General features: G+C 32.4%; 4 protein-coding genes across 9 annotated transcripts; 1 reads left to right on the forward strand and 3 right to left on the reverse strand.

Annotated features, from left to right (window-relative positions):
• Nucleotides 1–17,385: 17,385 nt before the first annotated feature.
• Nucleotides 17,386–20,851, reverse strand: LOC112707306 (uncharacterized). Of its 6 annotated transcripts, none has more exons than XR_011865022.1 (6): nt 20,296–20,851; nt 20,086–20,182; nt 19,748–19,870; nt 19,397–19,493; nt 19,182–19,319; nt 17,386–17,683 (listed from the first exon to the last, which is right to left on the reverse strand). XR_011865022.1 is itself a non-coding variant. In XM_072201707.1 (6 exons), exons 1-3 carry the CDS (start codon nt 20,510–20,512, stop codon nt 19,817–19,819), a joined length of 363 nt encoding a protein of 120 aa, XP_072057808.1. In that variant the 5' UTR covers nt 20,513–20,829; the 3' UTR covers nt 17,386–17,683; nt 19,182–19,319; nt 19,397–19,493; nt 19,748–19,816. The 6 variants fall into 6 exon arrangements, 2 of the variants coding, with proteins under 2 accessions (XP_072057808.1, XP_072057809.1); XR_003156032.3 differs by having other exon boundaries at nt 19,133–19,319; XR_003156031.3 differs by having other exon boundaries at nt 19,133–19,319; nt 20,275–20,830.
• A 25,774-nt stretch (nt 20,852–46,625) lies between these two features.
• Nucleotides 46,626–50,538, reverse strand: LOC112707294 (G-type lectin S-receptor-like serine/threonine-protein kinase At4g27290). Its single transcript, XM_025758971.3, has 7 exons — nt 48,811–50,538; nt 48,452–48,562; nt 48,189–48,352; nt 47,895–48,105; nt 47,550–47,787; nt 47,309–47,459; nt 46,626–47,213 (listed from the first exon to the last, which is right to left on the reverse strand). Exons 1-7 carry the CDS (start codon nt 50,126–50,128, stop codon nt 46,911–46,913), a joined length of 2,496 nt encoding a protein of 831 aa, XP_025614756.1. The 5' UTR covers nt 50,129–50,538; the 3' UTR covers nt 46,626–46,910.
• A 3,092-nt stretch (nt 50,539–53,630) lies between these two features.
• LOC112707307 (calcium-binding protein PBP1) lies at nt 53,631–53,990 on the reverse strand. The gene has a single exon (XM_025758987.3). It carries the CDS (start codon nt 53,988–53,990, stop codon nt 53,631–53,633), a length of 360 nt encoding a protein of 119 aa, XP_025614772.1.
• A 5,117-nt stretch (nt 53,991–59,107) lies between these two features.
• On the forward strand, nt 59,108–64,197 carry LOC112707308 (G-type lectin S-receptor-like serine/threonine-protein kinase At4g27290). The gene is made up of 7 exons (XM_025758988.3): nt 59,108–60,794; nt 61,030–61,149; nt 62,498–62,631; nt 62,726–62,942; nt 63,097–63,337; nt 63,417–63,567; nt 63,661–64,197. Exons 1-7 carry the CDS (start codon nt 59,459–59,461, stop codon nt 63,964–63,966), a joined length of 2,505 nt encoding a protein of 834 aa, XP_025614773.1. The 5' UTR covers nt 59,108–59,458; the 3' UTR covers nt 63,967–64,197.
• The last annotated feature ends 737 nt before the right edge of the window (nt 64,198–64,934 follow it).

Below are 64,934 nucleotides of genomic sequence, written 5' to 3' on the forward strand. Positions count from 1 at the left end.
GGAGGAGGTAGGTTGTAGAAATCTGTGGAGAGTTGTTACTTGATCCCTAAGCTTCTTGAAGTTGCCTTGCTACATGCTGTTGCGATGCATTGTTAGTACTTCTGCAATTTGTAACTGCAAAGATGTACTTTGACTTACCAAAATTACTGAGATATGTAGCATTACTAAAATCACAGACTAGCCTACTATTTTCAGTATCACTTTTTCAATTACATCATTTGGATGAGTCAAGATTTTTGAATAAATATCTTCACGTGCTTGATCTTGAAACAAAAGCTCTTATATTTTTTCTACAAACAAATAGACATCGCATAGGACTAGTGTATTAATATAATTAATTCATTAAAAAATATACAACTGGATAAAAAAATTTTAGACATTTACAGCTAATCATTGTTCTGCTCTGCTTATATAACTCCTATCTTTCTTTAACAAAGTTGATACAATAACCTAGGTATAAGGAATTTGTACGGCTGCCTCAAAGGAAGAAGAATAATTTTTTTGGTACTTTGGAGCGAAAGACCAAAGAAAGAAGAACACAATACAAGGGACAGAAAAAAGACATCCCACAAGCATCAGCATACAAACTCAAGGAGATCTCTTTTGGGGGTAGATGGAAGAACGTGCTCTCTAAATTTGAATCAAAGATCAGGTTTGCTAATCCATCAGCAACTTGATCAGCTTCTCTAAGAGTGTGCTTCATCTCCACATTCCAATCACGATTCAGGCTTCTTACAATCCTCTTCACAGTTCGAGTGAGGGATGGATGACTCTCGGGGTTTTCTAATCAGGTCTAAGGCCCCTTTGGAGTCGGACTCAATAATCAAATTCCTAACTCTTTTACTCCACGCCAACTCCAGACCCTGGTGAATCGCCTCTATCTCAGCCTCAATGGCCTTGGCTGAGTCAAGTTTCTTCGCAAAACCCCAATTCCACATGCCCATACTGTTCCTCATCACTCCTGCACTAATGGCAGGCCCCGGATTTCCCGGGATGCAACGTCAGTGTTTAACTTCATCCAGTTTTTCGGAGGGAGTTTCCAATTGACAAGGGTCTGAGTAAACTCTCATGTACTGAATTCTCTGGAAAAGTGAGTTCTGCATTCTTCAACACAATTTTTTATCCTCATAACCTTGATTCCAACATGTGGGTTCGTGTTCTTGTGCACATACTCATTTCTAAATCTCCAAATCATCCAAGAAGTAGTCCGTCCAAGCCTCAATCCCTTCCTTTCCCAGCTCCTTCGAGAAGTTCAGGTGAATCCAGTCTTTCAAATTCAACAAGAAGATCTGGTTGATTTGTTGGGGTTGAATCAGGTTCATCCACACTATTGAGGCTTTAGGGCAATCTCTAATAGCATGCATAATCGTTTCCTCCTCGCTGTTGCAACATATACATAAAGGGCTACTCCCCTGCGTCCATCTTGCAGTCCAGGCCAAAGTTGGGAGGCTGTTATGGGCCATTTGCCAGACGAACATGTTTACTCTCTGCATCCGCTTCCACTTCCAAATGTTTTTCCACACCAAGTCCTCATTAATAGGAATCATAAATTTAATTGAACGACAATCGGTTGCTCTTAGTCCACAATCTCTGTAGTTAATAGAATTATCTGCTTTGTCTCGAAGGTGCCCTTCCAAACGGCTCTGCCAACTTCCCCAAGCTTATCCCGGTAATGCGTCAATATCTCACCGAGAACTGGTACTTCATACATATTTAGATATAAATACATAATAAGTTAAGAGAAAGTCCAAGAAACCATTAGTTTTATTAAAATTTGGCTAGCATTTAACTAGTCAAAGAAAAATAAGTAATTATATACCATTAGATATAATCTCATACCATTAAAAATACTAATGATAGTTAATTGATAGTTACAAATCACAAAATTTGTTGGCCTCCTGACACTCCTCAAAAGTTAATAATTCAGATATCTACTAGAGAGATAATGAGAAATCTTAACAATGTGTACAATGGAGTAATTTATTAGCTAACGGTGGATCAAAAAAAGAAACACCCGTAAACCCTAGTAACAAAAAACTTTTACCCCCAATTTCAAATTTAAACAATCTCCTACCTACTACCAAATTCTAGCAGCACCTGACCCCTCAATAGCCCCAACAGCACTGTGATCACCCCTCAAGCAACTCGAGCAGCGCCATCACCTATCCCCAGCAATCCCAACAGCGCCGAGACTCCCCCAATTAAAATAACCATCACTACAAGAAAACAGCTCTATTGCCACGCTTTTAAAGGGTGGCGAAAAGCTTAAAAAAGCGTGGCGATAGCTTTTCGCCACGCTTTTTGAGATACCACCACGCTTTTGAAAGGGTGGCCTCTTTAAGGGTGGCGGTTGCTCTATCGCCACGCTTTATTTTTTGCCACGCTTTTGTGGATTGCCACACTTAAAAAACGTGGCCATATGTGTGAGATACGGCCACGCTTTTAAAACATGGCAATAGCAAAATACGGCCACGCTTTAAAAGCGTGACCATAGCTAGAGATACTGCCACGCTTTAAAAGTGTAGCCATAGCTAAAGATACTGCCATGCTTTAAAAGCGTGGTCATAACTAGAGTTACGGCCACACTTTAAAAGTGTGGCAATAATCTTATCAAATTTAAAAAAAAAATCTTTTTTTTTTCTAATTTTTCCTTTATCACTGCACAATATAAATTTTTAGTCCCTTTTTATTACCAAAACCTATAAATATAATGTAATTTTTATTACAAAACAAATCAAATAGTAATTAGGGACATATAATTTATACTATAATTATTTTATACATTAATACTCGTACATAATATAAAACTAATCATCTGAAAAAACCTCTAAAAATGTTAAGTCTGTATGTTTAAACCAAATTCAATAAACTAAACATCCAAATGCTCATTAAAACAACCATTCGCATATCTACTCCATTGAACATTCGGAATATTTTAATTATACTTACGTAAATAACCATCTACATTAGACATAAAAATAACCATCCGTCGACCTAGCGTAATGAACATCTGCATAAAAAAAGAGAGACTAAAGAGTAGGATAGTCAAGCACAGGATAAGAGAGAGAAGAGCGCAGAGGCCTGCAACTGCATAGGAGAGGACAACGGCGAGACCAGCGTAGAGGTGAGCGGCACGTCCGATAGTGACGAAGATGCTGGCACCAACCATGCTGCCGACACCGAGGGCGACGAGGTCATACCAGCGGAGAGTGCGGCGCATATGGGAGCTGGATCGGGCGTAGAGACAAGTAGCTAGTCATCTCGTCGTAGGAGGTGGAGACTGCGACGGCACAGGTTGCAAGGCGAGAAGGAGTGTGAAGCTATGGCGATGGTGGTTTGGAGAAAGGAGAGAGTGCTTTGCAGTGGCTGCGCGTTGGTGAAGCAGGGGTTGGCACGAAGACTCCTATGCTCGACGGAGTTCCTGGGCTCGGCGAGAAACAGGGAAAGGGCTCGGACGCGGGAAGGTGGCGCAAAGAAGAGATGAAGAAAGGGGTGGTTCACCAGTGGCTGTGGGGCTTGGAAGCGCAGAAGGCGCTGATGGCGGGGTGCTGGGAGAGATGATTGAGGTTTGGTGTCTATGGCGGCGTGGCACCGGTGAGAGAGGAAGAGAGTGGGCGAGAAGGGCAAAAGGCAATCACATCAAATGAGGGAGAGAAAGGTTGTTTTTGGGGTTTACGTAACTGTTGTGAATCCTTATTTATTTTAAATTTTAAATTGATAATTATTAAAAATTAATTATTTATTTATTATTTAATATTAATTTTAATTTTATCCTTATTGTACACATTATACACTACATTCATTAACTTTTCATACTTTCTCAATAATTAATAGTGACTGATTTTTATATATGGACATAATATTTTGTTATTTCTAATTTTTTGACAATACTTAAAAGGTAATTTCAATGATATCTAAAAAATAATGTTTAACTTAAAAAAATTAAAAATTAATATTTAATTTAAAAATATAAAAATAAATAATTTTTAAATATTTAAAATTTGCTATAAAATATAAATTAAATAAAAAGTTAAACACTATAAAATTGACATACTTAAAAAATATACTAAAAATTAAGGTTATATTATTTATTATTTAAAAATAATTTTTAATTTAGTCATATATTTTTTTATTATTCTAAGTTAAAAAATTGATAAATAACGAAAAAATATGATAAAATAGGCAATTATTATTAGAAATGTTAAAAGGTTATTAGAATTTATTATTTTTTATTATTAATTAATTATCAATATTTAAAAGTATAAGATAAAGTATGTTATTAGATTATTAAACTAAAAAAATTAGACTAAAAAAGGTTGAATTAATGTTTAAGTGCCAAAAATAATAAATTACGATGCTCCTAGCATTTTTCAATTCAGAAGCGTTACGTATACAAGTCATTTTAGTTTACAAGTCATACAAGTTGGGCCAAACCCAATAAAAAGGACGCTCACTCATACGAACGTGTTAACACGCGCACTACTCAACGGTTTCCATAGCGCACTTCGCGTTCTTCCTCCTCCTCCTTCTCTTCCTTCTTTTTCTCGTTCTTTTTTGCGTTTCTCCTCCTTTTTCTTTGCGTGTTTCATCTTCATCGTCATTTTTTATTACTATTGTTGTTGCTGCTTTTTTCCCTCCTTCTCTTTCTATTGATTTTGCAACATTATATATTTTTTCTTCTTTGTTTGATTTTTTCCTCCTAAGAAGAATTATGAAAATATGAAATAAGAAGATGAAGAAGAAGAAGAAGTAGCAGAAGATGAGGAGGAGGAAGAGGAACAGTTTTGAATTACGCAAAACTTATCAGCACACATACACAAAAAATTCTTAAACAATACAACAAAATTTCTTCATGTTACACCAAAATATCTTCGTATTACAGCCAAATTTGCTGCAAATACAAAAAAGTGTTTCCTCTCATGCTCCAATTTTTCTTCTTTTTTTCTTATTTCTTTCTTTCTTTTTGTTGAATGAATATAAGTTTATCCTCTTCTAAGTAATTTTGTACCATTATGTGTTTCTTCTTCTTCTTTGTTTGATTTTTTTATTTTTGTTCTTGTTAAAAGAGTACAACAAGAAGAAATTTGAGAAGATAAAATAAGAAAAAAAAGGATGATGATGATGATGATGATGAAAAAGAAGAAGAAGAAGCAGCAGAAAATGAGGAGGAGGAAAAAGAAGAGTTTTGAATTATGCAGAACTTATTAGCACACATACATAAAAAATTCTTAAAGAATATACCCAAATATCTTCGTATTACATCCAAATATAGAAAAATATTTTCTTTAATGCAGAAATTTTACATTACATTCAATTTAAACCATCAATGATGAACAATAATTTTCATAAAAAAAATATTATTCACTTACAGAATCATAAACTACTAACGAAAACATTAACTAGAATCGAACCACAACTCGGCCGCTTAATTGGATTCAAAATAATCAATTTCGTTCTGGTTCAATTGACAATCTAAACTTGAATTATTCATTATCTTCAACAACGAGATAACTGATGATGGAGGAGAATGGGAAAAAAGGAGGAGAAAAAATTTCAATAAAAAAAAGAAGGAGGAAGAAGAGGAGGAGATGGTGTTGGTGAGAGAGTAAAACAAGAAGAATCTTGATAAGGTAAAACAAAAATGAAAAGATGAATAAGAAAAAAAAGAAGAATATAGTGATGATGATGAAAAAAAAAAAGAAGCAGCAGTAGAAGATAAGGAGGAGGAAGAGAAAAAATTTTGAATTATACAGAACTTATCAGCACACATACACCGAAAATTCTTAAACAATACACCCAAATATCTTCGTGTTACAACAAATATCTTCATGTTACACACACATTTACTGCAAATATAGAAAATTGTTTTCTCTAATGTTGTATTTTTTTTCTTTTTTTTTCTTATTTCTTTCTTTCTTTTAATTGAATGAATGTAAATTCATTCTCTTCCAAGTAATTTTGTACCATTGTGTGTTTTTCTTCTCCTTTATTTGATTTTTTGTTTTTATTCTTGTTAAAAGAATAAAACAAGAAGAAATTTGAGAAGATAAAATGAGAAAAAAAAGATAAATAAGAAAAAAAAGATGATAATGATGATGAAAAAGAAGAAGAAAAAGCAGTAGAAGATGAGGAGGAGGGAGAAGAAGAATTTTGAATTATACAGAATTTATCAGTACATATACACCAAAATTCTTAAAGAATACACCCAAATTTGCTGCAAATACAGAAAAATATTTTTTTAATATAGAACTTTTACATTACATTCAATTCAAACCATAAACGATAAAATATTATTCACCTACAAAAACATAAACTACTAATGAAAAAATTAATTAGAATCGAACCACACCTCAGCTACTTGATTGGATTCAAAACAATAATCAATTTTGTTTTGGTTTAATTGATAATATGAACTTGAATTATTCATAATCTTCAACAATGAAATAAGGAGGAGAGGGAGGAAAAGGAAGGAGGAGAAAAAATTCTAATAAAAAAATAAGGAGAAAGAAGAAGAGGAGGAGATGTTGGTGATGACGTTAACAAAAGAATAACGTGCAGTAATGGCATGAAAAAAAAATGTTCGTGCGTTGATTGAAATCTTCTGTTAAACTAAGAGATACGTGAAATGTGCGTACATAAAACTACGCATAAGAGTAATGATTTAAGAAAAAATGATTTGTATGAACTTGTACGGTAAAATAGATTGTATATAAAGAATAATCATTCTCAATTATTATTTAAAAATTACAGAATTACTGGCGACTCACTGCACCAAATAATTATTGATTATAAGAAATTTGTACAAGTATCAGAAGAGGAATCATAAATTTAAGAATTAAATTTTACACGGTCCTGACAATTTCATAAAACTTCTTTTTGTTTCTCAAAAAAAAATATAATATTATTTGCGACCCCCTAACGATGATCTCATAGAGTTAATAATTAAGGATCGCGATGATATTATACTTTTCTCAAGAAACAGAAAGAAGTTTTGTAAAATTGCTAGAAGTCCGATGAGGTGTCACTCTAAATTTAACTGAATGACAATGGGTTGCTCTTAGTCCACAGTCTCTATAGTTAATAAAATTATCTGCTTTGTCTCAAAGGTGCTCTTCCAAACGGCGCTGCCAACTTCCCCGAGCCTATCCCGGTACTGCAGCAATATCTCACCGAGAATCGGAGTTTCAATGTCTTCAGTCACCCGTCCGTACTGGACAATGATCTTGTTTCCTGTCGCCTGTGAATACCGAATGCGTCCGACCGGAGCATCACATTGACGCTCCTTCACATGCACGGGTGCAGTGCTAACCACAGGCGCCCATGCATACATGGATTCACCGCTCACCACCGCGTGATCTTGAATAATACTAAAAGGCAGCTCCCTCAACACATCCTCGCACAGCTCTGGATTTTCCTTTGTTGCCAACGTGGCAACCACACAGATGCCCAATGGCTGCCACGTCAGACGAACCTTTCTTCCGTCGGCCACGTGGACTCGACGAGAAAGATCCGGATCCGCGGGTGTGGGGATCGAGGCGGTGGTGTAACTGTAAGTCAGATGCTTTCCAATGTTCCAAGGGAAGTAATGAAACAACCACGCTGCGAGACGGTTAAGGTAGGCCAAGAACGTACGGACGGCTTTCACTGCCTCTTCGCGGGTTTTGGCAGTGGGGAGATGCTTGGTCAATGCAGCGGCCAGCACCGCCATCTCTTGGAAGCCGCTGTAGCGAAGAAAGTTGGAGAAGGTGTAGTCGAAGCGGTGGACGAGGGCGCAGCACTGGTCCAAAGAGAAACGCTCGTCTTCAAAGGTGTTCAAGAGAGAGTACCAGGTGCAGGTGGAATGGTCGCGGATCATGCCGTTGACGAAATCCCAGGTGGTGAAGTACTGGTTGTTTGTACCGACGGGAAGGCCGCCGGTGCGGATGCGTTTGACCTCTTTGGGTTCGGTGGTGAGAATTGCATCGGTGGCGGCCTTAACGGCGGTTACGAGCTCAGACAAGTTGGAGAAGGAGGTGGACATTGTTGACTTCTTGTACTAGTAGATGGTTTAGGGAGTGAAAGCTTGACGATGCAATTCGGGGATGAAGCTAAGGGATTTATAGATAGGTGCTCTCAAACGGGGTGTTTAGGTTCCGTAACGTAAATACATTATTAGTGAAAGTCATGGAGGAACTACTGTACGTAGTTTGGTCATAGTCTTTAAGTCTTAACTCTGAATTATCAAATAGAGAAAGTCTAAAATAATTTTATTAAAATTTGGCTAATTTTTAATAAAAAAAATACTTTTATATTATTAAATGTAATTTTACATTATTAAAAATATTAATAACAAATAATTACAAATTATAAAATTTGTTATTTTTTAATAATCTTATTAAATTAAATATAATTTTATATTATTAAAAATATTAATAATAAATAATTACTAATTACAAAATTTACTATTCTTAATACTCCTCTTACTAAATATTAAATGATTTCTTGTGACGGAGTAGTTTTTTGTTTGTACGCCACTTCCATTGTCAATTCTCAATTAAAGAATATAAATCATATTTGCATATCTAAAATGCTTCATTCACTCAATTATTTGTTGTCCTCAATTCACTTATAAATAAAATAGGCATCAACTTATTAAATGTATAATAAACTATTAGAGGATTATACTTATTGTAATACATTTAGAAAAGTGTCTCATTTTTATACATTGAATACATCATGAATATATTAATTTAGAATCTAATTATTAAGAACAAACTATTTATCTGCCAATATTTTTTTTTTAATTTTACCTTTAACTGAGATTGACATTCAAATAAACATGTGAAATTACATAAAAAAAACCTCAAAATTTTATTAGAATGAATATCTAAAATAAAGTAGACCATTCAAAGTTAGTCCTAGTTTATTAGAAGCCATGCTGAATGATGTGTTTGAAATTGAAGTGATATCTTAATAAGTGTATGTGGACGAAGACAAGTACGAAGAGAAAAATATTGGTATTTTAGGAAGAAAAAAAGTTAGTTGAAGATGACTATAGAAAAATTGGTTTCTTATAATTTTTCAAAAATTTAACACCAATTTAATTATTATGCAACTATCATTATGTTACATACTCTCTATATATATTATATTATTTGTTAAATTATACTAGGATTTTTAGTTAGAAATTAGAACCCTATTATTTATGTAATTGTTTAATTTAGTGATTGAATGTTGTTATCGTCCAATTTTCAGGCTCGCTTAAGCTATAATTGGCCCAAAAATTCCATTTTTCGAAGTATGTCTGTTCTTAAAAAATATAATCTGATTTATATTCGTGTAGGATTATGTGAATATCTCGTAAGATTTATTTAGACCCTCTTTAAATTTATCTATCCAAACATTATAGATAGAGAATTTAACACACTCAAAATATGACATCTAACTCTAATCGCTATACCTCTTGAATTTAGATTAATTTGAGCGATTGAATTCCTTACAGCTACCAGTACTACCAACCAGTTTGCAGCGTTCAAAGGAATTTTCCATCTCCCTAGTAAAGAGTTCGACTAGTTAACCCCTCACAGAACAGAAGATGTAGGAATGAAAGCTGAGATACGAACACACATAGAGGAGGCTGGAGGCACATGCTCGATCTTCTCACTAAATTTTGTAATTTCATAATACATGCCCTCATTAATTATTTTTATTATATGACCTATTGTTAAAATATTTTAAATTTACTTTTATGTTAAATCTTAAAATGTAATTGTGTAGATATGTTTAAGTGGTTTATTTTTGCCTTTAACTATTTATTTTTAGCAAAAATTAGAATTATCTTAATATTATTTACTTGTTTGTCTAAAAAAATTAAAAATTTTAATTAAAATGAGTAAAAAAAATAAAGATCAAAGTTGAATACACTATATTTTTTTTAACCAAAGATAGAAAGACTTAAATCTGTGATCTCTTAAATGAGTATGGAAGAGACTATGCCATTTGAATTATAACTCATTGGCTATTATCTTCAAACTCAAATAGTCGAATAAGATATAAGATATTTAATCACTTACAAAATTTATTTTTAATATTATACTAAAGAAAGTGAATGCAATATATCATTGTTAAATACTATTTTTTTGTTATATTTTTTAATTAATTCGTTAAATTGATGATTAATTTATTATATATTGATATTTTATTTATTAAAAATTTATTGTTAGTTAATAGATTGATGTATAATAAGATTAAATTTAAATTTTTAATATTTATTTAAGCAAATAAATAAAATGATTATTTAATTAATTTAAATTAATTAAGTTAAATATTAATTATTTTTAATATTTTTAATTATAAAATATTTATAATAATAATTATATATATTGTTTAATTTTTTAATAAAAATTTTATATAATTTTATGTATTATTACGTAGAGAACGGAACATACGTTAATTTTAAAGAAAAGTATAAGTGAACAATAACATTAAAACAATGTAAACAATAGGGTTAAAAAAGTAAATTAATCCTAAATGTAATTAATAGTTTGATTAATTAAATTCTAATAATAATCATATTTCAAATTAAAAAAAATTAGGTTTTCACATTGGTGAATTGAAACTATGCAACTAGCCTCTCATCTTATCTTCCTCTCGCTTGACCCTTTTCTCTTCTGCACTCTCAACCCAGCCCCAACCCTCCGTCCGACACCACCGCTATCACCATTGGCGACCACCGTCGCCTACGCTCTCTCTCTTCCCTCTCTTCTCTTTTTCTTCCCTCTTTTTCCATTTCTCCTCAATCCTCTGTACGCTACCCCTGTTCTCTGTGCAAAGCCCAACTCTCGGAAGAAACCCCAGCGCAACCCAGCAACGGTTGAGCTCTGTACCGCTGCAACATCGCGTCTGCTACCCCTCTCTTTCCATTCTTTCCCTTTCACCAATGCAGGTTCTATGCTTCCTCTTGCCCGTGTTCTTTCGTTTATTTATTTTAACTAATTTTTAATTCTGTTTTTAGTGTTTACATTAGGCCTAAATTAATGGATTGATACTTTTTGGATTTTAAAATGTTTGATGGTTAATTTTTATGGATTGATTGGTGCTTAAATTGAGTTTAAAATCCCTGTTTACATATTGTGCACATCATATGCTCGATGAAATGTCTGAGTGAAACTTTTTGTTTAATTATTATATTTGGCCAGTATTTGTCTTAAGTTTTGTTATCTTTAGGCATTATAATTCAAAATTGTGTAATGTTATGCTATTTTTAATGATGTGTAGATTGAGTTTTGACAAGGCACTTGATTATTAGTTTTGTTTAAACACCAAATTGGTTTAAAATTTTAAATTTGGTCATTTGATTAGTGTAATTTAAGAAGTGCATATCATGTTTAGTTAAGTGAATTGAATGAAACTACCTATTCATGTATGTTTTAAACATTCCACGTGGTTGCCATTAGAGTATTTTAATTAAATTCCCATCCTTATGCTTCCATGCCATGCATGTACAAACAAATTTGGTCACAACTCACTTCATAGATGGAAATATATGCTCTAAGTGGAGATGCTGTTCATTTTGGATGCTCACTAAATGTGTTTTTTGCTTTTGCATTCTTTTTTATTTTTCTACGTTATATAATATTGCTAGAAAATATATGTACAGTTGTGCATAACATACAATATAGTACTCAAAGGTCCCAAAATTTCAATTAGCAAGTTTACAATATATACAACACTGATTACTACTATAAAAAAATAAATTAATTAATAAACAAATAAGAAGAAGAAGAAATAAGAGAGGATTGGCAAGGAAGGAATTGAAGAAACAAAAATGGAGAATGGGAGTGTATCATTCACAACCACGAAGAAATAATGAGCTTTTTGACTTTTCAAAGCATAAAAATTGACTTGGTTTTAGGTTGTGTAGGTGCGATTCAATTGTGGCAGATTCATGCATGCTATATAAATACTTAATATAAACCTAACTAATTAGGTGAGATTTTTTATGAGTACACTTTTCATTGTTATTATTTCTTGTAAGTTATGTATAGTAATAAATTTTTAATGATATTTTTGGAAAAAGTATTAATAAAATCTTTTTAGTTGAGACTTGTTTAATAGTACGGTATCTAATTAGTTTGTTTGTTTGTGTATGTTTGATTATAGGTAATAGAATGTATGCACATTACTGGAAGTGATGACACAGATCTTGTTGATGAGGTTTGTTCTCTAGTATATTGTTGTTTTTTTGTGAACCGCATATTTGAATCGACCATTAATTCTCATATTCATCGAATGATGTCCGTTTGATTCGTAGTTACATGATCATAGTTGCCTTACCGAAGACGAAATACCAAAAGTTGGGATGCGGTTTGAGCATTTGAAGCTGGCTTAGGATGTTTATGCAACATATGCAAAGAAAGTCGGTTTCGATTCAATAGCGTAGCGGATAGTTATTTCTATTGGTACCCAAATGGTTATTTTGTAATGGCCTTGGTACGGTGTGTATAATTAGTTACAATTATATTAAACTGGATATTCGATTTAATAGGATAGCGGATATTTATTTCCATTGTTACCCAAATGGTTATTTTGAATAGTTTGGGTGTAGTGTGTGTGATTCGTTAAAAGTATTATAAACTGGATGTTTGATTTAATAGGAAAGCGAATGGTTATTTCTTTTGTTACCCAGATGGTTATTTCGAATAATCTGGGTGCAGTGTGTATGATTCGTTGAAAGTAATTTAAATTGGATGTTCGATTCAATAGGATAACGGATGGTTATTTCTAATGGTGACCAGATGGTTATTTTGAATAGTCATAGTGTATTGTATGTGATCAGTTACAAGTATTTTAATTTGGATGTTCGATTCAATAGACTAGTGAATGTTTATTTCTATTGGTACCCAGATGGTTATTCAGAATAGTATGGCCGTATGGATGTAGTGTGTGTGATCAGTTGCAAGTATTTTAATATAGATGTTCGATTCAATAGGATAGCAAATGGTTATTTTTAGTCGTACCCAGATGGTTATTCTTAACTAATAACTTTTACGCTTCACTAATATCTTGAAACAGAATCAAAGTAGTTAGAGAACTAAAAATATTATTCACCATGAAAATTTATCCTTTCTATTGTAACAAAACTCCACCACGAGTAAACAATGTGAAAAATTTATTTGTGATCTTAAAGACTAAGGTCCAATTTGGGTTAACAACTTAAATAAGTTCTTTTGGAAAAAGAGTTTAAAGTAGAAGGACTTTTATTAATAGTAACTTATAAATAAGTTATTTTGTGTTGATTTTTAGTTATAAAAGTACTTATTTTAAAATTGTAGTGTTGGGATAAATAACTCAAAAAATATAATTTTTTACACAAGAGAATGGATATTAAAATTTTAATTCACAATAATCTTGATGGCAATGCAAAAGAAATTATTGTGTAGTTAGTATTTGTTGTTTTATTGTGCATAATATGGTAGGTGAAAATAAAAAATAAATATGAAATGTGTGTCAATGTATATTTTGTTGCTGTTTTCTAGTTTTTTTATTGTGACTTTTCATAATTTAAAAGTAAAAAAAAAAAGTAGCTTCTGATACTTTTTAAACAAGCTCTAGGTACATCTATTGCTTTCTCTGATTCCGGTTCTTCCTTACAAGTTCATCAATGTCTTAGTGCTTAGTGTTGTGAAAGGTGATTTAACCTCCTTTTTCTTGTTTTTTGGAGGGTTGTGGCATACACGTTTTTCATTTTAGTCCAACAAAATTCGCACATGTTCAATTGATCCATTGTGTGCTCCCATGATAATATCCTCCGTAATCTCCATTCTCATTGCCCGAAGCATTTCTGTATGGTATTTTCATTGTGATGGTGATGAAAAAACACAAATGAATAAGACAAACTGAATTTCAGAATCATATACACAAAATTTTTTTGCCATTATAATTAGTCTTCCATAAAATTCAGAACCGAAGTAATACGTCATGAGTTACTTCAACACAAAAGTCCGTCTCAGAATTTCATCAAAGTGTCTTACAAAACCAAACAACCCTAACAAATATCATTTCAAATTAACTCAAATGAAATACAAATACATAAAAATTAAGACTGTTGAAATATTGTTAATCAACTCAAACCGATTTCATACCTAAAATAAAATTAAAAATGGCCCTTTCTCATTTTCTTGAAATATATTCCAAACATAAGAAATTAAATAACTAACATTTACCTTATCATGGATTAATGTTAATTAATTTTGTATTCAGAATGATCATCTGATCTTAATATATTTTATTCAAAATAAAACATCCATGGTCAACCAAGTAACAAAATAAGATAGTAATCATGGGTAAAAAATGTATATTACACTATTAACTATTATTAAAAAGGTATCAAATAAGTCCAAACTAGTTTTTAAGGTATCAAATAAGCCCAAACCAGTTCAAAAACTTTATATACAGGCAGGTTTTGTAACGTTAGAAGAACACAAGCAAATAATTGCCTATCGAATTCTAGAACCATAGACCCAAAATTTTTTCCTCCATCATAACTTGTCTTCCATAGTTACTTCAACACAAATCCAAACATCCGTAACAGATATCATTTCAAATGAACTCAAATGAAATACAAATACATAAAATTAGGACTGGCGAAATATTAATAATCAACTCAAACCGATTTCATAACTAAAATAAAATTAAAAAAATTCCATTTGACATTTTATTGAAATCTATTTTGAACTCGAAAAATTAAACAATTAATATTTATTTTATCATGGATTAATATTAATTAATTCGGTATTCAGAATGATCATCTCATCGGGCAACTCTTTCTTTTTTTTTTAAATTCTTTTGAAAGGTTTCAAATAATGCTTCTCGAATCCAATTGAATACACGAACAATTGATTTACGGTATAAAAGAAATATATGTATATGTGATACTAGATATTGAATGTTAATGAATTATCTAGAAACCAACTATAAATATAGTTATCCAAATTTATCCTGCTCTTATTCAAAATTGACCATCCATGGTCAACCAAGTACCAAAATAAGATAGTAATCATGTGTAGAAAATATTTATTACACTATTAACTGTGATTAAAAATGTATCAAATAGCCCCAAAAACTTTAATACACGAAGGTTTTGTAACTTTAGAATTCGACTTGCAAATTATTCTGAAAGTAAAACATATCAAATAACTTAAACAATATTTATAAAAAATCAAACATACTCTACAGTAAAACTGAATGAGTTTTCACATGTTACCCAAAAATTTGATTACATAACAGAAGCCAGATATTAGGTCCTAGGTCTCAAACAAATTTCACATTCTTCGTAAAAATTTCTACCATCTATTTACATAGTGAAGTAACCATCCCTTTTAAATTGCATAAACAAATCATACTTTAAGTAAAAATAATATGAACATCTAATCCGTCAAGGAAGAGCTATAGTCGTGGAGTTACCTTCAATGTGGGCGAACATGCAGACATAACGGTTGCCCTGGTTTGTCGTCGGAAGACCACAGGCGCCACGAACAGGCCGGGACTTCTAGCTCGGGAGCTGGCCGTTAGAAGACGACGCGGGTTGCGGCCGGGCGAGGTCCACGCGACAGGGACGGGGGGCTACCACGGCCGTTGCTCGTTTACACAATGGAGTCGCTCCGGAGCGGCGAACGTCAGGCTGGACAACCGCAACCAGGACAGGCGGACCGCCGGTTGTGAGGGGTCTTCTTTTTGAACGCCGTTTTAATTGGGAGTAGGAAAAAGGTTTTTACTGCTAGGTCAAAAAAGAGGGGAGTGAGTGAGATGATTATGATGTTAGTAATTAGGATGATTAAAATTAGGATTTGGGTGAAGGGAAGGGGGAGTAAACTGAGTTATTAGTGTAATTGGACTCATTTTTTAAACCTATTATTCATATTATTTAAGATAGTCATTGTCTATCTAACACTCATCTAATTTTAATTAAGATTCGGTATGCTCAGATTATTAGTAAGTGCGCCATCATATGTATCGCACGTCGGTTTAGGTATAAACTAAGGTTCCAATAAAGGAAATATATATAATTGATGGTTCGGTGAACAACTCCAAATAAAGAATCATAAGGGAGATTATGAAGATATTAAGAATAAATCTATGCTATTCCCTTACTAATATTTTGGGCTGTGCTCTCCCAAAAAATATCCAAATAAATAAATAAGGGTGAGCTACAAAAGAGTTTTTTTAAGACGATTTTTTTAAAATATAAAAAAATAAAAATAATTTAATATTTAGATATTTTATATAAAAATATTTTATTTATTTATTAATTATATTTTAATACATTATAAAAATACTTTTTAATTTATTTATTATATTAAAACATCTTTTTTAACTAAAAAATATTTGAAAAAGATGAGATTTTATTTTTTTTAAAAAATTATTCTTTTAGTATTTTTATTTTTATTTAAAAAAATGCTAAATGTAATAAAATTAAAAAGATTTTTTTTACTTACGACTAAATGAGATTCAAACATAGAGTCTTTGTTTGTTTTAAAAAAGCTTCTGCGAATAGTTGGTCTTGTATAAATAATAGTATTAAAATGATTATTTAATACTCTAATAATGTAAAAAGCGGAAAAAATAATTATAAATAAAATTTTTAATCATATTGTATTATTTACTATTTTTATATATCAAATTAATTATTTGAGATTTACTTAACATATATATATATATATATTGTCCCTACTACAGACTAAAATTTTTGAAGACGGAAGATCTCATGCGCCAAAAAAGTTAAGCTATTGCCACGCTTTTAAAAAGGTCACAACTGTTAGCGTGGCGGTTGCTCTATCGCCACGTTTTTGGTGACCTATCGTCACCCTTTTTTTTGCCACGCTGTTTACATATTGCCACGCTTAAAAACGTGGCCGTATGTGGAAGATATGGCCACATTTTTAAAGCGTACCAATAAAGCAAGATATGGCAACACTTTGAAGGCGTGGTGATAGCGAGATATATGGCCACGTTTTGAAAGCGTGGCAATAGTGAGATATACAACCACGCTTTCAAAGCGTGGCGATAGCTAGAGATACGGCCACGCTTTAAAAACATGGCAATAGCCTTATCAAATTAAAAAAAGTTTTTATTTTCTAACTTTACCTTCATCGCTGTACGATATAAATTTTCAGTCCTTTTTTATTACCAAACCTATAAATATAGTATACAATTTTATTACAAGACAAATCAAACAATAATTAGTGACATAATTTTTGCTCTAATTGTTCTATACATTAATACTCAAATACAAAATAAATTTTGAGTTCAAAACTCTAATTTCTCAACAAGCTTCTCAACCTGAGCATAATAGCATATAAATAATCAAATGGCCAATGCATCATCTCCATATATTAGTCCCACCGAGAAAGAAAACACTAGGGCACTCTTTATACGGATAAAAGAACTGAAGGAATTTAAGAGTTTCAAATTGCAAGTTACATTATATATAATGAATTCTATGCTTGTCCTCTACCAACTATACAACAACAAAAATGAAACTCTTTAAATAGTACAAAATGTCGTCACCCGATTCACAAGTAATTTCCATAACCCTCATGCACTGTTTTCTTCGACGTCTCCATTTTCGCCACCTTCGGTAGCCGCAGCAGCCATCAGCTCATCAAAATATGCAGTCTTCCCAACTCCCAATTAATATTTCAATCTAAAACACCATTATCACATGTGGTAGCCAGAAATCAATGCGGCAGATCATAAGAATTAAGACAACAAACATAATCTAAAATCAGTAAGCATAAATCAAGCACATAATTCAACTCATAAATAAATCCCTAAAGAAATCATGCATATATTTCTCATTAATTTTGAGATGTAATTTTCCCGTCCCAGGAAAAAATGGCCACCAGAAATATCCAACTGCTGCATTATACTCAAACCTACAAAGGAATTACAATTTAAAACCAGAAAGTTTCACAAAGCTAGATATAATAATGGTCACCAGATTTTCAACAATAAAACATAAATTCAGACAGCACATAACATTTAATGAAAATTAGTAGACCCATTTTGAACTTGTTGTTAGTAAAATTTCATAAGATTGTTTCAGTTAATACGTCCCTAACAACTTCTTAAGGCAAAACTGGAATAGTACATTGACCTGCTCGCCTTCTCTTTGTTATACTTATACGTGGTGTAAGGTAAAGTAAAACTTTAATCAGTAGCATCATATCAAAAGCCAATGCAGCTCAACAAAGTAACCTATGACAAACAAATATAAAAAATTGCAAAACAAAAGATCTTTTCATCTTCATCAGATCATAAAATTCCCAAATGTAGAATTGCTTGAACTTCTAAATGTCCTTAGAGACAAAAATAGAATCACTCCCAAAGTTGCAATCCAAACAAGAAAGGCATCAATACGTTACACAACATTGGATTTGATAATAATTAAGTTATAGATGTAGTAGTAGTAGTGCGATTTAATTATAGTTAGGGAGTGGGGTTAGGTGATGGTGGATAAAATAAATAATTACTCCGTAGACACAGTAGAACAGTTGTAAGCGACACTTCAAGCCATCGAAAGGTTACCATTCAATAATAATAATACTAAAAGTTGCTTGTAAATAAGTCAAGCTAATGATTGAAACGGCCAAAATGATGCATATGCAATGTGAAGTGGATTTACAAACTAAAATATGTCTGTGAATACCTTAAAGGGAATAACAAACAGCATAATAGAAGACCAATATTTTAATGTGACAAACTAAAAACATATGTTAGAGTGATGGATGCTTAAATCCATAAAAAAAAGAGTGCCTTGCATTCTGTTCTTTTCCTTTCAAGTGATGCTAATCAGATTCCAGCATGAAGTCCAACTTTAAATTCAATTTGCTACCAGGACTAATTAGGTTATGGTCAAAATGCATAGGAAAATAACAAGCAACTATGATATGGCCATAGGTTATATAACCTTACAAATGAAAATTGTCACGAAATGCATATCATGGACAAAGGAGTAAAATTGATCAGTAAGTTTCTGATAGTGCTTTCATGGTAAAATTTATCTCGCTAACAAGAAGTAAACAACAACAATAAAGCATGTTGAGTATAACTACAATTATAATTAAAAATAGCAGTGTTATTGAGCACAAACTGATAGAAATTATTTCCATGAGTGCATGAGTGTGAGAGCAAGTGTGTGCCTTTGCAGGATGCCTGTGTCTAGATGATCAAATTGTGTTTAATGCACCCACTTTGTACCCCGTTCTGTTCTCTCTTATTTGGTGCGTTATGTTTATCCCTTTGCTCGCCCATCTCTGACATTCCATTTCCACCATTTGCTACAAATAAACACAAACAAAACAAATTAATTAATTCCACTTCTTAATCGCTCACTGCACAATTAAAACATATGCACCTTAACCACGGGTTTCGTAGAATCATCTAGGACTTGGATCACGAGACGGTCAGCAGGCCAAGAAGGATTACAAGCTACTCCAATGGAAAACCTTGTACTATGAATAATAATAATAATCAAATAAAAATTAAACATGGTGTTAAATAAATAAAATGATAAAAATTAAATAAGTATCAACTCATTTTTCTTCTCATCAAACTTAGTACTACAAATCAAGCAACTCAATTTTGAGATTTCAATTAGTTCATGCAAGTAAAAGAACTCATTAGGTCAAACGCAGATGAACCAAGCAGTGCTGAAGAAAATTAAACAAAGTAAAAGCATTAATAAGAGAGTTATATATATAGGTACCATCGAATCAATGGATTTCTGGTTCATGCAATACTCCTCAAGCTTTTGAAGCTCTATGAATTACATTTTTCAATGATTTGGAGTGCTTATAGCTAAAGAACCACACTCAGCAATAATTTTGTGCTGCATAAACACAAAAAAAAGAAGAAAACTTAGTTCCACAAATGAACCAATTAACCTTCTTAGATTTAACTACTATAATGACAGCAAAAGAACCACGCGACATTATTATATGAGGCTCAAACAACTATCATTTAAACTTCTCTAACTACTTACGAACTGAAGAATCAGAGAACTAGGGAAGCACAAATGAATTTTGTTCAGATGAGAAGCCAAACCTTGCTAGTAACCTTGTTCTTCGGGAACTTGACGGTACCCGTGATTCTCTCCTTCCACCAGTTCCGTTCCTTGTCAAATCCATAAAACTTCGATTTCCTAAAATCAATTGGAAAAGAGTAACAACAATTAAAAGCACAGATTCATTGTAATATTCAAAATAAATGATGAAATGACGATCGAAGATTTACTGAAAAAGCACGAAGATTTACTCAACAGCTGCGACGGCGACCACACTGACGGCTCCCTCTCACACGTCCCCCTCCTCCGCGACGGCAACGGTTCTCGCGGCTCCCTCATCGGCAACCAGGAAGCACGACGGTGACTGGCGCGATGGAAGCAGCTCCTCTTTCCCCTCCTCGGCGACGGCGATGAGCGAAGCTCCTCCAGCGGTGGCGACGCGTTTGGTGACGGCTTCTCCTCTCTCATCGTCGCACACACTCTCTCTTGGGTTTGACTCGACAGCGGCGGCGGGATGGTCTTCGACGGAGCTGGCAACAAGGCAGCGTCTCCTTCCTCGAGCTCTCCTCTTCCGCGTGGGTGAGGTGGTGTGTGTGTGTATTGTGTTGTGTGCGCTGGAGAGGGGAACAGGGGGAGTGGGGCTGCGGCGCTGTTGTGAGGGAAAGGGGAGGGGGCGGGAGTGTGGTGGGTGTTACGTTAGGGTTTGTGAATTAAAAAAGGGGTAAGGTTAGTGTGCCAGAACAGGGAGTGCCGGCGATGTTCTTTGGAATGGCCTTTTTCTTTAGGGTGAATACAAAGGGTTGGAAGAGTTTTAATAGTCTCAAAAAGGGTGTGTAATGTAATTCACTAAGTATAACTTTTTTAAAAAAATTAATCTTTTGGCCACGCTTTTGAAGTGTGCCAAAAGAGTTGTAGGAAACGGTTACGCTTTTAAAATGTCACTATAACAAAAATCTATCGTTACGCTTTAAAAGCGTGTCTGTTTCTCTCTATGGCTACGCTTTTTTAAGCATGACAAAAAAAGCATGGCCAAATCTCCAATCAATTGTTACCCTCATAAAAATGTGGCCGTAAACCCCTTTCGCCACGCTTTTTAAGTGTAGTAAGAAAAAAAGTGGCCAAATCTCTAATCTATTGCCACCCTCATAAAAGTGTGGTCATTGACTACTTTTGGCCATACTTTTCAAGCGTGGCAAGAAAAAAGCGTGGTCATAGACCTTTTTTCTTGTAATTATATAAGAGCTAATAACGACTTAATAATCTAAATCTAATGTCTTGCTGTGTCATCAATTTATACTTGTTAGAGGAGGGTTTTGAAAGGATATTTTTCATTTATAGATTAAAAAATAAGAGGGAAAAGGGAAAATTATTCAGGGGTTGTTTCTGAAGATGGATAATGGTAAATGAGTCCAATATTGGGAGGCCGGACAATTAATTATTTTTTGGTGTGTTGAAGGACATTTTTTCAAGGCTTTTTTCGATTTTAAATCAGAACGAATCTATTGTAGGAGACTGTAGATTCTGGATGGGTTAAAATGGATTTGAAATTTTTAATGGAGAAGGGAGCTATTCCATTGAGAGTTAGAACTAGTTAATCAACTTCTTGAAGTTCTACAATCAGTCAGATTAACAACTGAGAGAGAGGACCGATTGGTGTGAAAATTTGATAAATTAGGCGTTTATTCTACTAACTTCTTTTTGCAGGTTTTGCAGACAGAAACACTTCCAGAAGACATTACGAGTTATAGTTTCACTAGTTCCATTTAGAGAGGTTTAGTACCTCCACAAATTGAGTTATTTGCCTGGTTTATATTAATTGGTAGAGTCAATACTAAGGATAGATTATATAGGTTAGGCATTATTGATCACCATGATAGCGTGTGTGTTTTATGTAAAGAGGATGTTGAGGACTTTCACCACTTGTTTTTTTTGGTGTCAGTATACTTGGCAGGTGTGGTGTGCCTGGTTGTTTGACTATGGTAAATTGTGGACTATCCTAGAAACAATTAAGTAACACTTTGAAAGCTGGACAGCGATAACTGTAAGGAAAGAAGAGTGTAATAGGTGGCTAATTGGGTTCTTTACTATCATTTGGCACACATGGATAGAAAAGAATAAAAGAATTTTCAACAGTCAAGAAGCAGGAGGAGTTGCGGACGTTATTAATAGGTCGCTCATGAGCAACAAAGAGTGGAGTAGAGCTTATCCTAATAGTTGTTAATGGCTGTGCTAGAGATGACTATGGGTTGATTTTGTTTTCTGTTTAATTTGTTTGTATTGTTTTGCTCCACCTTATTGTGTTGAGCTCTTTTACTTCCAAAAAAAAATTTCTCAAACATTTTGATTATCTTCGGATACTTAGTTTATTGGGTGAACGAGATAAATATAAAAAAGATCGTTGACTTCTTCGGACACTTAACGGCGGTTACGAGCTCGGACAAGTTGGAGAAGGAGGTGGACATTGTTTTCTTCTTGTACAAGTAAATGGATTAGGGAGTGAAAGCTTGACAATGCAATTCGGAATGAAGCTAAGGGATTTATAGATATATAGGTGCTCTCAGACGGGGTTTTTGCTAGCTAGGGTTCGGTAACCTAAATACATAGTGAAAGTCATTGAGGAACTATTGTACGGAGTTTGGTGGTCATAGTCTTAACTCTGAATCACTAAATAGTATTAAATGATTTCTTTTGAGAGAGTAGTTTTTGTTTGTACGCCACTTCCATTATTGTTAATTCTCAATTAACGAATATAAAACATAGAGATTTGCATATCTAAAATGTTTAATTCTCTCACGTTGGTGTCCTCAATTCACTTCTAAATAAAATAGACACCAAGTTATTAAATATATAATTAACTATTAGCTAGAGGATTTTACTTATTGTAATAGAATTATATTAAGTAATCAATAATTTTTTTGAATAATATGAACAACCACCAATTAAATTAAAACACATTACACTTCTAAATTATTCACATAAATCTTAATATTAGAATAACCATTTACACACCTAGTAAAACGAACATCTGATATCCATTGTTTACATTATTTAATATTTTCATTGTCTACCTATATTTTTCCATTGTAATACATTTAGAAAATTAAAGTGTCTCATTTTTATATATATATTGAATACATCATGAATATATTAATTTAGAATCTAATTAAGAAACAAATTATTTATCTGCCAATATTAATTTGTTTTTAAATTTTACTTTTAACTGAGATTGACATTCAAATAAACATCTGAAATAACATAAAAAAAATACTCAAAATTTTATTTAAAAAATATCTAAAATAAAATAGAATATTCAAAGTTAGTCATAATTTATTAGAAGCCATGCTAAATAATGTGTGTTTAAAATTAAACTCATATATTAATAATTGTGGACGAAAAAGAAGACAAGTACGTACGAAGAGAAAAATATAAGTATTTTAGGAAAGGAAAAAAAGTTAGTTGGAGATGACTATAGAAAAATTGGTTATTTATATTTTTTCAAAAGGTTTTAAAATTTCAACATATAAAGTAGTATTGTATCATCATGTTATTTTGATTTAGGTAGTTGGGGTTTATGATTTGTTGATTTAGGATTTAAGTTTTATATTCATTGCTATTGGTGTTGTCGAATTGAATTGGATTTAAGATTTATAGTGTGTCTGTATGACTGCATCTCTACCTCTCTGATCTCTCTGGCTCACTGCTGCTTTTTTCCTCCCCTTCGCTACCAGTTCAGGTAAGGACCTCCCTTGTATCCTCTTCATTTCAATTTTCAATATCTTGTATTTATACTATATTGTTTTTTCTTTGTTTTGTTTTGAATATGCTTGTGATGTATTATATATTCATGATTCTGCTGAGATTGATTTATAAATTCAATCTATGATACTTATTCTGTATTAAATTTTTCTTCTGAGGTATTGAGTTATTAGTCTATATGGTTGAATATTTTCTGCTACATTGAACTGAATTTATTTATTGAATTTTTTAGTTAAAATTTGCTTGTTCTGTATCTTGTTTTGAATTGATTAAAATGAATGATGAAACTTGTATTGTTGAAATTTTTGTTGTTGTTGAATATTCATTCAATTGAAAAGAGAAAAAAGAAACTAAAAGAAAAAGAAAGAAAGTTAGTGTATTTGTTGTTGACTTGTTGCGGCTATGATGAGACGATGATTTTATTGTTTACATGAATATTGATTTGGCGAATGGTGATTATTAAAATTAATTCTTATATGTTTATTAATCATGAACTACAATGGAGAATTTTTGTTATTGCATTGAGTTCAATTATTTAATTTTTGCTCTTATACTCTAGCTATTCTTTATCTTGATGATGATGAATTTGAAGAACTTTTTCAGGATCTCCTCCTCCTGTTGTTGATAATGAATATGGTAATACAAAAATTTGTGAAACTCGTGAAAGTTTTATAATTGATGAAGAATAGAGTGATGACTATTAAATAACTTGTGTAACTTTAGTTAATTAATTGTTCATTATAGTAGTTTGGTTGGCGTATTTACTACTTAAATTTATTTTAGTTGCGTATAAACTTGTGAGTTGTGAATTTGTGTTTTAATTTGAGTCGTGAATTTGTGTTATGAATTATGACTTTTGACTTATTATGGTATATATTAGTTATAGTCCTATGGATAATTTGGTTTATTTGAGATTTATTTCATTATTTGTGAAATTAATTTTTGTCATAAAAAATTTCATAATTTTTATATTTTACAAATTACGTTAATATTCCGTCTTACGAATCAACGAATTATGATTATGAACTAGCTTAGCGAGTCGAGGTAAAAACTATAAGTTTACTACCTTGAATATATCAATTAGTTAAAAAATAAAACAATTTGACAAACTGTGTGTAATTTATATTAAAAAAATTGTTACAAAATAAATATTGTACTTTTATAACTAAAAGAATGAAAAATGTTACAAAATTTTGTGATAAAAAAAATTATATTCTTACGAAAAACGTTTTAAATGTAAAAAATTGTTACTACTTTTGTAACAAATTTTAGTTTTTGTATTAAAAAATTTGTTATAAAATATTATTTTATATTATAACAGTTTCATTTTTTGTTACAAATTTTTTATAATAGGACATACTGCAACAACTCCTTTTTTGTTACAAATTCTTTTCGTTTCAAAATTCAGATTTTTTGTAACAAATTTTTTTGTTATAAATATTTTTTTTTTTTTTTTTGTAGTGTGTAGCCTATTCTAATAAGTATGGAAACTGAAAAGCATAATCTTTGGTCCTGATGAATAGCATCACTTGAAAAGTGCGCTTTATTCTTGAACGCCAAAAGTGTAACTTCTAATAAAAAAAGCGTAGCCTTTTAAAAATAGACAACAATCAAATAGGCATCTCTCACTAAAACGTCTCCAAAACTAAAAAAACAGCCTTAGCCAAAAAGCATATTTTTTTTCATTCCCAATTACATTTTGGAATTTTGTTACTAATATATGGGTATTCATAATACATGTCCCCATCATTTTTATTATTTGAGCTCATTGTTAAAAATATTTTGAATTTACATGTATGTTAAATCTTAAAATGTAATTGTCTAGATAAGTTTAAGTGGTTTATTTTTATCTTTTAACTATTTATTTTTAACAAAAATATAGAATTATCTTCTTATTATTTCTTGTTTGTCTAAAAGAGTTAAATTTTTAACTAAAACGAGTAAGAAAATAAAGATGAAAGTTGAACATACTATTTTTTCAAACTTAAATAGTCAAATGAGTTATATGAGATTTAATCGCGTGAAAATTTATTTTCAATATTATATTAAAGAAAAAAAATGCAATATATCATTGTTGGCCTTATATAAATGATAGTATTAAAATGATTATTTAATATTTTAATAATGTAAAAAAGTGAAAAAAAGAATTATAAATAAATTCTTTAATCATATTGTATTGAATTAATTATTTTTTTCATCCTTAAGGTCTTGGGTCAAAAGTAAAATCGTCTTCTGACCTTTTTTCTTAAAATCAACGTTATAAAATATTGTAAAATCAACCTTTTGTCTATAAATAATATTTTTCGTATGATTTTGTCCTTAAATAAAAATAAAAAAACCTCCCCTTAATATAAAACATCAAATTCGATTCCACTTGATCTATCCCCTTTTTCACGCCACACTCCCTCACTTCTATACGATACGGAGAAGATTACGCCCGTCCACGTATCAGAGTGGCCATGGCTTAGGAGATTAGCAGTGAAGACGACATAGCCCCAAGTGGCAAAGTTGATGCAGATCTTCTAGAAGAGTTAACTAGTGTCGGAGCCATATTCGTGGGTCATGAAGACGGTGGCTTTGACTTCATTAGGTTGAAGGTCCAATGGGAGGAGGCTTTGCGTGAAGATTTTGTCGTGTGGTGTGTCGAAGAATGATTTGGTGTTTCGCACTCCCTGGGAGGTGTAGTACTCCTCCTCGAGCATGTGGCCCCAGGAGTTAGGGGGTACCTCTACTTTTTCTGCTGCCATTGTTGTTTGCCTCAATTATGAGTCACTGCAATTAAAAAAAATGTCGAGGCAGTAGGTGACAGTGGGTCCGCATCCTTCTCTGCTTCCTCTTCGTCCTCACATGGATCTCCTTCACCATCCACCATTCCTCTTCTTCTTCCTCCATCTGCCTCCAACGCTTTCCGTCGCCACTAACGAAATCAACCCGCGACGCCGATAGAGATGGAAAGAAAGGAAAACAAAATTGGGAGGAAAAGAGAAAAGAGGGAAAGATAGGGAGGGGTTTTGTTGTTGCGAACAGAGAGGGAATGCCAATAGAGGAAAAAACAAAAGGGTTTTTGACTAAGACATGATGCTGTCTGTGGAAGAAGAGAAGATATGGTTGATCCAGCAACTTCTGCCATGAGAAGTGTCGTCGCCACCAATAGCTAAACCGTGTACTCGTGGTTAACTTGATCAAATAACAGTTTGTTATTTCCTAGATTTCAGCCAAATTGTGTATCTTTTTTCTTTGATTTTGCGTCTGTTGTTATTGTTGATTTTGGGTAGAGTTAAGGTTAAATTCGTAATGATTTTCTTGCAGGTCAAGGCATAGGTGTGATGAAAATGAGAGGAGTGTTGAAGGTGGAAAATAAATAGCAGAGGCAGAAAATAAAAAGAGAAAACGGACGAGAGAATGACAAAAACAAAATTGTCATATAATTAATATTTTATGTGAAAAAAATTATTTTATAATATTTTGTAAGTTGTAATGTTGAGGATAATTCTAATAAAAAAAATCGAAAACTATTTTAATTTTGGCTCACACTTTAAAGACGAAAAAATATTTAATCTTATTATATTAGCTACTATTTTCATATATTAAATGAATTATTTAAGATTTACTTAAAAAATTTTATATAGTCGTCCCTACAGACTAAAATTTCTGAATACGGAAGATCTCATGGGCAAAAAAAGTTGTTGCCCTTCATACGTATGTATGCATATAAGATCTTAGTACCATGCATTATTCAATTAAATTAATGTATATGAATTAAATAATGTTGACAGTATGTTTGGACGACTCATTGTTTATCGGTCTTATCCGTATTACATGCATGAAAAAAACTAGTTATGATGACTATTGATGATAATGCATAAATTGATACATAACATAGATGCCCAAAAATAGAATTGAAGTTAGAATTTTCCTCTTGATACTTGTGAATATCAAGTTACGTGCGTGCGTATAGTCTTTAATTAATTGCATGGTTTGCAAGAGAAGCAAGCATGCATGTGAACAGTAGTATACGTGATCTGTATGTCCTTTTCTTCTCGGGATAGCTTTCGGCTTTGTTGGTCACTTGGTCATGTAGTATTATTTTATTTTTATAATTTAAATATAAGTTTCACATTCGTAGCTGTGATAATTAAACCTACACAATCCTTTATATTTTTTACATATATCGGCCATGTGTTTTTCTTTGTTTATAGACACGCACGGGATAATAAAACAAAAATATAAAAATAAAAAATTATATTTTGTAAATGAAATATAAATATAAATATTATGTCTAAAAATATTAGATTAATATATTTTGTCTTTTTCTGTTAAGAAATATAATTTATTTTTTATTTTTTATTATTCAATTAATTTTTTATTATTATATTCTTAAAATTTTTACATAAAAAAATATAATAAATTAGACTTTTATAATTTATTTTTTTTATATTTAATTAGTTACCAAATAAAATATATAAATACTAATTTTTATATCTCTATTTTTTGTATTTTTTTTGGTATCCTATTTTATTATGCCGTATAACGAACCAAACACAATTTATATGTTATGTGTCAACATAATTTATTATTTTTTATTAGTATTTTGAATTATTAGCTCAATTTCTTTAATCTAATAATTTAATAATATATTTTTATGCATATTTTTAAATTTTAACTATTATTAACTAATTATTAGTCAAAAATAATAAATTTTGTTGGAAGGTTACCAGTGGTTGGGACAAATGTTTTATATTAAGATGAATTTTTTATTTGCATTTTAGTAGGTTTAATTTAAAGCGTAAGCTAGTGGATAAGTTTCTTCTTTGAGTGATACATCAAATCTTAAACAATTTTTTATTGGATAAATTAATATTTTTAAAAAAATTGATAAACTAGTCCATAATTTTTTATAATATTAGGCAAATTAAATTTATCTCGGGCAAAATTAAAATATAAATTATTCCCTACCATTTAAAAAGGTCACAAATTATTATTTTTAAATTTTTTTTAAAATGTATAATAATATTGTCTAAACTTTTAAAAGATAAGAGGCTCTATTTATGTGTTAGATAATCATAGATCAATTATATTATTTTTTTAATTAAAGACTAATTTATCTTACATAAAAATTGTTAGACTATCTTAAAGTTTCGCTTTTTTACTTTTTACCTGCAGAAGGATATAATATGTAATTTCCATACTGAATAGTTAGATTAAGGATATATAGAGCAAAAACGTTATTATTTTGCTAAGATAGAAGTTGACGCTGTTGTCAGCGTGTCACCAAGGAGGCCTGGAAGTTTAATTTCCGGCAGCCGGTGTCTTCCGGTGAGGTAGGAGCCTTATTTGATGGAACTGTGTTTGAATGTATTAAATTTTTTTTTTTTTTATTAACGACTCTATTTTGGTTCAATTTGCATGATGTAGTATTTGTTAGAATAACTATTGTACGGGGATGAGGAGACGATGCCAACTTAGAAAGCTTTTGAGATGAAATTATGAAGGTTGCATTTTTTTGTGTGTCATGTGAGTTTGTACGAGTTGAATGTTCAATAATTGTATGTGTCACTTGACCTTTCTATTTGGAGCTATAGGTTGTTAATATAGTGTAAGTTAGGAGTTGATGTATATAGTGTATGTTAGTAATTTAGTTAAATTTATCAGGTGAGAGTCCAGTAAGTTTATTATTGTTAGTTAGTTAGAGAGGCTTTATTTTACTGCAGCTGAAGTGTATTGTAGCTGAGGTGTATTGTAGAGATTGTATATAAATATATTTGGACTCTTCTAATAATTGAGATTTACTATTTATGCTATCAAGTTTTTTCAATTGTATCTTTCTCTCGGAAATTTTCTTTCGAAGGTGCTGATGCCCATACTATCAACACCTTCAATATAGTGCGGTGAGCATAGAATGTGACAAACACTGAGAATCAGATTGAGAAAGACGTAGCTTAATCTGAAATTTTGTCAATTTTGCGAGAGCTCAGTTTTGCTAGTGGTGATCCAAGATTTAGTTCTCAGTTTCTGCCCTCACTATACAATCTCGATCTTGATCTCAACTTTGATCTCGATCTCAACATCGGATTGATGCTAGAGTTCGCGGTTTCTTCTCGATTTGTTGATTGAGCACTCTCTGTTGAAGCTAGGGTTGGTAATTTGGTTCAATCTCTAGTGACTTCCTCTGTTTTCTCTCGATCTTTTCCCGATTCTCAAGTTTGACCTCTTTCTTCCTCTTCTAATTTCTTCTCTTCTTACAAACTTATACGACAATGCTTGATCAGATTGTACTTCCTTTCACTTCCTTCAATTGTGAGGCAACAACTACGATCAACAAGATTGTAGGAAGAAGGTTGTTCAATTATGACTGCACGATGGAAGGTGTTAACACAAAGACATTCATGAATTTTTTAAACCAGATCACAACATTTCAAGTAGACCTTAGCAAAAAGAACACCAAACTAAATCAATATCCGACAAGTATTTACTACCTTCATCCATCTGAAATTACTGGTACATCTCTTTCTATTGTTACATTTGATGGTAAAAATTATGATGATTGGAGTAGAGCTATACTTTGGGGACTGAAGGGAAAGAATAAAGTATGGTTCATCGTAACCTACCTAGGCCTGATAAGGATGATGAAAATTTTGAAGCATGAGATAGATGTAATACATATATTTTGGTATGGATTAATCACTCTCTTAGTCCTAATATATCTCGAAGTGTCATCTGGAACACCATGGGAAGTAATTTGTGGAGTGAATTGAAGTGCAGATACTGTAAAGGGGATAGGTTTAGGGTGGTAGAATTACAAGAGGAGATTTTTGCAGTTAGACAAAGAGACCTTGATGTAACATCTTACTTCACTAAGTTAAAGACTATTTGGGAGGATCTTGAAAGTTTTAGATCCATACCTGTTCCGAGGGTTACCTGAAACTGTAGCCCGATCTCGGATGAGATCTTCTGTGTTGGTCGGAGCCGACGTGTCCGGCAGGTGTACGGCGGCCGGAGCTGATGTGTCCGACTTGTTTCCGGAGGGTGGGGGGTACCTGCAAGGTACTCCGATGCTTAAGTTAGCAAGGGTATTAAGCAGGTATTGAGTAGAATCAGAGTATGAGTTATACCTGGGTGCTCCAGTGTATTTATAGTGTTGAGACGTGACCTTTGTTGGATAAGATAAGTTAGTTATCTTATCTTATCTTTATCTTTAGGGTTGAGGTCAGCGTGTTTTCAGCGGAACCGCCCTTATCTCTATAGGCTTAGGCCGCCTTAGGATTTGGGTCGTGTTCCTCCATTTGGGCCCTTTACTGGGCTCTCTTGTCGATTTGGCCGAACTCTCTGAGAAGAGGTCGGATAGTCTGACCTGAAGAGGTCGGTCGCTTTATCTTCAATCATCCCAGGTCGGATAGCTCGACCCAGGGTATGAACAATACCTAACTGTGATTGTTTAGAGAAGTGTAGTTGTGGCTTAAGTGTAATCCGATAAGATAGAATTAAGGATCAAATAACTCATTTTTTAAGAGGCCTAAATGAGCAGTTTTCAAATATTAGGTGTCAGATTATGTTGTTGAATTCACTCCCAGATGTGAATACTGTCTCTCCATGTTGACACAGCAGGAACACCAATTCCTGAATATAGACATTATCTAGAGTCAAAATTGTCTATGTCGCTACTCCCTCAAACACAGCAAACTCAGGAAATGGCAGAGGGAGAGGGAGAGGTAGAGGAAAAAGGAGTTAGGGAGGGAGAGGAAAGGTGAAATGCTCGCATTGTAAAAAGTTGGGCCACAACATTGACGTGTATTACAAGAAACAATGCTATCCACCGAACTTCAAAGGATGCAATGCTCCAGATGGAGCTGAAAATTTTGCAGCATTCTTAGTCACTGAGGGTGATTCAGAGAATCTCAGTGAGAAGAACCTTACACGTTCCACTCATTTGAAAAATCACTCATCAAGGTATATCAGTGCATCCACTAGTACCTCCTCTAAGAATGGTGGGGACAATTTTGCATTTTAAAACCAACATTAATGCATTAGATGTTTCTCCGAATAAATTCTTATCTTGAGTAATTGATACTGGTGCTACTGACCATGTATCTTATTGCCTAAGTGACTTTTATACATATAAATAAATATCTCCCATAATAGTTAAGCTACCCAATGGAGCTTGGACCACAAGCACTATGGGAACTATTATCTTTTCCAATGAACTTCTGCTACATAATGCTTTATATATTTCATCCTTCAACTTCAAACTAATTTTAGTTTCAAAACTCACTTCTGCATTACACTGTTAAATGACTTTTACTAACACAAAATGTGAGATACAGGATCTGAGCTCAATGAGGACAATTGAAGGAACTAAGGAGAATGGAGGTCTTTACATATTAAATAATGAGGTTTCAAAACTCCTGATTCCTAGTGCACAAATCTGTTCAATTGATCATAATAATCATAATTTGGATCCTTGTATCTGACATTACAGGTTAGGACAGTTACCCGATGATAGGCTAAAACAGATGAAGCAAGATTTCTCCTTCATCTCATTAGATAATCAAGCGGCTCCGTGCGATGCTTGCATTTTGCCAAGCAGAAACGAACCCCCTTTTCTTGTAAGTAGCTTTAAACCGACTGCACTGTTTGAACTTGTACACGTAGATATTTGGGGGCCTTTTGGTGTGCCTTCAAATAGTGGTCACTGATATTTTCTCACCGTGTAAAAAATAAATCTCGGTATACATGGGTGTATTTGATGAAGTTGAAATATGAAGCATGTATTTTAATTACTTCAGCATTTTGTAACTTTCATTCAAACTCAGTTTAATAAATCAATAAAAATCATACGATCTGATAATGGTCCAGAATTTCATATGGAATTTTTTTTGCTAAAACTAAAATTTTGCATTAAACTTCCTGCGTTGAGACACCTCAACAGAATGGAATAATGGAAAGAAAGCACCAAACTCCTCAATATTACTAGAGCTCTTTTATTTCAATCTCAAATTCCACACTATTTTTGGAATTTTGCTCTCAAGCATGTTGTTTTCTTATTGAACAGGATTTCTTCAACTTTCTTTAAGAACAAATCTCCATTTCAGATTTTACATGATTCTCTTCTTGATTTAATGCATTTACATGTATTTGGTTTTTTGGCTTATGCCAGGACCCTCACTATTGATCGGTCCAAATTGGATCCCCGAGCATGAAAGTGCGCATTCCTTAGATTTAGGGAGGAAACAAAAGGAAATGTTCTACTTAATTTGACATTCAAGGAAGTCTTTGTTTCTAGAAAATTTGAATTTTATGAAAATTGCTTCCTTTTTGCACAAAACAAGCACAAACAAACACACACACGCGAATCTGAAATTACCATGCCACTTACACCAAGACCTGAAATACTAGAACCAGAACAAGACCCTTTTTCATATTTTCAAACCAAAAATTGGCCAAGAATTATTGAAGATAACTCAATAAAGCCTCGTGAGAACGCTTGTGAGCTAAACATAGAAAACACCCGACCAAGAAGAATTGAACATAGTACACTAAGAAGATCTACAAAGGAGAAACAACCACTCACTCATTTGAAAGATTTTATTTGTGCAAGCACCACAATTAATAATGTTGGGTCCAATTGGTCCATCAATTTCAACAAAGTCAGGTATCCAATTTCAAATTTTGTGTCATATAATAATTTACTTTCTACATTGCATAAGGTATATTCACTTGCACTAACCAATGATGTTGAGCCAAAATGTTATAAAGAGGCAATCTCACAATCTTGTTTGCAAGAAGCCATCAATGTTGAGCTCAAAGCTCTAAAGATGAAAAAGACATGGAAACTCACAACTTTACCACATGGAAAGAAGACGATTGGAAGCAAGTGGGTTCTCAAGAAAATTCACAATCCGGATGGTTCAATAGAGAGGTATAAGTCCCGGTTAGTGGCGAAGGATACATACAAGTGGCTGGTGTTGACTATTTAGACACTTTTAGCCCAGTGGTAAAGTTGAAAATATTGAGGATTGTGCTGGCTCTAGCTGTCATGAAGGGTTGGATGCTTAAACAAGTCGATGTGAATACTCAAGGAGGAGGTATACATGAAGCCACCATATGGCTTAGATGTTGAAGAAAGGAAAGTTTGCAAGCTAGAAAGGTCGTTATATGGATTTAAACAAGCAAGTAGGCAATGAAACCACATGCTACACTCGGTATTGGTAGAAACTAGGTACACCAAATCAGCATCCGACCACTGTTTGTTTACAAAAGGGACAGAATTTGGCTTTCAGTATTACTGGTATATGTGGACGATTTGGTGATAGCAAGCAATGATAGGAAGAAAATCAACCGAATTAAAGGGATCTTGGATAAAAAGTTCAAGATAAAAGATTATGGAGATCTCAAATTCTTTTTAGGAATGGATATTGCAAGGTTAAAGAAGGGGATTGCCATCTATCAGAGAAAGTATGTTATAGATCTTTTAAAGGAGACAAGGTTTGAAAAATTGCAAGCCTACGACTACACCTTTAGACTATACAGTGAAGCTGTCCAAAAAAAATGGAGAGCCATTGAAGCATCACTCAGACTACAGAAATCTAGTTGGGAGGCTGTTGTATTTAGCCAAACACCAAACTGAATATCGGTCATGCAATAGGAAAAATTAGTCAATTTTTGGACTATCCGATCACCCAACATATGCAGGAAGCACATCATGTGCTCAGGTACCTGAAGGGAGCACCGGCAGCAGGGTTATTCTTCACTTCATAGGTAGATTAAAATCTGACTGGGTTTTCAGATTTAGACTAGGCAGCATGCCCAGACACAAGGATGTCAATTTCGGCCTATTGTTTCTATCTGTGAAACTCACTCATATCATGGAAGAGCAAAAAGTAACTGACGATGGCGTCTTCATCCTCCGAGGCTAAGTATCGAGCTTTGGCAAATGCCATTCGAGAAGCACAGTGGATTAGTTACATATTGAGAGACTTGTAGATTCTCCTTTCTAAGGTTATTAACATCTTTTGTGATAGCCAATCGGCAATATACATTGCATTTAATCCTGTTTTTCATGAAAGTACAAAACACATAGAAGTAGATTGTCATATGGTAAGAAATAAACTTCAAGAAAGACTGATTCACTTACTACCAATTTCAACTCATGATCAAGTGTATGATTTGCTCACTAAGGCACTTGCACAGACAGTGTTTAGTGGGCTACAAGACAAACTTGGAATGCTGAACGTATATGCTCCTAATTTGAGAGAGGGTGTCACTTGACCTTTATGTTTGGAGCTATAGTTTGCTAGTATATTGTAAATTAGGAGCTGATGTAATATAGTGCATGTTAGTAGCTTAGTTAAATTTATCAGGTGATGAGAGCTCAGCAAATTTATTATTATTGTTAGGTAGTTGGAGAGACTTTAATCTACTTCGATTGAGGTGTATTTTATATATATATATATATATATATATATATATATATATTTGGACTCTTCTAATAATTGAGATTCACCATTTATGCTATCAAGTTTTTTTAATTGTATATTTTTCTCTGGAATTCTCTCTCAAAGGTGCTGCTGCCCACACTACCAATACCTTCAACAGTATGTGTCACTGTGTCACTATTTTCTTTTATTTTTTTTATATGAGTTTGAATAAGTTGACCTTTTTTATGATATTATCTAATTTGGCAAGACAAAGGCTAATTCGACATAGATTGAAGCTCTATCTAAAAGTTCGTTGTTGGTCAATGAGTTACTAAGACACAAAACAGATTATTTAAGCCAATTACTAAACTAATTAAAATTGATTTGAATAAGTTATCTTTATTGTATTTACAAATTAATTTTTTTTTGTAAACAATGAATTTTGAGAGTAGTATTCATGCTTTTAGTCTTTCCTTTTTTTTCAAACTTTTCTTGTGGATGTTTTTGTTTGTTTCAGCTTTTTTCTCATGTTGGGCTCACTATCCACGACTATACCTTGCCAAATTAGATCGGGCCAAACTAAATAGTTGACATCGATTGGCGACAACAAATACCGACGGTTGACGATGATAGGAAAAAACGCTGGAAGTGTGGGCGCTCGAGGAGTGGTCTCCGTAGTAGTAGTAGTAGTAGTAGTAGTAGTAGTAGTAGTAGTAGTAGTAGTAGTAGTAGCACAACGATGGCCATGGAGAAGGAAAGGAAAGGTGTCTTTTTGCAGTTTCTGTTAGGTCGGGTTGAAAAATTCTGTTGATTTGAGCCTATTTTAGGATCTGAACCTTTGTTAACATGAGTCACGTGATCCCTGACCAAAAGAAAAAAACATGAGTCACATGATTAATGACTGTAACCCAAAAGGGACAAAAGCTTGACCAAAAATAAAAAGGAAAAAAGAAAATACATGAGTCCTATGGTGCTTGGACTCTGTCAATGTTGCAAAGAACTGATTCTTGTGGAAATATGTCGATTGACAATTCCTGAAAAAAAAAAGAAATATGTTGATTGACATTTACCAGTTAAGAGGGCAGATTAAGATATTGTAATTATTTTTTGTGTATGTTTTTTTTGAATTTTCCATATAATGTAAGTATTGATTATTGAAAATTTTAGGATTTTTCAACTTTAAGACCATCCATGTTAAATTATTAAGAAATATAATTGAGATATCCAAAAACGTATCTGAATTCGTGAGTATAATTGAGAGATTTTGGTTATTTAATTTTCTTCAACCAAAGTTTTTTGTATCTCTGATAGTTAGGGCTGAATCGTAATTCCTTTAATGAAAAAGAGCTACGGAGACAGTTTTGATGTGTTAGAGACTAAAACCATGAAGTTACTATTTATATTTGAATATGACACTTATTAAATCTTAAAATCCAAATAAAATAGTATTTTTGATTTTATTCTCATTTAATCCAAATCAAAAGTAATAATAACTTATTTAATTCAGCATTTATCATAATAAATAAAATCATCATTATATAAATAGAAAAGGACAAATTCGTCCCTGACCTTTTTTTTAGAAGACATTTTCGTCCCCGATGATTGCAAAATACAATGATGTCCTTGACCCTTCAAAATTTTGGACAAATCTATCCCCCCGTTAATCTCAGCCCGTTAGCCCCGTCGGAAAGTGGTGAGTTGGCTGCCGTTGGTCTGACGTGGACGTAACGGGATGCCACGTTGGCAAGACTTTCGAAAATAGGACAGATTAATCCCCAGCCTCCAAAAATGACGCCGTTTCTCCCCCACCCCCAATCTTTCAAATTCTTGAACCCTATTTCCTCGAGTGCACAGAAAGGGTGAAGGTGGTGAACGAAGAAAGGGAGCATGGCATCGGATGGGGTATCATCTTGCTCGCGAAGGAGTGGAGGTGTAGGAAGAGAAGAGCAATTCGCCAAAGGTTCTGGTCCTAAGGGGAAGGATGTCAAAGATGGAGTGTCACTGAAGTGCTTCTGTGGAGAACACGCCATCATGTTCATGTCGAAGACGAGCAGCAACCCTAACAGATTATTTCTCGGCTGTCCGTTTTATAAGGTATGTATAACTATGTGGGAATCTGTTAGTGTTAGGGTTTTGGGTAACCCAGGTTTTCATGGTGATATATGTGGAATGAATTTGTGCAGGTGAGACAACCCCATTGCAAGTTTTTTTTGTGGTTAGATGAGCACATTGGAAGGCTTGGGTTGAGTGATTCAAGGTTCCAGGCAGAGAAGGAATTAGGTGACGTTGAAGAGCATGAATGGAAGCATGGCAAGGAAAAGAAGATGAATTGTTTAGAGAAGAGGATTGTAGCTTTAGAGTCCAAAAAAAAATCCAATTAGATGGTGTATGTATGTGATTATTATTGTCCTTATTGCTGGTATTTTAAGTTATAAGAACTGATTGATGGTTGAATATGATAAATTTTGTTACGTGTTGCCTGGAAAAATTTGAACATGTTCTTTCTAAAAATGTATGAATTTTGTATCCTGTATATTGCAATGTAATGCAGAGAATGAAAGCTGGCAAAATTCCCAGATAATCAAACATTGAGTAACTGGCATTAAACCTCTGAACCTAAACATTGTTCATTGTAAGTGACAACCCAAAAAATAAAAGGACGACTACTTGGCTAGTAATGTCTGCACATGTATGGCATGCTACCAGTGACAAGTTTTTGCTTAACCACAAACAAGTAATAAAAAAACTGGCTAATACCCAAAAAAAAGATAGTTATATCTGGGTAATACAAAAAACATTTACAGCAGGACACATTTGTCACTAAATAAGATAAGACATGAGTTGCTTCATTCCTTGGACTCCTTTGACGCTGAGACGGTTGGTTTAGATGGTTGTGGAGGTGGGGCCTGCTGAGGCTGTGTTGTTGCCTGCGCACTAGATGGTGCTTGGTGAAGTGGTTCTTGGTGCTGTGTGCTACAAGGTGGTGGCCCTTGACCAAGTGGAGCAGGTGGCCTGAAAATCTTCTGTTTTGGTCTGAACTTTGACGGTTTAGGGCGAGATATGCCAGTGACAATGGATGGAGCATTTCCTGGGGGCCTAAAGGGCTGGTTTAAACTTGGGGCGGGTGGTCCTAATGCAATTGTTGATCTTGTAACTCTTGTTGGAGCAGGGGCAACATTCGTCGCAGTTGGTCCAGCTCCGCTCGGAACCTGCCATATAAGACGCCAACATAGTCAGGCAATAAGTACTCAGAACATATACTAAACAGCTTATAATGACAAACAATTTAACAGTTACAGTAGGTTGTTGCTGCTGGGGTGTTGAGCTGCTTGATTGGCTGTGTGAGGCATCCTGGACATGATGGGTAAGTTAGTTGACAATTTAATATGAGGACATATTAGTCCCTTAGGATTCATATACTAATACAAATAAATGCTTGAAGATTCTGGTACTAAGACATAAAAATCCCTTAGGTTTAAAGTACTAAGACATTTTAAAACCTGAACAAGTTGCACTAGGGACACAATGATTATTAGTGGATCTTTAAGCAAATATACCATTATTATTTAACTGATTTTACCTCTGGTGGTGGAGTAGACTGTGACAAAGGGAGACAGACAAGTAATTGGGATGTCTTCTCTTTCTTCTTCTTAGGCCTTTTGGTTTTGGGTTTCCAATTCGGGTTCGATGGTGCTCCTTTGCAAGTTTTGTAATTATGGACCTTCTCAGCACACTTGCTGCAAGACACAGAGAACGACTTCTTCAGCTTACCACCCTGCATCAGTGACTCTGCAGGGTCTTTCTGCCGATTATGCACCTTTGGCCGCCCAATCCCTCTTTTGATGATGGGTGGGTCTGGCTGTGTGAATTCAGTTCTGGCCCAGAACTCTGAGCTTGGCACTGGTTGAATGCAGTGTGCATAAGTCCTCCTGATGGACTCCATACACAGCCAAGGATGCACGTAATCTTGTGGCTGGTCGCGTCTCTTCCTAATGGCAGCAAGTGCATGTATGCAAGGCATGCCTGAGGTGACAAGGGAAACTGTTATTAAAATGTGCAAAATAACAAAACAATCTATGTATCATTCTAACTATAGAGAGACAGAGGTTACCAGTAAGTTGCCATTTGTTGCACGAGCAAGTGTATTTAATTAGATCCACATCAACCTTGCTTGCCTTCCGGCTCACCTCAAACCTTTTCCTCTCGTTGTCACCAACCCATTCAGCCATCCACTTAGTACTAATATTGACTAACCTCTCCATCCTCTTCTGCTGTACTGGTGCTAGCTTTCCAGTGTGGTTATCCAGGACCCGTTTGTGATTCACCATCCTCCTCATAAGATAACACCTGATTTCTTCACACATGGTGAGGATGGGCTTCGTACGGTAAGTAACTATTTTTGCATTAAAAACCTCACACATATTATTTGTGAGGTTATCAACCTTTGGCGCATGAGAGAAATATGCCTTAACCCAACTTTCTGGTGGGAACCTGCTGAGATATTCCCAAGCCCTATGGTTAACTTGCTTCAGCTTGTCCATACATTCCTTGAATTCTGCAATGGTTGTGCATTTAGCACACTCCCACACAACCTCCCTAATGTACAAGTCTTTGAAACGATTGATAAAATTCTTCCACATGTGCATCACACAATTGCGGAGCCTTGCATGTGGCATAACTTCCTTTAGCGCAGGCAGTAAACCTTGCACCATACGAGGACAGTAAGGAATGTAATGTGAAATTAAAACATTCATATCTGAAACTAAACTAATTGATTAATCATAATTAAACCTTACTTTTTGTTAGTCTGATATGAAGGTCCACCCATGGCTGGCACTATCACCAATGTCTTCCTAAAGATTAGTCAGGAACCATTTCCAAGCATCTTTGGTCTCACCCCTAACAACTCCATATGCAACAACGTAGAACTGATTGTTGGCATCTTGGCCAACTGCTGCTAGAAGCCAACCCATGTAGTAGGTTTTCAAAAAACAACCATCTAGGTGCAACAAAGGTCTGCACCCATTCTTGAACCCTTTCTTACAAGCATCCAAGCATATGTATAGCTTATCAAATACGGGAGGTGATTCTGGAACTGGCATAAGCTCCAACCTGGCCGTCGAACCTGGATTGCTTATCAGAATCTACTCACAGTAGTCTCTGCTTCGTTTGTATTGGTCCCTCTCATTGCCCATGATCTTCTCCCTAGCCTCCACTACTGCTCTGTACACCATCTTAGGGTGGGTACATAATGAAAACTCCTCTCTTAGGAAGTCAGTTGCCTCCTTCATGTTCATGTGGGGTTGGGTTGCCATCCTCTTTTCAATCTTCTTGCTAAGCCAATGCTGGTCAGCTGCATTGCTCCCTAAATCCCTTGCACAAGTATGTTCTTGCACATATATCTTTACTTGAGAAATGAAGGAATCCTTCACCACCTCCTTACCCTCTCCTTGTCGTTCTTTATCCACTTCAGCTCCCTCCCTTCAAAAATGAAGGAATCCTTCACCACCTCCTTAAACCTTTCAACGGTAGCAAATCTGGTTCCCAACTCAAATCTCCCCTCACCGTGAGCATAGTCATCATCGAATTCAGGAAATCCCCTGCTGCTACCTTCATCATTAGATGAAATGGGTGTATGCAACTCCTCGGATTCATACTCAAATACGATTTCTTCCATTTCTGATGGCAACTCACTAATGTAGAAACTCCCTACACCTGCATTGTTCGAGTCCACACCAGGATTACCACCACCTCCTCCTTGATCATTTGGCCGAGCAGCCCCTTGACCATCAGTATTACCCCCTGAACTATTTTCTCCCCTAACATTCATCCTGGTCCTTTTCTGAACCCTCCTCTATTCAACCTTAGCCTTTTCCTTTGACCCTTGCCTCCTTGTAACTGGCTTCTTCGGTGTGACTATCTTTTTTCTACCCTGTATTGTTCTTTTTCTCTTGCAACTAGCTTCTTTTTCACTCTCAGAACTAGAGGTCTCCACTTCAGCTGGTGGAGGTTTGTACAACACATCCTCTGTGCTTTTGTACCCGTTATCTGATGAAGAGGATGTCTTCAGTTCCTCTAATATCTCATCCACATCCACCTCCACATCCACTGCCCATCAGCATCCCTTCCAGCATCTTTAACAACCTCAGGGACATCTACTCCATGATCAAAGTATATATGAAACTCAGCAGATTTTTGGTTCTTTGATATGTTATCTCGCATTGCATTTATCCCAGCATCCACAGTTAACTTGTTCAAGCCCGACTCAATGTCACTACTTGTGGGATCACCAGTATACTTCCCTATATGATTGGTATCCCAAACCCTTGAACAACGTAACAAGGTCCCCAAAGTTCACAAAGTCCAGGTCCATCTCAGGGAACCTCTCTTCCTTCCCATTTTCATAAACCAGGGCTCCATCAATCCCTCTGACAAACTTCCCTCCATGGTGAAAAACCGGCACCACAAAAACGTCAGCCATCTGAAATTAACAAATGATCAACAACGTCTCAGTCCAGAAACAGTTACCAAAATTTTGAAGAAAACCCCTTTGCCCAAACAAGTTCCCCCTACTAATCATACATCCAACCTTTTCAAAAGAAATAAACCACTACATTATACCCCTGTTTCCCACACTCTCAACATGCACACACACTGCATTCACCCTTTCTTCCCACACAATAACTAAAACTTAAACGACAAGGATCACGATCTTACTTTCTAAGGAAGACACCAAGTACGCCCTCAACGAAACACTCCTTCTTGGCCTCCCACAGCAACTCCACGACGGATCGATTGCTCTTCCACGTAGTGCAATTTTTGGAGGGAGAAATAGGGGGGAACTTTAATCGTTGTTCTTCTAGGGTTTTCAGTAATTCAGAGGACAAAGCATGGGTGTTATAGGTATTGCATATGGGAACTAAATTGTGTTTGGAGGGGTGGGGGAAAAACGGCGTCGTTTTTGGAGGCTGGAGACTAATTTGTCCTATTTCTGAAAGTCTTGCCAACGTGGCATTCCGTTACGTCCACGTCAGACCAACGGCAGCCAACTCACCACTTTCCGACGGAGCTAACGGGCTGAGATTAACGAGGGGATAGATTTATCCAAAATTTTAAAGGGTCAGGGACATTATTGTATTTTGCAATCATCGGGGATGAAAATGTATTCTAAAAAAAGGTTAGAGACAAATTTATCATTTTTTCTTATATAAATCATTTAATGTAAAATAATTTAATTTAAAATTATAATTAATATACGTATTGTTCATAAATAGATTATTAAGAAACATTCGTGGTAATGGTATATGTTGTGTTTGGTATGATTTCAGGTCTTGAAATGAAAAAAGTAAAGCAACTTGATATTCCTTGAATGGTATGTGTAAGAATAGCTAAGCCATATTTTATACTTGCACAAATAAATAGATCACTATTTTTATCCAAGATATATAAACATAGCAACCCTATATTTAATGTATATGTACTTTTATTTATTTATTTGTTTTTTTTCCCAATTGTTGATGAATGCTTGATGAAGAAACTCTGATCTTCTTGTAGAGTAAAATGGTGAGAACTGAGACGGTGTAGATCACACCATGTGAGAGTGAAAAACTCTGAAAGTGAGAGTTGATTAGAATGATGAATTAACATCTTTTTTGTTATCACTATAAAGTATATATATACAAGAAGACTATGAGTTTCTAATACAGTAAGTTAATTAACGACTCTAATTAACTGCTGATACGAATACTCATGCATCAAATGTTATACATCAAATATAAAATTAAATCTTTAATACATTAAATATATATATTTATTATTATCTTAAAAATAAAATTTTTGATTGTGAGACTGCTCTTTATAATTAAAAATATTATAAAAATAATTTTTAAAATTATAGTATTCGAAACCCATTAATCAAATCAAAATTTAATTTTTATTAGACTAACGTTTAGCTTTATAAAATTATTAAATCAAATTTGACATTCTCAATAAATATATATATATATATATATATATATATAAGAAACAAACAAATTTTTTTTTGTATTTTATTCCTTTTAACGTGATCAAAGTCACAATAAAATTTAATAAATAAATAAATTAAATCAAATATTTGAATGTAATATAAGTATTAAATTAAAAGAATGATAATTTAATCATAATTAAATAATTAAAATAAAAATAAATTAACTATTAATTTATTAAAAAATTATTTCAATAAAAATAACTGCATCACATACATAAATATTAAATACCTAAATTAATCATATTAATTCACAAATTTTTAAAAAATAAGAATAAAAATCAAAACATAAAAAGTCAGCTCTAATACCCGTAAAGGATTATTTTTTTTCTTCCCGTGTATGTTGTAAACACATAATTATCCTTGTGTGGTATCAGAATTTTAGCTTTTTATGTTTTAATTTTTATTTTTGTTTTTCAAAAATTTATGAATAAATATGATTAATTCATGTCATTTTTAATATTTAAGAATGTGATGTAGTTAAATTATGATTAAATAATTATTTTTTTATTATGATTTTAATCAAATTTTTATTTGATTTTATTATCATAAATTTGGAATATCACAATTCAATTTAAAACATAATCGGTTAGGATCTTATCCAAATTTAAAATTCAAATTTAAATATAGAATAACTAATTATTCTTAATTTTTATTTAATATTCTCAATTATCATATTATTATTATATTCTTGGTGCTAGCGAAAAATATAATAATATTCTATTTGAATTAATATAATTATTTATTTGATCAAATTAAAATAATAATTAAATAATTCTATAGCAAAGATTAGAATACTCGTTAGTGTGTAATCTCATAGGTTCAACAACACTAAGCGAATAGTAAATTAGTCATACTAAATTTACTAATCAAGATTGGCATCTAGCAACACTCCTTAATGACTTGAAATTATGAAGTAATATATTTTTACTAAGAACCGAGAAAAATAAAGTATAATTCGTTCATTTTTCTAACTCTTGGTTAAACCTTAGAGTATGGTTTGATTGTCAAATTATAACTTGTTACCATTATTATAATGAATGTGAATGGCCTAAAAACTCATTTCTTCGTTCATTTAATTTCCTTGGCCAAGGTTTTATTCATTTCAGCCATTATAATTATAGAGCTCAAACTCTTTATCGAGAGTTGACGGATCTTTTATTGACTAATTATTAATTCTATAAATATTTAAATCTTACTCAATATCCATTTAACTAGCACCCTAGGGTATTAGTACATTGTTAATTATTATGATAGTCGCAGGTCAAAAAAACTTTAGTATCATATTCATCTTGAGAATATCCTATTGACAAATATGCAGTAATTATAACCATTAGAAATTCTCAGAATGAGTCAGTTCAATGATCATATCTCTATATGTACCATATATATATATATATAATTTAATAAATGAAATCTATTAATCTTCATGTAATGAAAATCATTATATATATATATATATATATATTGATTTTTCTACATTATTAATCTCCTTTTTAATAATCATATGACCAAGAACAATTTAGATCAAATTATAAACGATTTATTTCTCAATATTATGATAACTATCACAATGATAAATCTCTGAATTTAATCAAAGACTTTATTATATTAATCCTTTGATATAATAACAATAACAAATTATTTGACACATAATTAATTGAATTGTAGTCATACTAATTATTTCCAACAATCTTACACTTACACGAGAGTCAATCATAATAAATTAGATTTTGGACATACTATTATCTTAATAGGTTGCATTTGCATTATTTTTTGTATGTGTCAGTGTGAGTTTGTATGAGTTGAATGTTCAATAATTATATGCATCACTCTGTCACTAATTTTTTTTTATTATATAAATTTGAATAAGTTGATCTTTCTTTTTCATGATATCATCTAATTTAGTAAGGTAAAAATTAATTTATTATAAATTAAAATTTTATTTAAAGATTTGTTGATACATAAGGCAGAATTTAAATCTTTTATACTTGTTAAAGTACATTAGTGAACTAATTATTAGACCAATTTAAATTAGTTTGAATAAGTTGACTTTATTGTATCTAAAAATTACATTTTTTTTTGTTTTGTCACTAATGAATTGACGAGAGTAATATTCATGTTTTTAGCCTTTCTTCTTTTTATTATTCATGAGACTCACATGGCTGTTTGGATTCTGTCAAGGCTGCAGAGGACTGATTCATGTGGAAAATATGTTGGTTCTTGGTTGACATTCCTTAAGAGGGCAGATTAAGATATTGTAATAATTTCTTGTGTGTGTGTGTGTGTGTGTTTTTCAGTTTCCCATGTAATGCAAGTGTTGGTGGTAATGGTATATGTTGTTTCTGGTATGATTCAGGTCTTGAAATGGAAAGAGTAAAGCAACTTGATATTTCTTGAATGGTATGTGTAAGATGGCTGAGCCATATTTTATACTTGCACAAATAAATGGATCACTATTTTTATCCAAGTAAGATAAACATAGGGATCTCATTCTTGCTTGTTAACTTACTAAATAAATGGACTAACAGACTTGCTTGTTAACTTACTAAATAAAGCACTCTTCTAACCTACTAATATTATGCATGTTAGGGATCTCATTCTTAATCCTGTCTAATGTTGTTTAGTTCTCAGCCGTAAGAGCTTTTATCATGGCTTTAGCATCCGTAATTTCCACTAAAGCAGGAGGTTCCTCATATGAAAAGCAATCATCAGAGGAATCATCTTTAAAGACATCATCATCAGACAATTCCAATGTGATATTCCAGGATATAGAATCAGAACATAATAGAGAAAGAGTTATTTTGTTCCTATTTCTTCTAGCGTGTAAATGTGTTCATGTTAAAAGAAAATTATGTTTCAAGATTATTTATGTTAAGTTATTTCTATATCATAAAGATTGTGGTCGTGTTATTCTGCAGGCATTTATACAATATCGAATTGTATTTTCTTACATTTCAGTCACACTTTCTTTTAAACATTTTGTCAATCAGAATTTCAACCGATGATTTATAAATATTCTGAACTAATCATCATATATGTATATAATGCTTTATAAATACTTTTATTATATCTATATAATTTATGATATTATATTATTATTTAGCTTTTCTTCTATTAATGATGCTATTTTGATGAAGATCCTTTGGAGAATTCTGAGTGAATAATAAGAAGCACTATGGGCGAATGTTCTTTATACCCAAGTATGGTAGATAGCAGAATCTGGCTTGGAGATTGGAATAAAAAGGGCCATTGTTGAAACAGATACTGTAATGATTTCTTGTGTGCTTTGAATTTATATGGTTTGAATATCTCAGTCATGCCTTTTTGGTTGATTCTGGTCTTGAAATGGAAAAGAGTAAAGCAACTTGATATTTCTGGAATGGTATGTGTGAGATGATTGAGCCATATTTTATACTTATACAAACAAATAAATGGATCACTATTTTTATCCAAGTTAGGACCATCTGAAAAAAATCTTGATGGATGAACCTATATTATAAAAACAAAGAAAAGACAAAATAAGCTAATCAATTACAAATACAATGGAAATCTAAGAAAAATAGTTCCATTCCCAATTGTGTGCATATCAAAGTAGAATAAGTGGTACTACTAAAACACAACATAATGTGCACAACACAAAGATCTAAGTTGGTGTTACATAAATGATCCACTAACGAGGCTCTAACATGGTAACACTTATTTCATTGGTAGAAGATGATATTTGTTTGCTAGAAGAATCTACTTCAAAAGAGTACTTCTCAGTGAGGAAAGCAGGTTCCTTAGGTTGGGGCAAGGGACCCTCACTTCCCAACATCACAACCACATTTGACATTGTTGGCCTATCCTCTGGGTTCTGTTGCACACATAGAAGACTTATGTGGATGCAACGCAATGCTTCTGATAGATCACATGAATTCTCCATGCAAGGATCAATCAACTCCAGTGGCCTGTTTTCTTTCCACAATATCCATGCCTAAAACATTTAAAACACATTTCATTATCAACTAAGGTTTGTTAATTGCAACAAGGAAAAGGTAAAACTACTATTCTTTTTTTTTTTTCACTTACATGTCCGATAAGGTTTATATAGTTCTTTGATTGAGAAAATCCTCTGTTCTTTTTACCACTTACTATCTCCAAAAGTAATACGCCATAGCTAAAGACATCGGATTTGACTGAGAATAGTCCATGAATAGCATATTCAGGTGCCATGTAGCCGCTAAAAGGAAATATTAGAAAAAAATAATTGTAGATTGTTATTAGGCAGCAATAGATGAAAGTTGCAAAATATTTTGTCATGTTAACTTACTATGTTCCAACCACCCTATTTGTATTTCCTTCTGTTTGATCACCTCCACAAGTTTTAGCCATGCCGAAATCGGATATTTTGGGACTCAACTCGCTGTCAAGTAACACATTACTCGCTTTAAGATCTCTGTGTATTATCCTTAGCCTAGAATCTTGATGAAGATAAAGCAGTCCCCGCGCAACTCCACAAATGATGTTGAAGCGCTTAGACCAATCTAAAACTTTACTTTTGGCATGATCTGTCAAGAACAGCAGTATTATTAACTCAACCCCAACAAATATATTCAAATGTTATGAAGACAATGGAAAAGTACACTTTTAAAATGAAAAGGGAAGATATTCATACCAAAGATAATAGAGTCTAGGCTTTTGTTAGGCATGTATTCATAGACAAGCATCTTCTCATCTCCTTGAATACAGCATCCAAGAAGCTTAACAAGATTTCGATGCTGAAGTTTAGCAATCAATATCACTTCATTCTTAAATTCATTCAATCCTTGTCCAGAACTCCGTGAGAGTCTCTTCACAGCAATTTCTTGTCCATCTGCTAAGGTACCCTATAGTTTTCCATACATAATAATCACATAATCAACATATAACTTAATTGACAAGTTATAAACTCAACAAGATTCGTAATTACCATATATACGGTTCCAAATCCACCTTCTCCAAGTTTATTGCTGAATGAGAAGTCACCAGTTGCTTTGACAATTGTAGCAAGATCAAAGATTGGAAGCTCTAGATCTTCTTTATCACCTTCATCATCATGTTTTTCCACCAATAACTTCTTCTCTGTGTTCTTAGCTGTAGTAAATCCATAATGATCAACAATATGCAATTAACAACCACCACAACCACAAGCACATAAACATTAAAATGTTAAGCCAATAGTAAGAAAGCTACCTCTTAAGCTTATGATTCTCTTGCCTATAAAGTACAAAACCAGAGACACCACAATTACAGAGGCAAGGCTGATTAATATCACTGCCAAATTCATGTTATGGCCTCTCCTACCTTCATGATTTAAGCATAAAAGAGCAAAGTCAGTTATGTAGAGAATAAAAGAAAGAAAAGTTTAAGGCAAATGCAGAGAAACACAGCAGAGTGAAAAATCATTTCTAACTTCCTAAATCCTAATCATAGTTACTAGAAAGCTAGCATGAGGACTAGTATACGGTTCTTTTTGGTACCTGTGACTAAATTACAAGTATTTCCTTGAAAAGAATACGGTAATGAATACATGAAGGGATCAAGAATCTTACCTATAGCCGAGCTTTTCATTCGAATATAAACATCTTGACCACCGCCACCAGAAAACTGTCGAATATCTTGGAGCTCACTGAACCACATCAAACAGCCACTACCTTCTCCTCTAACATCCGAATTCGCATACGCTTTACAGGAACAATTCTTCAAGCATTCATCCCTGCATTGATTAAGATTCATACTCTGATTGACCCAAGAATGTGAAGTATCTGGATACTTCAATCCACTGAATTTCATAAACCCATCTTTGCTGGTATCATTACAGCTCAATTTGTCAGTGAGTATGCATCCTTGAGTCCAATCCATCATGTCCCAACTCTGCTGCGATTTAGGCTCAAAACCTGTCAAACACTGGCACACTGGCGAATCAGCTATGATACAATTTGAATTAGGACCACAGAGGCTATAAGAGTCACAGTTATCTCTAGGCACAGAAGCATATAGCCTCCAAGATTTGGCATCTTGAATCCAAATATATCGCTGGCGAGTAAGCAATGTTTGGTTCATAACAACTCTTGAAATCATAGACTTATTTGTGAGATTGAATGTGTAGTAAACTTCATCATTGTTGGATACAAACTTGAACTCGAAAAGCGGATTAGTCTTCAGCTCTGGTGCACCGCTGAATCCAATACCAATCCATGGACCGCCACGATAGAATTCATCAGAGCCTTTCCACATCATAACTTGAGGAACACCTAGAATTGAGATACCCCAAGAAAAATCACCTGGTGATGGATCATCCCCATTCTTCCAAGCCGTTACACGCCTCTCTAGACCAGTTTTAAGGTCCCATCCTAGCTTCATTCCTGGCAAGAGTGTGTCACAAGGGTAATCAAAGCTTTGCCATAGAAACTGTTCAGGATCTTGGTCAGTTTCATCTCTCAGAACTAGATTCCCGGATTCTAAGAGCTGAAGAATTGGACTCTGCGCCTTCTTTGTTGACTTTGCTGACCATATTACACTGCCATTTTGGTTAACTAGATCAAGATTTCCCTCATTGTTTATATGCAGCATGCTAGATTTTTCTTTGACAGGGTTGGCTCTATTTGCAACCCAAACAGCTGTTCTTACTGGAATATTATGGTACCATATCCCCAAGTAACGGTTTTCAGAACTTCCTGGGCTGAAGAAACCAAATTCAAAGCTTCCACCTTGTGAAACCAAGGTTTTCCCTTCAGGAAGTTGCTGAGACATGGAAATTGAATCAGTTTCACTTGAGACGTGTTGAGAGAACAAGAGAATTTTACTGAGAAGAAGCAAGAATAGTGGAAGATGATTCTTCTTCAAACTTTGATTGTCCTGATTATCCATAAGCTTTGATAGAAAAGAGAAAAGAAAGATTTCTATCAAAATGAAAAGAAAAGAAAAGACAGATAGATAGAAAGGTTAAGAACATGAAATGAAACTCTCTCTCTCTCTCTCTCATGACTCAGTGTTTTGGACTTTGGTTGAAACTTGTGACGTATCAATGTGTGTAGTTTTGTCTGTTCTTGCTACCATGAAAAACGTGACGCAACCTTCCTATAATTCTGACATCAGATCCTCTTCGGATGTTGGAAAAAATGGCTGCAAGAGATTGGGATTCTTGTGGAATTCTAAAATATCTTCTGCTATTTTGGTATGAAAATGCTACATGAAAAACGTTGGAGTCAATGAGTGGAAACAAGTCAACACTAAAATGCACTGGAAGGAAAAAGTTGATGACTTACCACAGTAAAGTTGTTTGAAACAACTGAACATCAAGAATATATTAGAAAAATAAACATAAGTAGGTGGTTTTCCAGAAATTAATTAATTTATGGAAGTGAAAAAGGTGATGTGCAGCAATATTGTATCATGGTGAGTAATTCACACTCACAGATGTGAAACTGGTGAATTCAGTAATTTGTAAAACGCAGGTTACGTTTTGACTGAGATGATTTTAAAAGGGTTGCATGCTCTGCAAAACGCAGCTTGTATTTAGCATGGGAGGAGAACTCAGTTTCAAATCGTGTCTCTGTGCTCCTTGCATGCCAACACCTAGAACCTCCAAAACGTAGGATGCGTTTGGCAGGTGCACACAGTCTCCCCACCTACATGTGTGACACATGTGAAGGAGAATGGTGGTTGAGCCTGCTTATAAAAACCAAAACGCAGGCCATGAGAGTTTCAATTTTCCTTTCGTGTTACATGCTTTCCTTTTATGTTACATGCTGTGAGTGAGTTTTGAGAGTAAAAGGGTGGGGTTAAGGGTGAAAGGGAGTAAGTTTGTGTTTAGGAAGAATTAGTAAAGGTTTGAGACTTTATTTAGTGAAAAAAAATGGTTCATAATTTTACTTTACTAGAAGAACACATCATTAAATATTTGAATCATTTTCAATTGGTGAGTAATTTTTTATTTAAGTTTATGATAAATAAATATTTTTATTTTTATGTTCTTTATTGATATATTTTAACTTATAAATTTTATTATTATTATTATTATTATTATTATCATGTCTATGATATGAATAATAGTTGTGTTTTATCATACCGGCATTATTATTATTATCATGTCTATTATATGAAAAATAAATTAAGCACTATATGACACTTGAGTTAATAATCATAACATACCTGTATTCGCATACTCTGAAAATTTCGAGGCATGCATAACTTCGAGATCTAGAGTCCGCATAAAAGACAGAACACCAAACAAGTGTTGGCTTACAATGGCATCTGCTTCATTCTGCATTGCCAGATTGCTTGCCAAATCTCCGTCATCGTTTTCGTCATCGACTTCATAGTTAGCTTTGAATTCCTCTTCGCTGTCATTATTTTCTTCTTCCCAATCTATATCCCCGAGCTCATCAACATTGACCTCGTCGCCGACCGTACCCATCCTCGACTGCTGTTCAAACTCAACGTACAGCTCTATCATCGGCACGTGAAATCGGGTTTGTCGATAAATATAGAACATCTGTTGCATGCTTGCATCGTCAGTGATGGACATTATTTGAAACTATATTAGTCCACCAAATACTTGCACAGGATTCTTGTACAAAATGTTGCTCACCCTTTTCGAAATGTGACTTTGTATGTTCACACAAAGACCATTTTGTAACTCTACAAAACTCGTGCTATATGGAATAGCAAATGAAAATAGACATTCACAAACAAAACTCACTCCTTCGTGTGTATTCGGTATAATCACACCATTATAATACACTCGTATATTTGTAATATCCTCCATATTCTCACTTTTTTTTACCCTTCTAATAACAAAAAAATCTCACAAGCATCAGATACAAAAAAAAGAATGGAAGTACAAGTGAAGAAGAGAAGTGAGGTGCGAGTTGGAATTAGCTACGTTAGCTATTTATATGCAAGACTCTCTTTTAAAATATTATTTCGCATACAAAACATAAATTGCCTTTTGTACATTTCGAAAGAAAAATTTAGGCCCAAATAAAATGTAACCTGCGTTTTCTCTTTCTTCAAAAAAATTTGAACAGTCCATCTGACAAACGCAGCTTGCATTTTACTTTTTTAAAAAAATTAATAAAAGCTTCTTATAAACCAAAAAAAATTCAAATGCAAAACGAAAGGTACGTTTTGTTTAATTTGAAACAAAAAAAAAACGAAATGATAGAAAATGAAAAACGGAAGCTACGTTTTTCTCCTGACACCCATAGCAGTGAATATTTTTGGTGTGCCTCCATTTTATGGTGTTACACCATGAACTTCTCCATTTGCAAAAAAATGAGCCGTGGTTTTCAATTAGATAAATAAATAAATAACTGCAGCAGGTACAATTCTGAAATGAAATGCACCTAATCTCTGAATTGACATTCATGAATGGCTAGTGGGAATTTCACAATTTATTCTATATGCATATTTTATTTGTCAGGTAGAAATATTTGTGTTAAAATTTTCCTTTTAGGCACAAATACTGTCTAAAAATCAGGAGTTCAAATTTGGTATGCAAACTTTGAAGAATATCTGTGTGTTTATCCTATCATATCATATCAGTATCAACTTTACTTGCCTCACAGGTTAGTAGTGAACATCAAAGGTCATAAAGTAAGTTTGATTCTTTTTCCGATCTTGATAATGATACAGATTCTAGAATTAAGGAAATATGTAACTATATGGACAGTTGAGAAATTTTGCATGTCAGGAGTCACTTTCTGTTATAGCTTCTTCAAATATTTCCTAGGTATTGTCCAAATTTTTTCATTCTAGATTCTAGAAGCACAAGATGAATCAAACAAATAAATATATACATATATGCCACTTGCTGTTCTTGATGCATCAATAATTCAATATGCATTAAGAATTAGTCCACAAAGAAGTCAATAAAGGGCATAATGGAGTTGAAAAGTCCACACCAAAATACAGCTTTTGAAAATAACTCTCCCTTATGAGCTGCAAAGCCTATTAAAGTTTTGAGTGACAAATATTTAATAACCCTCTTTTATTTTCATTGGTGTTCTCTCTCTTATTTACTTTTTTTTTTCTGTGATTAGTTGAGTCAAGTCTATATAGGTGGCTGCTAATTTGGACTAATTCACAACCAGTTCATAACAGCTTTTTTATCAAGGCCAGTTGGCATCAGAAATTGTACCAAACCAAACCATAAATTTCTCAGATCTAAAAAGGGGTAATGATTTATTGTCAGCAGTTTTAAGCATAGCAATAATTGTATTGAGCTGAAAATAACATATCAAAATGAATCATGTCCTCTGTCATTTCATTTAATTTCACATCTTTCTCTTTCAATTCTTACACAAAGATATGGTAAAATAAAATTAGCCCCAAATGACTAAAATTAATTGTAAAAAGGAAAAAAAAATTAGAAAGAATAATCTTGGAGTTCTTGTTGAAGAACATGGTCCAGCCACAACTTTGAACCTTCCATGAGTTCAGGGCTCAATCTGAACATCAAAACACAGAACTCCATCTGGTTGAGTGCACCATCACCATCAAAGTCCCCTTCCAAGACCATTGACTTAAGGTCCTCATCACTCAACCCTTGAAGGCCAAGCAAAGCTGAATTCTTCTTGAGGCTCTCAAACGTTATAACCCCTTTATCTGAATCCTTCAAGAGATTGAAACCATTGCATAGCTCATCAATTAGGCCATCCCCACCAAGCTTGTTGGCCATGAAGGGCAAGTAATCTTGGAACTGAGTCTGAGAGTTTTGTGCAGCCATAAATAAATCAAATTAAACTACCAACTTGAAGAAGAGAGAAAAATAAATGGTTAATTGGTTATTGAAGGTATGAGTATGGTGAATGAAAAAGTGAAGGTATGAGTATATATAGAGAGACTAGGAATGTTGAGTAGAATTTCCAAGAAAGAGAGGGGAATGAAGAATGGGGCATAGATTCATTGAAGACAACTAAGCAAACAGAAAATGGGGCAAATAAAATAAAAATAATAATATAAACTTGGTCAGATACAGAACACACACGGTTTACTTTGGAGTTGGGAGTTCAGTTGCACTTTCATATGAGGTCTTTCCTCGAAGGTTGTCTTCAGGGGTAGAATCGTCCACATGGGGAATTTTGATTCCATTTTGTCTTGTTTTAGTACGGCAATTAATTTTGTGGTCTCACTGCTTCGTGGCATGTTCACATTTTTTTTATTTATTTACAAAATTTGGAAAATGGCTGGACGGCTCTTCACTGGGACAATGAGCTTCAAGTGCGCAGCATGTTTTTCTCAAACACAATTAATCAAAGTATAATATATATAATCACCAAAATAATTTAGAATCACTTATTAGAGATTCCAATGAGAGTTAGCGAATGGAATGTTTAAAAATGATTAAAAGTAATAATATTTTATAAGAAGAATTGTTTATTATTTAGAGATAATATTTTTTAATTTATGATGTGAGTTAATGAAATGTTATTTATGAGATAGATTTTATAAAAATATTTAATTTTATTATTAATCCAAGATAATTTTAGCTTTATTGATCTGTAGATGCTTAAAATAAGAATTATCATATATTTTGGTTATAAAAAATGCAAAGACAGTGACAAGTCAAAAATAATAATAAAATTAATTATCAAAACTTCTTTTAGGAAGAATTTAAGAATAATTTTAAAATGAGACTATCTCTCTATTTAAGTAATTTTTTTAATTTTTTTAACTTATTTAATTCACACAAATAATAATTAAAAGTTATTAAATGTTGATATATAATTGTATAATACGTATTTATATTTTTCAGTTATAATTTTTACATGAAAATTATGTTAATTATTTTTACATAAGCAATTGCTATAAGAAAACATTAATTAACAGTACTTATTAAAATTATTAATCACTAAAAGTTTATACTTTTATATTACAAAAATTCACTAGAAGCATAATATTTTTTATGTTAGTTATTACTTGTTAAATTGATATTTGGTTGATGTCACTAGTTTGACGACTTTGCGTGACGGAGTAAACACTTGAAAGGGAAACGGAGCTAAATGGTAGGTCAACACCGAAAACTCCAAGTCAATCTAGAAGAACCTAGCAAGAAAAAACACCCCCGTGTCCAGGACTTGCAATGACAAGGGTTGCATAGAGTTTATGTTTTTAAATTTGCTCTTATTTTATTTATTTGGGATTTCAGAAATATAATATATGACATTTTTAACATAATTATAAAAATTCAGCAATATATATAATAATAATAATAAAAATTTTAAAAACACTAATATCAAAAGTTAAACTGAAAGCCAAATTGAATAAACAACTTAGAGGAAAAAAAAACTTAAAACATAAGAAATTATTTTAAAAATATTTTATAAATAAATTATTTTATATTTAATTTTTTAATTATAAAATATTTATTTTAAAATTATAATAATAGACAGCTTTTAGAAGAAGATAAATCACTTTTTTTTAATTTTTTATAAATACTATAAAAAAAATTTTAGAAATTCACAGATTAATTTTAAAAATTATATCAAATAATAATAAAATGATTTTTTATAATTTAAAAGTTAAATTAAAAAGGATTAGGAACTGTTTCAAATGGGCCCCGAGTATTGGTGCCCTTTTTGTCAAAAATGGAGTATTTGGTTAGGTTATTATTAGCCCAATATTGTTTTCTTGGTCCTAACCTTACAAGTGAACACTACAACAATGCTCAAACTTAAAAATCCCCCTAAACCAAAAAAATAAACTTAAAAATCCCCACTAGTAAAAAAGCCAGAAATTCTTCTTAGCCTCGACTAAAATCAATACAAACATTGGTTTGGCCCAGACCAAAATAAAAATTAGAAAAGAAAACATTGGTCTAGCTAGCTAGCTACATACCTTTGATAGCCCTGTGACAACCATATTGGTGGTATCATTAACTCCCAATAGTCCGAGACATTATTGGTGGTAACTGGATTTGAAGATGCTATCTTAGCTGGTTTTGAGATAACTAGGGGCGAATAGAAATCTTTGCTCAGCGATTACCAAAAAAAAAATCTTCGCTCCGCAACCAATTTGAGTAATTGAGTGAGGAGTTCACTTATCCACTTAAATAAGTGTCGAAAAATTTGAATTTCGTCTTATGCATGTAGTAATTTATTGACCAATAACAGACTGTCTTATGCATGTAGTAATTTATTGACCAATAACAGACTTTTAAATAGAGTTCAAATTTATGACTGCACGAATTAGTTCTTAATCTATCAGACTAAAAAATACCATTATAAAAATAAAAAAGAAATCTTTGCTCAATGGAATTATTATTTTGTATTTTTTTTATGAATGCTATAGTGTCTAAGATATGGTGCCTAATTTACTAAAAAAACAAAAAAATAATATTTAATAAATTTTAAAAATTTTATTTTTATTTTATATATTTTATTTTTTATTTATAAAAATAAGTTAAACAATTTAGACATTACAACAAAAATTACTATAGAATCCACCATTTCCTTTTCTCCCGGTTTTTGTCAGAAGAATTAATTGCGTTAATAGCTGGTAGAAGAAATAAAAATTGGCATAACAATAGACAAAGTCCTACCTGACCAAATTAAAAACAAAAAGCACAAGTCCTCAAGGAATTTAGATAAGATATTTTTTATTTTTAAAAATTATTTCTGTTAAATAAATTAATCTCTTTATTATTTTAAAAGAGTCTAATTTATTTTGGAGTAAATTTTTAAAAATTGAATTATTTTATAATAAAATTATTATAAACTTATTTAATCATATGTATATTAAAAATTTATTAAAATGACAAAAGAATCAATTAATTTGAAAATATAAATATCTGCTCTAAATCATCTAAAAAATTTTAAAAAATAATTTAGATATTTACTCTAAATATAAATATCAATGTTTGTTTGAAGGAACACGTTCACTATCAGTTAAATTATATAAAGGGATTAGTTAATATAAATTCTAATATTATCAATTAAAAATATTTCTATAAAAATATATAAAATTTAATTTTAATATATATATATTAAAATAAAATTTTAAATTTTTTATTAATATTGGTATATATTTTTCGAGTATACACTAGTTAAATTCTTAACTTAAATATTATATAAACTAAAGTAAATGAACATTACAAATTTACAATCTACTCATTAAATAATTATATGTTTCAGATTAAAATGCTAACTTAAAATTTTTATTATTTCAAGATTTTTCTTACCTTTAATACATTAGAGAAATTTAATACAAATTTACTCTAAAATAAATTAAAAAATAAAGTTAGTACTAAGGTGGCTTGCGAAAGTATATTAAGAGACTATGAACATTTTTTTTAGCTTATTACAATGCGAATCTAGGTAGTTATATGATGATTCTAATAGAATTTTGAGTTTTTTATTTGTTGAGTCAGAACTTGGTCTTAAATGATGGATATATGAATATTTGCATGGAAGTGAATTTTAAAATAGCAGTAGGTTTTTGTTTTTTAAAAAATCATTGGGTTATACTCTACAAAAACGTTAATTTTGACTGAAACATCCATGATAAATTTTGAAAAGTAAATACTTGCACAGACTGACATGGTAAGGACATAAATTTTAACTGAGATGTATGTTAATTTTTTTTTTTCTATTCTCTCGTGTATTTTTTAAATTTTTATGCAGATTTCATTAAAATTATATTTTTTAAGATAATTTTTGTTTTTTTTTAGATTTTATTTCTCATTGTTTATAAAAAAAATAATTTATATTATATAATAGTTTCAGTCAATAAGTAAATATCTATAGTTTAATAGTCTAATATTATATTTTTAATTAATACTTGTAAATATAATTAATTAATTATTAGTCTAAAATAATAAATTTTATATTCATCATATAATATTATTCATTATATTATACTTGCTCACTAAATCCATATTAAAATAACATTATTATAATTTGAACTCTTTTATATAGGATTTGAATTCATCTTACCGCGAAGAGATAATTAGAAGTATCAACATGTATCCTATCTATAAATAATTAAATATCAATTTTATATATATAATGTTATCTAAAAATATATTTCAAGTGAGTTTGAATCAATGACTTTTACCATAATGTAAAAATCTTTAAACAATTGAGTCAAAGTTATCATTATACTTTTGTTTATATAAAAGTTAATTATATTTGGTGATATATAAATACTAAATTATAACACAAATTTTAATCTCTTCATTGAGATTATCCCTATTCAACAGTTCGTCTTAATCTCTTTTCTCAAATTTTTTATGTCTTTTTGCTGAAAATTCTTACTCCCTGTTCGACTACTTTTTTCGTCAGTGTTCTGTGTCCGTGCTTGCATTCAACACCGTAGTCGTCGTACTTATGTGTTATGTTCTGTGTTTGCCGTACTATGAAAAATGAAACGTTTAATATTTATGTTATTTATAAAATAATTATATTATTTGTATTAAATTTTTAATTTATATATTTATTAAATTATATAATAATATTATATTTTTTATTAATATGTAAATAGAGTTGGATATCTACCAACGAAAAATAAATAACATTAGAGTTGACATGTTCCCAACTTGCAAAAATTAAAATTTGAATTCAAATCTACCTTACCTATTATCACCGTAAGGATAATTCTAAATTTATAATGGTTTTAATATCAGATAATTAACTAGATAAGCCAAGACGTTTGTGTCGTGGCGTACCATTTAGGTCCCCTCAATCGCTTTCTAGGTCAATTAATGATGTCTTTGAAGCTTTCCATAAATTACTATGTGATTTAGATAGGTTCATACACCTCCATTTTTTATTGACTCCTGATACTCCATAGTAAACCGTGGGGTCTAATAAAGTTAAGTGGAACTATTTGGATTAACAATTGTAGAAATAGAATTTCCCAATAAATTAAATTAGAATAATCAACTTTTGAAATCCTAAATCTAAGAGAAGAGAACAAAACAAAAAAAGCTAGTATAAAAAATACAAAAAGAAAATAAAAAATTTCTAAAACAAATGATAAAAAAAACAACAATAAATCTCATCTAGATCTAACAAATTCTTTAAAATTCGACAAGTTCTTCAATTTGATGTTGTATGTAGTGATAAATGCATGCATGTACTACATATTTAATTTGGAGAGCCTACAAATTAAAGCATTCAAAAGTAGTTGTAATGATTAAACTTTATTTTCACCTCTCTCCCTCGATCTTCTCTCTTTTCACAGTGAAACAGTACGATGATGAACAATCTTCCATTTCTCTTCGTCCTTATTACAGGGATGGTTCTTCCTTTATTATTCTTTCCTCGTGATGTCTCAAGCGCAACGGATTCAATATCTATGGTTCAGCCTCTTCATGAAGGAAACACATTGGTTTCTAGTAATGGAACCTTTGAAATGGGGTTTTTCAGCCCAGGAAGTTCTTCAAACCATTACTTAGGTATTTGGTACAAGATGCTCCCATTGAAAACCGTTGTTTGGGTTGCAAATAGATCCAACCCTGTCAAAGACAACACTAGCATACTCCACATAAACAACGAAGGGATTCTTCAACTTGTCAAAGAGGACGGAACCGTCTTTTGGTCTACAAACTCCACCACAAAGATGAACCTTTCGAATCCGATTGCTCAGCTCTTAGATTCTGGAAATCTTGTTATTAGAGATGAGAATGATGACCAAGATTCCAAGAATTACGTCTGGCAAAGCTTTGATTATCCTTGTGATACACTCTTACCTGGGATGAAGCTCGGTTGGGATCTGAAAACCGGTCTTGAACGGCGGTTAACTGCTTGGAAGAATTGGGACGATCCCTCGCCGGGGAATCTTTCTTGGGGAATCTCGCTCGAGGGTTTTCCCCAAGGAATATTCTTGAAGGGATCGAAAGAGTACTACCGTGTCGGTCCATGGAATGGTCTTCGTTTCAGTGGAACACCTGAATTGATGCCCAATAACCTTTTTAGTTATAAATTCGTGTCGAACGAAAATGAAGTGTATTTTGTGTATAATAAGTATAATCTTGAAAATAAGTCATCACTTTTACTGAGACTCGTCATGAACGAAACCTTAGGTAACAGACACGGCTACATGTGGAACGATGGATCTTCGGGTTGGACGGAATTTTCTTCCCATTCGCCGAGAGAAGCGTGTGATCTCTATAATCACTGTGGTCCAAATGCGTATTGCAGCATCATAAGTGGCGGTTCAACGTGCCAGTGTCTGAAGGGGTTCAAGCAAAAGTCATCACAAAACTGGACTGAAGGATGTTCTTCTTCATTGCTTGATGAGCAATCGAGATGCAACATGGATAATAAGACGGGTAGTCAGAGAGATGATAAGAATGGGTTTTCTAAAGTTGGAGGAATGAAATACCCAGATACTCGGCGTTCTTGGGTGAATGAGAGTATGAATCTTGATGAATGCAGGGATAAATGCAGAGAGAATTGTTCGTGTATGGCTTATGCAAACTCAGATATTAGAGAAGGTGGTAGTGGCTGTTTGATGTGGTTCGGTGTTCTCGACGATATCAAAGAGTTTTCTGATGGCGGTGCTGATATATACATTCGAACTATCATCGGTAAGATCTCTCATGTCATAATAGTTATTAATTAGCTGATTTTTAGTGCATCATATATATTGAGGTTGCTGATTATTATTGTTAGTTAATTGTTTTTCACTCTATATATTCACTCTGTTGTATTTCCATGATAGCATGCACGCATACATGCTTATATATATATACAGTTTTCGATGATTCATAAGTCATAACCGAGTCAGCTAATTGTTTCTGCATGAACTGAATAATCGCGAAGATGGGAAGGAAGGGCACAAAAAGAAGAAGGTAGGACTGATAGTCACCGGTACCAGTGCCTCTGTTCTTGTGGTGCTTCTGATTTTTGGTTACATTGGCCAGAGAATAATAAACTGCAGAGGTAATAAATAGATTATTATTATTATTATTATTATTATTATTATTATTATTATTATTATTATTATTATTATTATTATTATTATTACATGAGAATGTCAAGTTTGTTATTAATTAATAAAAATTGTTAGGCATTCTCAGCACAAATTATAGTTTTTGTACTGATTTATTAATTAAATAATAAATTATTAATAATATAATCAAAACAATATATATATTAAAATTAGTCATCAATACTAAATATATATTCAGATATAAAATAAATATTAAAAATATTATATTTATATATAAATATATAATAATTAATTTTAATATATACATAGTATTTTTTTAATAAATATTTATAACAAAAATTAGTTTAACATACTTGAAAAGATAAATTCAAAGGAGAAAATAAATTCTTTTATTTATTCTAAAAGCATCTAAGATTGACTGTGTTATTAATTGGTATATGTGTCTTCACCCAAAAAAAAATTAATTAATATATGTGGGCATTGTACATTGGATGCTGTTGAAGACTTGAAGGCATCATTCATATTCAATGTTATGTTCACCGGTCCAACCTAATACATTTATTTGCACGCTAATAAAGTAATAATATCCTGCATGACATGTTTCCATATATATACAAAGAATGCAGACAATCATAGGAACTTTTTTATCTTTATCATTAATTAATTATTAATATTTAATTTTAAATAAAGTATATTATTAAATTATTAAATAAAAAATTAAATTTAAAATTTAAATTAATAATTAAATAATAATAAAAAATAATAAATTTTGATAATTTTTTAAATTTTTTATATATATAAAAATATTATTTATATATAATATATACTAAAATTAGCTAGTAATATATTTGTGTATAAATATATATAATTTAATTTATTTTTAATATATATTTATATTTTAACATATATTTTATAATAATAACTAATTTTAATGCTTAATTTTAGTGTACACATAACATAATCGATATAAACAACATCTATTTTCCATTTTTAACTTGTCTTTTTTTTTTCACTTTTCCTCTTATACAGTGCAATAATTTTAAGGTCTTTTCTATCGTATGTAACTTTTTAACTACTAGAATAAATACGAAAGGTGAAGTCCATCTTTTTACGGTTTTACCTCTTGTCTTTTAGGCTCAAATTTTTGAGAGTTTATAATTTTCCTATTTTTAGTTTTGATACATAACAATTATATAGACAACAGAGTGCAAATCATTACGAATGTGGTTTTCGTCAATAATCACACACACATACACACAATTCTTTCAAAGGACTAATTCTATATAATAATGTGCTGATGAAGATGTATTTTAATGTCAAACTATTATGTACTTATAGTTAAGAAGAATAATGATGCATATGAAGACTACTTGGATCTTCCTATCTTTGACCTTGCTACAATTGCAAAAGCAACTGAAGACTTTTCCATTAGTAATAAACTTGGAAAAGGTGGATTTGGGACTGTATATAAGGTAAATGTCAACATATACTGATTTGATATAATGAACATAAGAGTTTATATAGTTATATTTATCATCTTATGTAATTTTATATGATACGTTACAGGGAACTCTAGTTGATGGACAAAATATTGCTGTGAAGAGACTTTTACAGGGATCTAATTCTGGACAAGGGTTGACAGAATTTATGAATGAAGTTTTATTAATTGCTAAACTTCAACATCGCAATTTAGTGAAGCTTCTTGGTTGTTGCATTCAAGATGGAGAAAAGATGCTTGTCTATGAATACATGCCCAATAAGAGCCTAGACAATTTTATCTTCGGTTTGAATTTCTTAACATCCTCTTTTATGTTCATTTTCTTTAAGAAAATTCTTTCTTTGTTGTCATATAACCTTTTTATGTCCATTTCTCCAACAATTCTATATATATATGCTTGTTTTCAATGAGTTAATAATACTATTAGTTGTATAACTAGGTCACAAGGATGGTAGAGTTATTTTAGATTGGCCTAACCGATTCAACATTATATGTGGAATTGCTCGAGGATTACTTTATCTTCATCAAGATTCTCGATTAAGAATTATACATAGAGATCTCAAAGCTAGCAATGTATTGCTTGACAAAGAATTAAACCCTAAAATTTCTGACTTTGGGATGGCAAAATCATTTGGAGGAAATCAAACTGAAGAAAATACAAATAGAATTGTTGGAACATAGTAAGTTTGTATATAATATAATCTAATTTATATTTAATTCTATCAATGATGACTAAAACAATTTTTTTAATGATTTCAGTGGTTATATGGCTCCTGAATATGCTATTTATGGATTATTCTCAATAAAATCTGATGTATTTAGCTTTGGAGTATTAATTTTGGAAATAGTAAGTGGAAGAAAGAATAGAATGATTTCTCGTGAAAATGAAGATGCAAATCTTATTGCACAAGTAAGTAAATTTTTTTTTGTTCCTTCTTAATTACAAGTGACAAATCTTGGGATCGACATGGATTATTTCAATTCATCCAATCACATGTTTCAGGCTTGGACATTATGGAAAGAAAAGAAGGCTCTATACTTAATTGATTCATGCATGGAGAATTCTTATGTTGAATTAGAAGCATTGCGTTGCATCCACACCGGTCTCCTATGTGTGCAACAAAATCCTGAGGATAGACCAAATATGTCAAATGTGGTGATGATGTTGGGTAGTGAGGTTGCCTTGCCCCAACCTAAGGAGCCTTCTTTCCTCACTGAGACTTCTCTTCTTCAAGCAGTTGATTCTTCGAGCTACCAACAATGTTTTTCAACTAATGAAATAAGTGTTACAGTATTGGAAGCCCGATAATGGATTATTATATTCCAAATTAAATGATGACTTGATTGTACAACTTCAGCATTATTATGGTTTATTAATATTTCCAGGAAATTCCTAAAGCAATATTCAAGCTGAAAATGTCAGTAGGATTCTCCACTTTTATCCAAAGTTTGCTACATTGATTAATTATTAATTAAAGTTGGTGTGTAATAAGGGAGTAGTTAATTAGTTACTTTTCACATAATATATACAATTTACATATCTCAGTAGTCAATATGATCAACCTTAGCTTACTTCCATCATCATCATTCAATTTTTCCACAAATACTTTCTTTAATTTATATTATTCTCTCAGATTATATCAATTCTTCCTATGCTTGTAAACAAAGTATATACGATCAGGTATCCTCGTAGCCTAGCTAGTAACAAGTTTAACAATAATATTAAAAAAATAATAATTTAAAATTATTTTATTTAATTTTATATATGTTGTTTTTGTGTATGTAAGCTTATTGGCCGTAGGTATAATTCGTCATGTTCAGGGATTGAGATCTTCTTCGCCTGAAGTGAAAGAGGTGTACGTCGATTTCAAGAAACAGAACAATGACATACAATTACAAAAGCATTTCAACGTTCTAATAAGTAAGAATATAAGAAATGAGTATAATGTTATTCAAAATGAATATCGTACATTTTTCGTAATTAGGATTTTGTATTTATAAAGTGTTATCGCTTCAGGGTGGTTGAGATATTTCTTGATCTTTCGGTATCCAACCTTAATCTATTTTTGAGTGATTTGTTAAGGGCGAGATTTTCTCTAAACTGAAAACAAGTCACATTTACTATTGTATTTGAATTTTGATTTATAATCTGCATGACAGTACTGTTGTTGAGGTTGCTTTAATGGCTTTGTTTTAAAGCGCACTATAGCATTGCTTGGCTTCCTGCTAGTTGGCATGTACTGTTACAACTATATTATCTTGTATATCAAACTTGAT

The sequence above is a fragment of the Arachis hypogaea genome, chromosome 8 (genome assembly GCF_003086295.3).
Source record: "Arachis hypogaea cultivar Tifrunner chromosome 8, arahy.Tifrunner.gnm2.J5K5, whole genome shotgun sequence".
Lineage (NCBI taxonomy): Eukaryota > Viridiplantae > Streptophyta > Magnoliopsida > Fabales > Fabaceae > Arachis > Arachis hypogaea.

Coding starts and splice junctions, on each gene's coding strand:
- LOC112707294 (XM_025758971.3), bottom strand. CDS start 50,128: ATGGATAATCAGGACAATCAAAGTTTGAAGAAGAATCATCTTCCACTA. Junction 47,788..47,894: donor CCTAGACTCTATTATCTTTG/GTATGAATATCT, acceptor TGTTCTTGACAG/ATCATGCCAAAAGTAAAGTT. Junction 47,460..47,549: donor AATAGGGTGGTTGGAACATA/GTAAGTTAACAT, acceptor ATTTCCTTTTAG/CGGCTACATGGCACCTGAAT.
- LOC112707308 (XM_025758988.3), top strand. CDS start 59,459: ATGATGAACAATCTTCCATTTCTCTTCGTCCTTATTACAGGGATGGTT. Junction 61,150..62,497: donor GAGAATAATAAACTGCAGAG/GTAATAAATAGA, acceptor ATGTACTTATAG/TTAAGAAGAATAATGATGCA. Junction 63,568..63,660: donor ATGCAAATCTTATTGCACAA/GTAAGTAAATTT, acceptor CACATGTTTCAG/GCTTGGACATTATGGAAAGA.
- LOC112707307 (XM_025758987.3), bottom strand. CDS start 53,990: ATGGCTGCACAAAACTCTCAGACTCAGTTCCAAGATTACTTGCCCTTC.
- LOC112707306 (XM_072201707.1), bottom strand. CDS start 20,512: ATGAGAGAGGAGAAGCCGTCACCAAACGCGTCGCCACCGCTGGAGGAG. Junction 20,183..20,300: donor GTGTGGTCGCCGTCGCAGCT/GTTGAGTAAATC, acceptor AATTGATTTTAG/GAAATCGAAGTTTTATGGAT. Junction 19,871..20,085: donor AGAACAAGGTTACTAGCAAG/GTTTGGCTTCTC, acceptor GTGTTTATGCAG/CACAAAATTATTGCTGAGTG.